Source organism: Mercurialis annua, linkage group LG7 (assembly GCF_937616625.2).
Source record: "Mercurialis annua linkage group LG7, ddMerAnnu1.2, whole genome shotgun sequence".
In the NCBI taxonomy this organism is placed as follows: Eukaryota; Viridiplantae; Streptophyta; class Magnoliopsida; order Malpighiales; family Euphorbiaceae; genus Mercurialis; species Mercurialis annua.
In genome coordinates, this window is record NC_065576.1 from 49,315,933 (window position 1) to 49,387,641 (window position 71,709).

The 71,709-nt window shown below is 31.3% G+C and overlaps 8 protein-coding genes across 9 annotated transcripts in view; 2 read left to right on the plus strand and 6 right to left on the minus strand.

The window, feature by feature from the left end:
• LOC126656316 (uncharacterized) overlaps positions 1-4,068 on the minus strand; it is a 5,914-nt gene extending 1,846 nt beyond the window's left edge. The window contains exons 1-6 of the mRNA XM_050350854.2: positions 3,289-4,068; positions 3,075-3,161; positions 2,779-2,991; positions 1,406-1,570; positions 528-581; positions 1-80 (exon numbers count right to left, since the gene is read on the minus strand). The exon at positions 1-80 is cut by the window's left edge and continues 67 nt beyond it. Coding sequence (XP_050206811.1) covers positions 1-80; positions 528-581; positions 1,406-1,570; positions 2,779-2,991; positions 3,075-3,161; positions 3,289-3,540 — 851 coding nt within the window. The 5' untranslated portion in view covers positions 3,541-4,068. The remainder of the gene's footprint in view (positions 81-527; positions 582-1,405; positions 1,571-2,778; positions 2,992-3,074; positions 3,162-3,288) is intronic.
• Positions 4,069-18,077: 14,009 nt separating this feature from the next.
• Positions 18,078-19,322, plus strand: LOC126657030 (uncharacterized). The gene is made up of 2 exons (XM_050351648.2): positions 18,078-18,529; positions 18,774-19,322. The coding sequence occupies exons 1-2, from the start codon at positions 18,315-18,317 to the stop codon at positions 19,204-19,206; spliced, it is 648 nt and encodes a 215-aa protein (XP_050207605.1). The 5' UTR covers positions 18,078-18,314; the 3' UTR covers positions 19,207-19,322.
• Positions 19,323-19,437: 115 nt separating this feature from the next.
• LOC126657028 (alpha-glucan water dikinase, chloroplastic) lies at positions 19,438-31,241 on the minus strand. The gene is made up of 34 exons (XM_050351647.2): positions 31,124-31,241; positions 30,763-31,037; positions 29,993-30,034; positions 29,768-29,871; positions 29,571-29,649; positions 29,348-29,439; positions 29,102-29,258; positions 28,662-28,886; positions 28,144-28,482; positions 27,928-28,035; positions 27,728-27,826; positions 27,400-27,540; positions 27,228-27,316; positions 26,405-26,539; positions 26,016-26,178; positions 25,834-25,923; positions 25,565-25,750; positions 25,051-25,113; positions 24,899-24,961; positions 24,736-24,795; positions 24,482-24,634; positions 24,293-24,376; positions 24,024-24,200; positions 23,829-23,935; positions 23,450-23,663; positions 23,271-23,374; positions 23,012-23,147; positions 22,390-22,515; positions 21,655-21,765; positions 21,093-21,191; positions 20,438-20,611; positions 20,251-20,343; positions 20,003-20,118; positions 19,438-19,872 (listed from the first exon to the last, which is right to left on the minus strand). The coding sequence occupies exons 2-34, from the start codon at positions 31,009-31,011 to the stop codon at positions 19,668-19,670; spliced, it is 4,383 nt and encodes a 1,460-aa protein (XP_050207604.1). The 5' UTR covers positions 31,012-31,037; positions 31,124-31,241; the 3' UTR covers positions 19,438-19,667.
• A 3,319-nt stretch (positions 31,242-34,560) lies between these two features.
• Positions 34,561-35,226, minus strand: LOC126655013 (putative pectinesterase/pectinesterase inhibitor 45). Its single transcript, XM_050349019.2, has one exon. It carries the CDS (start codon positions 35,099-35,101, stop codon positions 34,610-34,612), a length of 492 nt encoding a protein of 163 aa, XP_050204976.1. The 5' UTR covers positions 35,102-35,226; the 3' UTR covers positions 34,561-34,609.
• Positions 35,227-38,483: 3,257 nt separating this feature from the next.
• Positions 38,484-38,972, minus strand: LOC126657308 (uncharacterized). The gene has a single exon (XM_050351977.1). It carries the CDS (start codon positions 38,970-38,972, stop codon positions 38,484-38,486), a length of 489 nt encoding a protein of 162 aa, XP_050207934.1.
• Positions 38,973-40,508: 1,536 nt separating this feature from the next.
• LOC126654425 (high affinity nitrate transporter 2.5-like) lies at positions 40,509-43,879 on the plus strand. Its single transcript, XM_050348262.2, has 2 exons — positions 40,509-41,960; positions 43,327-43,879. The coding sequence occupies exons 1-2, from the start codon at positions 40,825-40,827 to the stop codon at positions 43,673-43,675; spliced, it is 1,485 nt and encodes a 494-aa protein (XP_050204219.1). The 5' UTR covers positions 40,509-40,824; the 3' UTR covers positions 43,676-43,879.
• Positions 43,880-59,867: 15,988 nt separating this feature from the next.
• Positions 59,868-64,530, minus strand: LOC126654783 (polygalacturonase ADPG2). Its single transcript, XM_050348761.1, has 8 exons — positions 64,150-64,530; positions 63,906-64,031; positions 63,061-63,228; positions 62,613-62,648; positions 62,326-62,533; positions 61,153-61,234; positions 60,934-61,042; positions 59,868-60,334 (listed from the first exon to the last, which is right to left on the minus strand). Exons 1-8 carry the CDS (start codon positions 64,459-64,461, stop codon positions 59,924-59,926), a joined length of 1,452 nt encoding a protein of 483 aa, XP_050204718.1. The 5' UTR covers positions 64,462-64,530; the 3' UTR covers positions 59,868-59,923.
• LOC126654785 (protein POOR HOMOLOGOUS SYNAPSIS 1-like) lies at positions 64,287-68,024 on the minus strand. 2 transcript variants are annotated; one of them, XM_050348763.2, is made up of 9 exons: positions 67,713-68,024; positions 67,198-67,314; positions 67,031-67,096; positions 66,818-66,921; positions 66,371-66,702; positions 66,251-66,303; positions 66,111-66,138; positions 65,796-65,880; positions 64,287-64,376 (listed from the first exon to the last, which is right to left on the minus strand). In XM_050348763.2, exons 1-8 carry the CDS (start codon positions 67,995-67,997, stop codon positions 65,822-65,824), a joined length of 1,044 nt encoding a protein of 347 aa, XP_050204720.1. In that variant the 5' UTR covers positions 67,998-68,024; the 3' UTR covers positions 64,287-64,376; positions 65,796-65,821. The 2 variants fall into 2 exon arrangements, with proteins under 2 accessions (XP_050204720.1, XP_050204719.1); XM_050348762.2 differs by having other exon boundaries at positions 64,290-64,379.
• Between the last annotated feature and the right edge of the window lie 3,685 nt (positions 68,025-71,709).

A 71,709-nucleotide genomic window follows, 5' to 3' on the forward strand; every position in this document is an offset into this window, starting at 1 on the left:
CCAATTGCAATTTTACTGTTAGTTTGGACAAATCCTGAGCATAGTAAATTGTAGCATCCCGTTGCTTGATATGCATCAGTCTGTAATAATAATAATAATAATAACAATAACATTATTACTATTACAAATATATTTATAATTTTATCTTATAGTTGAAGGCAAGACAAAGAATACGTAAGTATATGAAGAACATAGGGTTGATTGCAAATCAGCAATTTTAGCATGTTGTGTAATTTTACAAACTTTCAATTCTGACAGTTTTAAACACTAACTAGTATTATTTATTTTTTGCAATTCAGAACATCAATTTTTTTTAATAAAAAATACAGATGCGGACATCAGAATATACATTGTTCCGACATCAATAAAAAAATTGCCCATTGTTTCGAATTGTTAAAAATTGACAGTTTGTGTTTTAAATTGCAAAAATTGAAAGTTCATATTAAAATTACAAAATATGCTAAATTTCATTATTATTTTTGCAATTACTCCAAGAAAATAAAAGCTAGTTTATATGTTTTACTTACAGTCCAATATGTAAAGAATCTGGGATAGTTGTCCCCATATAGTTCTGGGCTAACCTGCAAAATTATTTAAGCAGAAGAAAACTTAACATTTATAGCTACTACAACAACTAATATATATCATATTAATAAAAATGAGAGGTGGTTGAGCTTTCAAACTGCTTTAAATGTGAAAAAATGTAGGAATATCTTGTTTTCATTATAGAATATAGCTCTAAGTTTACATATCTTACATTGATGATGAAGATTTTTATGATATAGACTTGTCATATTCAATCTTCCACCTTCCGATCTTTTTTTTTTCAATTTTATTCTCTAGTATTCGAGAGGTGGACTGCAGTCCGGACTGCCGTCGAAAATTTAAAAATATAAAATAGAGTTTATAGTGAAGTTAGGTTTAGTTGGAGGATCAACCCGGACTGCAGAAAGGTCAAAATAAACCAAAATGGTTGACATATTATTTAGCCCGAGTTGAAAAAAAAATATCACAATTCCACTAACAAGTCGATAAAAGTAAAATATAAATGGATAATTTTAGGTGAGAGATGTCTTTTAATGTTTACTATATAATGTGTGAACAGTATGATGAGAGAGAGTTAGAATCGGCAAATAAAAAAGGTGAAAGAGAAGAAAATCGAGATGGTAAAATTAGACGATTAAAAAATAATACTAAAAGGTTAAGAAAAGGCGGATACGATAGATGAGAGGAGTGATTACTCATCTTGTCCTCTTAATTCGACTCCTAAATATAAGCACTCTCCCCATTCGAATTATTAAAAAAAACGACCCATTGATCATAATTTTTTTGATTTGATTTTATGAGTTCCTCATTCTAAATTAGCATGTTAAGGTTTGATTAATATAAATTTAAAGTGACAAACCTGCCAACCAGCTTCAATGGTATTAAGATCATCACCAAATGAACCAGAAATGACCCACAATTGAGATAAGCTGAATTCATATTGATTGGAAACTCTGGGTGCCCACACATTTATACTTGCTTTGGCACCATAATATTGATCTCCACTCACATATCCAACTGCATGCTGTACAACCCAACAATTTGATAATGAAATAAGGCTCTAAATATTCAAAATACATTGCATATTTGTTGAATATGTTACTATCATTACCTACATATAAGGAATTTCCCTACCTTATATTATATTCTTGATGCTACAATTCATCAACTATATACTTAGTTCTGTTCTCTTTTTTATTTGTCTTTAAAATTAATTGGACCGTCACCTTTCTTTTACTTGGCATATCTTTGGCCATGACTTCATTTAAAATAAAGAATAAAAAGCTAAATTATCAAGAAAATATTTAAGTGAAATAAATATTTCTAAAATAATTTTAACAATTTGGTCCGTAAATTTATCCTGACAATTATATCCAATTAGCAAATAAAAAAGACGAATGGTTTGATTGATAAAAGTATTTTTTAATCTTTTGATTTATTTTTATGAAAAATTAATATATAATTGAAGAAATAACTATCTTATCTAAAAAAAAATTATAATTTTTTTTTCTAAATTTGGATTAATTTATTATTAAATTACCTTACAATATTGAATTGTATTCTATATAATTTAGATTATTTTTATTATGACTTATAAAATTGACGGAACGGACTATTAAATTATTTTTTAAAAATAGTTCTATTAACTAGTACTACTTGATAAGGAAACCATGAAATTCTGCAACTTGATGACTGAAATAAAAGAACATTCAGATGGCAGAATTCCTTAATTTTCTTTAAATAGCAATTAACATAAGCATTCTTTCGTCATGTGTTTCATTGATTACTTTTCAGAGAAAATATTCACCAAATTAAATGATCAAACTCAAGGATTAAACTCATAAATTTATAGTTTATCTTGATCAAACTCAAGAAAGAAGAAAATGATCATTTATAAATTGAACTCTTGGATTAAATAAATCTAAAACCTTATCACTATTCAAAAAGCAGTATTTTGTATTATTACTCTTTTAATCTTTCTTTTTAATAATTTAATTACCAAAAACACTAGTTTGTCTTCAAGAAAAAGTGTCATGGAAAAAAAGAAAAAAAAGAGACAATTAGCAGAAAATCTCATTTGTTTGTTTGACCATTTTCTTTTCAGTTCTTGAGTTGATTAAGGCTGTTTTTGGCTCTTTTTAAAGAAAACAAAAGAATTAAATAATTTCTTTTTGCATTTTAATTTTTTATATGTAATATTTTTGGTGATTGTTATTAATTTGAAGAACATACCTCATGGCCATTACTATTAGTATCTCTTCGAACATGTCTTCTTAATTTCCGTCCAAATCTCCGAACAGAACTAGCTCTTAACATGTCTTCTTCTTTTGTTCTTCTGATCGGAACGGTCCCTTCAGGACATGTCTCCCCTGAAAAACTCCATAACTGAAAATTTTCCGACACCATTCCTGTCGGATTATGCCCTTTTGGTCTTTCCGGCGCCTCCTGAATTTTTCAGACGTATCATGATGAACAAAAAATTCCAAGAAAATAAAAATTGTACGTGCATTAAAAGTCAAATAAATTACCAATGGTTTTTGGCCTTTTAATTTTATATGATCAAAAGCTGGCTGCTGATGAGATAAAACACAGTCTATAACATCTCCATCAGAACTCTGCACAAAAAAAAAAATCAAGAACATAATTAACGGAGAAAATGAGAATAACGAGCTATAGCTCAAATAATATAACGCTGGACAGTATTCTGCCAAGGTCGTGAGTTCTATTCTTTAAAAGAAATACCTGAATTGTCTTGACAGGAGGTTTGTTGAGTTTCTTGAGATGTTCTTTAATGATCTTTAGCTTGTGTAACTCTTGATCAGGTCGGAAAGTTTGATTTTTCAGACGACCCGTAATATTTTCCGACGCCGAATAAACCGGAGAAATTAAAGAAAAAAGAAGAAGAAGAAAACAAACAAAACAAGAAATGATTGGTGAGAATGAGAATGAGATTGAGATCTCACTACACCACCAAGAACAAGAAGAAGAAGCCATATTATTTGTTTCTTCTTCTATCAAATCTCTATTACATTGCTTTAATTCTTCTTCTTGTCTTCTTCTATTATGATGATCAAAACAAGAAAATTAATTTATTCTTAATTTTTGTATCCATCCAACAAAAATATCACTATTCTAAAGAAAAATATAATAAAAATTCACCATTTCCCAACTTTTTTTTTTCTATTCTCTTCTTATTGCAGCTTCCTAATACTTGGATTTATAAATTCTGACAAGCTTCAATTTCTATGCATGAATATGAGGAGAATAAATAAATGAAAAAAAAACTATAGAGTATATTTGGGCATGTGGGTATGGAGTTATAAATACAGGGTAGTGATGAAATCATGCTTATATATATATTTTTATAAATGATTTTTTGGAAAAATAAAAATAGGGTAATGTTTCCAGTCTCCAATACAAGGACTGAAAACTTTAGCTTTATGGTTGAATGTTGAAATAGAATAATAGAGGGGGCAAAATGGGGGTGTGATGATAAATTATTATTTTCTGTTATTCTTTACTTTGGTTATGATAGGATTCTGAATCAAAGGGTTTTATTTCCTTTGCTTTAGGGAGTCTTTCTCACTTCCCTAGATGTTCCTTCTTTGTGTCAGCTTCTCTATTTTTTTCTTATTTATTTATGAGCAAATTACTCTGAGACTCGTCATATTTGTCATAATTTACAATTTGATATTCCTTATTTAAAAATTAAAAGATTTGATACTTCAGTTTTTATTTTATAAACAATAAGATCCTTCTATTATATATAGAAATTAAATAGTTAACGGAATGAAACGTAAGATACAAAATCGTTTGAAATTAAGGTATCAAATCGTTTACATGATTGCAACTGAGGTATTAAATCGTTTGTATAATTAAAATTGAGGTATTAAATCGTTTAAAAGTAAATTTCAAATTATTAACGGAACTAAGAAATTAAAGAGTCTTATAGTTTACAAAATCAAAATTTAAATATCAAATCGTTAGATTTTCAAACAAGGGATAACCAACTATAAATTATGACAAACGTGATGAGCATTAGAGTAATGCTCTTTATTTATCATATGGTATTAGTTTTATTATTTTTGCAAATTAAAGTTAATTCACTTTAAATTACTTATATCAATTCCTTAAGCTCTTACTAATCTCTCTAGGTATGGTATCGACAACATGGTATGGATAAAATTCTTATCTATGGTCGGTATGACGAACGACTCTCGCATAAATGTGATCACGAATCGAATTCAATTAGATATGGTTCTTTTATATACAAGTGCAAATTTGATTCATATTTGGTTTAAGACTAAAATGTATTTTTAAATTCGACATATTAAATGAATTTGTATATTATCTGAATTTTTTTTGAATCAATAAATATATTTAATACCGAACCAAATATATACCGAATTTGATGGAAGATTAATTATTCAAATTTGATCCAAGCCAGTCGAGGCGGGACTGCCGGACAGTCTAGACGAATATATAACCCATCAATTAAGTATATGAAATAACTCCATAATTAAAAAGATTATGATCTATAGGAAATATTTGGATATAGAAAATAATTTTTCATGCTCAAAAAATTACGGAATGTCGAATAATTTTTTATAATTCAATTGATTTGTGTATTTTAAATTCCAACTCCATAAACTAAAGTTATTGTACAAAATTATTTCTCGTGTTATTGTCCCATAAACTATTGTATCATCCTCATAATTTACAGTAATTAATGTTCTCCTAATCCTTAAATTATCAATCCTTACAATTTGGTCCTTAAAAACTGAAAGTGGTGTTGAAGTGTCTTGATTTGACCAATAAATAGAGTTTGGTTGTCACAAAATAAAAATACATTTTGAAGATGTCGTTTTCGAGCATGAGATTGAAGCTAAGCTAATTAGCAATAGTGTTGAGGCATGCCTACTTTAATTGTTTTTATGTGTGCATGCTTTCTCTCTCAATCCTGCATGCTTTGTTGGATTTCTGTGCTTTGCTTATCATTTTTTTTGTTGAAATCATCTTAAGAAAAAAAATCAACATTGAATCAGAAATTTTATTTGATACTACATAGTTTCAAATTTAAGTATTTTTAAATATTAATATACCAACTATGAATTACTTATTTCAACTTTTTTATAATAATAAAAAAATTAAAAACTAAATATAGTTAAAAGTGAGAATTAGAAAATGAGACAAACTTGACGATTTTAAAAGATTATGACATAAGTTAAAAAAATACGAAAAGGTAAAGTATATTTGGATGACTAAACCATTATTAATATAATTTTTTAATTGAATAAAATTAATAATATTTCATCACATCGGTATTTTATAATAATAATATATTTTATATTAATTAAAAATTTAACTTAAATGATGAAGTGAAATATTATTAAATTATTTACGGATGATGCGATGGACATTATTATTTTTATTAAATATATATGTAAATATTTTTCTATACCTATAAAAGTAATTCAGGAATAAAAGAAATAAAAAATCATCTATATATATAAAAATGATACCATTAATAACACGTGTCCATTCCTCAGCAACTTATGCAGCATCTCATCCAGTTTAATTAATTTTAGTTAATCTGTTAATAAGTTGAAGGTCTATGGAAATGAGTAATGCTATATAACCCAATATTTTTAACCCACCTTTTTGTACCGCCTGACGTGGCAATCAAAGAGTGGATTGATTAAATTCTGTTTTTTGTGATTTATATTTTTAGGTGGAAATTAGACGAATGAAACCTTACCATGTAAGGTGAGTTAAAAGAGTTGGGTTAAAGTGTTGAGTTATAAAGCATTTTCCTATGGGAATTTAGCTGCCCGTACTTATGGATTTAGAAAAATGAGTAAAGGTTACTAATTAACAGAATAATTTGGTAATTGAAAGGGAATGTGAGAGCACCGAGGCCTTTTTAGTTTCCTTGTAATCTCAACTCTACTTAGGCCTCTGCCAATGATGCCTGCCACTTTCCAGCATCTTTTTTTTTTGCCCTTTTATGTTTAATTAATTATTTTTTGTTGAATCTCATATGGTTTGCAAACACAATGAAAATGGTGGATAGCTAGGCTGAGCAAGCAGTCTGTTGAATTAAATTAACTGAATAATCAAATCTATTTCGATTAATTTGGTTAAAAGTTTCTTTTTTTTAATTAATTCGAACGGTTCAATTATTTTAATATTTTAATTCATATACAATTAAAAAAATTTAAAATTTAATCAACCAAATCATTTTTTATTGATAATAATAACTACTAATTACAATTTTATTTTTTTATTCTTTACTTTTCGTTACTATTATTTTTTAATCATAATGCATTACCTTTTTAGTACAAATTTTAACTTTTAAAAAATAGATAAAGACATCTTAAGAATAAAAATAATATAATTGTATTTTTTATACTAATTTTTTTCATTAGAAATATATTTTTGTTGTCTTTCATTCTTTTTAATATTATATTTTATTACTACTATTCTATTTGTTTTGGTTATTGAACGTTTTTTCTTCTTTTGATGCTACTTTTTGTGATTATTTTCATTTTAGTTTGGATATTGCGACGAATATCAAAATTGATATTGATGAGTCATATTTGTGTCGTGTTTGTGTTTATCAATTCAATATGCTGACACAATCAAGATTAATGTGAATATAATTTATTTATTGATCGTGTCAATATGAATACAATACAACACAAAAATTAAATGAATTATACGTATCAATTCGTATTACGTATTAATTCATACAACTAATCTAATTGCTAGATTATCTGTCTCGGCTTAATCTAAGATGATATATATATACTGAAAGAAACAAGCACATAAAGATCGGTATCGGTTGGTTGATCTCCAAATCCATGTTAATGGAGTCGGTAATCTAATAGGACTAGAAATGGTCCCCTTAAATAAATTGTAATGATCTTATTTTAAGTTGTTTATTTAATGTCAGATATCTCTATAAAATTCCAATATTACAACAACCTGTCACTTGCATTGCATGTGTATATTGAAGGTTAAAAAAACAAAAACTTTTTCAATGGTTTACCCCAACATTAAAGCAGAAATTCTCAGATTTGGTCTCCAAAATAAACAAACATATGACGTTTTGTTGAGTACTTCTTTCTCTATACCAAAATTAGATTACCGGGTCAATATCAATACAAAATAATTTTTCATTAAATTGCATATTTAACCCTCTTATCTTTATAGTTTTTTTTTTGTTTTTTTAATAAGTACATTTGTTGATACAAACTAAAATCTTAATCTTTTTTTTGGTAAACAGAAAAATAGAATATTGTATGACCAAAATATATACGCATTATAATATTTTTGTACCACTATAATATCAAATAAATTTATTTTTGACAAAACTGTCCTTAGAATGAATTTAAAAAAATATGTATTATCATATAATCGAGTTATTTTGATGAATATCAAAATTATCACGCATTCCTTAATCACAACATTAATGTCAACGTAAGTTATGGAATTATTTTTCATATTGTTAAGAAATGAGTAAACTATTAAGAATTGGGGTTAAAAGAAAATCAGCAATTGTTCAATTTTCCCCCTAAACTTGGCATAAAATATCAATTGAAGTCAAGTTTATTATTTGTTTAAAAAAACACCTTGAACTTAGCATTCCATTTCATTTTACCTTCTTAGATTTGTCGAAAAATAATTGTGCATTATATACAAAATAGAGCTGATGTGATACAATTTTAATGGACAATCTAATTATGAAAAGGCCAAGTACATACTCCCTCCGTCCCAATAGAGTTGTCCACTTTGAGAAATTTTTTTGTCCCAAAACTCTTGTCCACTTTCAAAAAATAACTAATTTTTACACTTAATTTTTCTATATTACCCCTATTTAAAATAAACTAATGAGTAAATTACAAGTGGGTTCTATATTAAATAGGGGTATGATAAGGAAAGTAAGGAAAATTTTACAAAACCCATAAACAATAATTGCTTTTCTTAAACTGTGTGATAAAAGCAAAGTGGACAACTCTATTGGGACGGAGGGAGTATATTTTTTGAAAGCCATAAAATCGGCCTAATTGATGTTTTGTGTCAAATTTGGAGAGTAAATGAATCTTTGTTGAAAAGAAAATGAATTTTACAACAACAAAATACGGTGAAAGCTGAAGATAGAAAGGCTGCAATAGCAAATACTGAAGTTAGATTTGTTTCCTTTCAAAGAATTAAACAAAAGCAGATTTTTTTTTTTGAAAATAATGGATTAGAAAAAAAGAGTTGTGTTGGGCTCATGATTAGATATAGATAAACCCTACATCACTAATGTGTGCGACCATATATTTTAGAAAAAAGATCATTCATGTCTTTAAAATTTATTTCGAAGATCAAATAAGCTTTTACGTCTAAAAAAGTTCAAATATACTTTTAACTTCTTAAAAAGTGAACCATGCCCCTCAAATTAAGCACATAAATAAGACATCGGGGCCTAGTTGTCAAAATCAGGAGTCTGATTGTTCATTTTTTAAAATGGTGGAAATATATTTGAATATTTTCGGACGTTGAGAATTTACTTGAAACTGAAGTCAAGCGTTAAAGATATAAATGACTCTTTTTTCTATATTTTAATGGTGATGACACCCAGAAAGCTACAGTATCATCAAGTGATTAGGCCATGCGTGTGTACACTGGAGGATGCTTGTACTTAAGTATTTAATTTATTTATTATGTATATAGTTGAGTTTTGATTATTAAGCGAAAACTGAGAAATCTTAATTTGTAGTAAAAATGATTAATGAGTTAAATTAACATTATTTGCATGATGTGGATTAATTTCATTTGCATGGACACACCTTAAATTTTATAAATAATTTGTGATCTTTTGAAAGTCTTTAATTGCTTAATGTTTTCTATCTCATAGTTTTTGGTATATCCCTTCAAAAAGGCCAAAAAAAATATCAATTTATTTCAATCTTTTTAAATCTTTTAATTTAATTTTGGTTAATATTTTTCAATTGCAGTTAATTACTCAATTTAAATGAAGGACGTGCGAATTTATCCAAATGTTCTAAATCAAATTAAATATATATTTTTATTTAATTAGATTTTTACTGTTGACCAAAAAAGTTGATGACATACTTTTTAAATTTCTAAATTTCACAAATAACTTTATGATATTTGAGGATTACTGTCAATTATAAAAAAGGAAGGAAGTGGTTACAAAAATCAAAATCTTCTACAAAATCTTAAAGCATAAATATATAGCAATTAATATTCAAGAACCTTTAATAATCCTTAATTATAGCAACTGATAATTTGAATTATATGCCATAAACGGCAAAAGGGAAACCAAAAAAAATAAAATGATTAAAAAAATGAAAACAACAAGCATTTGAGAAACAAAAAAAATCCAGCAAAACAAGAAATTCAAATGTAATTCCCATATATAATTGCAAATACATGATTATTCAAATACATGATTCTTAAAAAACGAATAACAATTTTTTTAAACCAGCTGTAATTATTTTTTCAACAAAAAAACGATTTAATTTTTTTTAAATAATAAAATTTTACTAATAGTTACCCAATGGTTAACTAATATGAAAATTAACAAATTTTTTATTTTATAAATGCAAGAATGACAACATTGAAAAATTCTGATATGACGGAGTATGGAAGGAAGATCTTTATGTAGACATTGGTTTTACTTTTCAGTTAACTAATAGTATACTACGAATCATTAAAAAATATCAATTTGTTCTTAATAACTTAACATTAAGTTGAAAAATAAAGTTAATATGAAATTAACATGCAGTTAACTAATAGTATGCTATTACTCATTAAATAGGCACTGTTAGTTAACTATTAGTCACATATTAGTTAATTATAATTAAAAAAAGTATTTAGCAATATATATTCATGTTTTATATAAAAAAATTATACAAAATTAGTTAACTATTAATTACCATTAAAAAACATATAGTTAACCTTAATTATTTTTACATCATTGCTAATATCCCAATTACAATAAAAAAGACAACAGTTGCCAGCCACCGCGCCTTCGTTCATCGTTCGCTTATCTTCGTCCCACTCCAACGGCTGCTTTCTTCGTTCAACTCAAACCGCCTTCGTTCATCGTTTTTTTCATCAGTTTGACAAAAAAAAACTGCAATATAAAAAATAACAAAGACGATTCAAAAACTTTAGAAATGCTTGCATAATTAAAGTTTCTGTTATAAATTAACTAATAGTATACTAATAGTCACCTAATGGTTAATTAACATAGATACTGACAGTAATTATTTTTAAAAAATGCAGGAATGACAACGTTGAAGGTTGTTGCTTATTACAAGATCAAAGGAATTTTAATTAAATACGATGCAAAATTCTGAACTCTAAAAGCAATTAATATAAGGAATTTTTAGAACAATTACCTTGACATCAACGGGCGGAGGAGCAATCGGTTTGTTCTTTTTCACAACATTGAGAGTGAAGTTCTCTTTTTCTTCTGCATAAACTTCAATGTAAAAAAATAAAGACGATTCCAAAACTTTAAAAATAAATTGTAGAAGAAAAAAAATAATCCACCACCGCCACGACCTCCCGCCGACCTCCACGTCTGCCATCGAATCTTCCACCTCTTCCACGATCGCCATCGTCACCACAGCTTAATGGTTCAATTTATTGGTGCGAGATAAAAGACAAAGAGAGTGAGAGCAGGTTTTATCAAAATTGAATTTTAGGGTTTATTGGTTCATAAGTATTAGGTTTTTCTTTTGGATTAGAGAAAATGGAGAAATCAATGCCGAGAATCTCGGTGGAATCTTTAAAATTCTATCTAAATGGAAGATATGAAAATCCTTTCCAATTCCTTATTATCATATTTTTCAAATTAAAAAGGTATAAAGTTGAGATAATAAAGATTATTTTTGCAAGGAAAAAGATGGCCACCGTAATATTCAAAAATAAAACTTGGACCCGTATGTTTGAGATTAATATGGGCTAAGAAGTTATTTTGTGTGATTTTCTCTTTGGTTAATACAATCATAGTTAAACTCAATATTATGGATATCCCACTAAGGATGACAATGGGGAGAAGATTATCGATTTCTATGGGGATCTGTTTTTAATATGGCGGGAATTCCCATCAATTGTCCTCATAGATATGAGGATGGGGAATAATGAAATGGGAAGGGGAAGGGGGGTGTAGTCCCCACCCCATGGGATCCCATCCCCTTTCTCATAGGGATCCGGTCTATTTTTATATATTTTTTAATATATTGTTCATAATTTTTAATAAATTTATTTAATTATCAGGACATTGAGTAATGAATTTTAATGAATTTTTATTTTATTTTGATTATTTTATTATAATATAAAATATTTAAAATTGCTGAATATTTTAGATGATTAATTAATTTTTAGGATAATTTTATTTTTATTTTTTTATATCATTAATATTGAATAGGTCATATTTTTTCTCAAATGTTTCATAAAAATAATAAAAATATTTAAATATTTATATTAAAATTATACAAGGATGTGAGGATCTCCATGTGGATGGAAAATCCACGGAGATGAGGATGGGGATGGACTAATTTCCATCAAATAAATGAGAACGGGAGGGATTCCCATTAAAGTGGGGATGGGAATGGAGATAGCTTCTCCACCCCACCCCGCCCCATTGTCATCCCTATATTCCACATTGAAGCCATCAATATCCCTAAAATTGAAATTTAAAATTATCAATTTTGCAAGAAACATCAAAAACTTATCTTCAACATTTAAATCTTCAAGAGCAACGCAAAATGTGAGTGAAGAATTATTTAATCGACCTACTACGTACGTTCATAGTTAGATTTGATTAAATAAATCAGTGGTTAGATTTGATTTGATTAAATTCAACACATGTCAACAATCAGTTAACTAGTAATTTCGATTTGGCTTTCAACTCTTTAAGAGAATCTCACATTATTACAATAATATGACTATGTCATGTGTTTCAATTTATTTATTTATTTTAATTCCGGTTGTATCTATAAAATATAAAATTTCAAAAATTATAGAATTTCCAAATATAAAACACTTTGTAATTGTGAGGGTTCAAAAATCTACTAACTAGTGCTAGTTATTGTGATCATCATTGAATTTAAGCATATTCATATGTATGTAACTTCTTAATTACATTCTTACTCATATATAATCAATTCTTTTTATCTGATAATCTATTATATTTATAATAAACTATGTTTGAATCATATACTTTTCAACTAAGTTGGATAATTGGCTATAAATAAAGGAACTTATTTAGAAAAATGTAAAAATGTTTAGCTTCCTTAAATGAATATATTTGTCTATTTTTTTTCGAATAAATGTAAGTCGGCAATGAAGAATATACACATGTATATAATGTTGCTTCTTCTGGAGTGAAAAAGGTGATTGCTATAACTTGTTCATTTTTAATTATAATATAAAGAATCAAATCTGAGACTTTTAAGTCGATTGATCACAATATTTTTATCATTAGACTATATCTTTTTATGATAAATTGAGAGCAAATTACTGTACGATCCTCCATATATATTATAACTAACAGTTTCATACTATTTATTTATAAATCCTATTTAATAGTTTTTCACTTTTAATTCAGTTAAGTTAACGATTAGATTCTTTTTATTAATTTGGGATAGCAAATCGTTAACGGAATTAAAAGGGAAATATCAAATCGTTTGAGAATGTGGTAATTAACAAACTGTTAATAAAATTAAAAGTGAAGGGTCAAATCGTTAACGAAATTGAAAGTGGGTACCAAATCATTTAAAAGTAAGTGTCGAAATTAACGAAGAAGTCTAATAGTTAACGGAATTAAAAGTGACACCATTAAATAGAATTTTATAATAAAAAGCATCAAAGTGTTAATAAATAAAAACTGAGAAAATTTTAGAATAATTTGCTCTAAATTCAGTGCTATCTTTTCATTACCTATAAGAAAGGGAGAAAAGGATGAAAACAGTAGAATTTCCAGAAGATGACTATAAACAAATCTAAGCATAGATGCAATTTAGGAACTATAACCACTTTTGATTTTATGCATACACTACATATAAACAAATCCAAAATTATCTCATTTTCTTTTCCTTTTCTTTAATCACTAGTATATAAAAGAAAATTAAAGTGACCTTCCATTACCTTTTTAAAACAGGCCTATAGCTAAGGTTAAATAATTTTGCATGAGTTATGATCAAGAATTCAAATAAATTGAATGATTGGGGTATATAGGTAGATGTAATCATGGTGTCTCCAACTTGAAGATTATTATTATTTTGATGGGGCTTGAGGCAGCTTAATTGCCACAATGTTTCAATTACTACACAAAATATACAAAATAGGGCCGCAATGGCATTATATATCATGCACATTTAAGGGTGCATGGGAGCCAAAGTGGTTCTCCTCTCATTATTTTATAAAACAAATAAAAATATTAAAAATAAAAAATGATGGTGGGATTGCATTGACTCTAGAAGATCATGACCTGAATGCCATGTAACCATGTTAATGTAAGGTCACTTCAATGAATTTTGCATATGTGGTTCATTATTTATATAATCTTACAATTTTTCTTCTTCTTCTTCCTATTCTCTAAAAAATATGAATTAGTTAATTTCCAATAAAATGTTTAACTCATTCAATATTGAAATAGATAATAATTCTAGTAAACATAGATTATTTCATCTTTTAAAAAGTGATGAAGATTACATTTATAATAGATAATCAAATTACACTCCATTTTATAATAAACAATTTGGATCGATTACTATCACACTCTCTATATTGAAATAAAAATTTGTTATTTTTTAATTTTTATTTACCAAATACACCTTTTGTAAGACGGCCAAAACACATTTTAATTATCTAATATCTAGAAACAATTTTTTTAAAATTAGAAAAATAATAATTTTAATTTAATATAAACAATTAGTTATTGTACAATTATAGTTATGATGAGTCCATGTAGCTTGATGGGTCCTTCACCATTTTGGTTGGATGATAGTTGACCATGATGTTTGATTGTATATGGCATTAGAGAGACAGTGAGTAAGATCTGTTGGATTGATATAACCCCGCAAAGAACCAAAGTTAAGCTTTTTAGGACTCCATTTTATTCTTAGAAACATCGAAAAAGATGAGCATATGAGAGTGATGTGAACACAATATCATGTTTATTGTTGTGTTTGTTCAATCACAATTTGAGTGGATTAATGAAAATTTATTTCTGTACATAAATATCATTTTTCCTAATTAGCCCTCACCAAATTAATAATTAATTTTATTATCAAATTAATTAAAGTTCACCAATTATTATCACGTTACCTTATAAATTTTAGACGTGAATTTCTAACTTTGCGCGTGAATAAGACATTTTAAATCACAAGATAGACTAATTCTTGTCTATTTGATAAGAGAATTAATTTATGTGCTAAATGATAAAGGCGTACAAATTCAAAAACCAAATTGATTTTTAAGTCTTTATATTTGAATAGAGAAGAAAAAAAAGTGAAATAAAAAAATATGTAAATCACTAGTAAGTTACTTAAAAGATTTATATACAACATAATGCTCCATCATATTTGTTACAATAAAATATGACTATTTTTTTTAATAAATATGCCAATTCATCAATAGTTGGGGAGTGGAGCATTAAAACATATTATATCAAAAAGGGAAAATAAAAAAAAACTAATTTGTAATGATATCATAGTTGTAATTCTTGACCATGGTATTACATTAAAGATGATTTACATGTCCATTTATTTTGGTCAGCCTATCTATGTTTGGTTTCATTTAATATACCTTTTAAATAAATAGTTGAACCTTGGTTGAAATTTAAGGTAAGGAATATGAACTTCTTTAAAAGTACTTAACTCTCAATTACATATGCTTTGCTTGATCACTAAGAAGATTTAATGTCAATGTCAAAAGAAGAATGCATAACAATTACAACCAAAGGTTTTTAGATTAGAGATAAGGAATTATTTTTATGCTTCTAATTAAAACTTATCCTCTTTCCTTTTCACCAACCAAAGGAATCAAAATATAAAATAAAATGAAGGATGAAGCTTTATATATATAATGTCAAAAAATATTATTGCAATTAATTTATTCTTATTAGAAAAATAGAATCAAAGCAAGCATCTAGCTTTTGAATAGTTTTTAAAAGTTGGAATAATAATAAAGTGAATTCCACTTGGACCTACATTAATTAAAAGAAGAGAATAGAATCATTATAAAGAATGGTAGCATTCTACAATTTTTTTTTAAAAAATGATGAAATTATAACCATTAGACATCATCTCCCTAGTACAATGTCAATTTTCATCATCTATTTCTCTTCTTAAATATAAATACTCAAAAGTTTTAGTTCTTTGATATACTATAATCTTCTCTACTTTTTAATTACTAATATTACTTTACATACTTCGCACGCTGCTCGTGATACAATATGTCAATGAAATATATTTATTAATTAATAATTAAATGAAAATAATATTAAATAGAAATAGTTTATTAATAAACAAATTAAATCTTCATAAATTGCTATATTGAAATAATAGCAGTAGTTTATATTAAATTTTAATTTTAATTAAATTAAAAATATTATATATGTTGAAGTAGTAGTAATGATTTATTTTATTTAGTGCTCTAATTTTATAATTCAAATATAATTAGAATGTAAATTGTAATTAGCTCAAATTATAATTTTATTTAATAGTAGTAGGCTACCTGAAATATAGTCATAATACACATACGAATAAATTAAACTTATCAATTGGCGCAAACTCAAAATTTAAACCTATATAATAACTAATAAATTAATTCATGTACATAAAAATAATAAGAATATAAATTCTACAATCATGATCATAGTACCAAAAATTTGATATATGTTTTTGAAGAGATTTTAAATTTTTTATGGTGAAGCATAAATATAATTGTTGTTGTTAGTTAAGCGTAGTTTGAAAATACAACATATTCATTTTATATAATTTCACGACTAGAATTACATTCCGCTAATAAACTATTTACGCTGATACTATATAATCTTCTTTTTATTTGACTGTAAAATTGAAAGGTGAAAAAAAAGAAAGATAGCAAAAGCTTCCAAGCATCAAAGTTAGGCAATGATTTTGTCCAGCTTTCCTACCCAAATAAAAAAACAAAGAAAAGTGAAAAAAAGGGTTTGCAAAGAGACACCCTGTATATGAGCCAATTTAATCAACATGTAATTTTTTTGTCGAAAGCTATGAATTTAATTGATATATTGTGCCAAATTGAGGGGGCAAAATGAACCTTTAAGTTTATAGGGTAGGTGACACCAAAGTCCCTTAATCTGGATGTTGTAGCATGCTTAAGACATCATTTATATGGACCATCCATTCCTTAATGTACATAATGATGATGTTGCTCAAACCAACTACAATCTCCCTTGTTGCATTGCTGGCTATAGGGGACTACAAATTATTATCAATTATGTTTTTGTTTTTGTAAATTTGATTAATTCATTACATTGCACATGTAATTTGATCATACCAGTCATTTGTTACACAAAGTAGTATGCATATATACAGATTTTGAGCTACAAGTTATTGTTTTTCCCTTTAAATCTTTTGTATTAAGCGGCGAAACTACAAAGAAAAGAAAAGGACGAGAAAAAAATAAAATATATTGTAGCCGGAAAAGAGAGACGGAATGAGATGATTTAAAAATAATAATCCCGTAAGAAGTAGGAAACCACCAAAGACAACCGGTGACCGACGGCTAGAGAATGGCCACCATCTTGCCCCGCTTATTTCTTCCCTGAATGTATTTCCAAAAAAAGATTGCCTGCAGAATATTCTGATATATATTTTATAAAGTAGCATATACACAAATCTATCCATTTTTTGACATATTAAACATTTATAAAAATAACAGTAATCCCTTATTTTATGTGACACATATGAGTCTATTTCACATAGAAACTCTCTTGATTCTAACCATAATTCTAAACAAACACTTTTTTTAATTCAGTGGAAATTTAATGGACTGTATGAACTATATAAAATAGTACTTTATTTTCTTATACTCACCATAAAAGTGAAAACTCTCATCTATGCAAATGAATATGTTGGTCGATAGATTTAAACTCGAGACCTCCCGTGAAATTACTAATCGGATCATTTTTGAAAAAATTACTTTTTTTTTCAAGCTGCAAGAGAAACACTTGGATATCAACACAATGCATCATCTTACATCATGAATCCACAAACCTAGTACTTGCCAATTTTAATTTTTTCTGAACGTTCCTGTGATTTTCTTGTCTGTTGAATCTTAGCCCCACTAAGCCTTGTTCTGCTACTTGCCATATGAAATTTAGTGGCTCATTTTGGACTTAATATCTATTTCTTCTCTCAATCTTACATCTGTACCCTGCTTTTGATTTTTATGAGGAGATTTATAGACAACTCATCCATCCAACATAGAATAATGCTAACTTCATAAGAAAGTGGGCATAAACAAAATTGAAGTTGATTGGAGTAAAGCCACTAAATTTGTAATTTATAGCATTCAAATCTCAACTACTTGCGATCACTAGCCAGTATTGAACCAAACTTTCCTTCAAGACACTAAAAATCTTATTTTGGTTTGGTCAGTTTCAGTCCATTCCAGACCGAACCGACCGATTCACATAGGGTATTTATACTAGTGCCAAGTGATTCATCCATCAACAAGACATCTGAGGAATAATGGATATTCTTTTCTCAGTCTTAGTGACAGCTGCAATATACTTAATTGCAACTAATCTGATTTTCTATGGCCTTGCAGTAGAATCACCTAAGTACACATTACTGCACTCTGATTCAGACTATGAGATCAGACTCTACAGAGAAGTTTCCTGGATTTCAGCTCTTGTTCAAGGAACAACTTCTTTTCACAAATCTACCACAGATGGCTTTCACAGGTTCTTTCCATCCATTATCTATTCTATATTCAACAATTCATAGTTATGTTGCACGGAAACGGAAGCACAAATACCGAAAATCTCAAAACAGAAAATGACAAACCATACAATATAGAGTTTTGGAGTTTTAGATGCGTTTCCTGAAACGGAAACGAAATGCTGAAACATAAAAGTCGACAAATTTCCGTACAACATAATACCTTCCATTGTCATCTCATAGTATGTTTACTTTGTCATCTATCAGGATTCACCAATACATTCATGGAGCAAATCTGAACTCTGTTCAGCTTCCAATGACTGCTCCTGTCTTAACTAACATCAGACCATCATCAACAATGACTGTATATTATATAAAGTTGTTCTTAACTAAAGGTAACCCTCCGCAGCCCAGCGCCGAACTTAATTTACAGTTAGAGAGAGGGCGAGCTCAGTGTTTAGCGGTCAGAAAGTTTTCAGGGTTCGCGGAGGATGATAACATTAAGAAAGAAATGGAGGGTCTAGTTGCCAGTCTAACTAAACACTCACCTGGAAACACAACACTTAAAGATGGCATCACTTCCTATACAATTGCTCAGTATAATTCTTCACATCACATATCGGGGCGATATAATGAAGTATGGATTGATGTTTCGGGTTTTAATATAGAAGGATGTTTACCTAAAGGATATGATAACTAGTCAGTTTAGGACTGGCAGATGCTGCCCTAAAATGATCAATAATCACAATGGTCTGTTCTAAAACTTTCACAAATGTATGCTTGCACAAAATAATAAAACTTCTTTGATATTTGATATCCTTTGACATAGAATCTAAATAAAAAATTGATCATAAACAAAATCTCATTAAAGACTACACAATCAAATATACTTGTAAAATGGTTGTGTGTGGCATTAAGCTAAACAACGTAGTGATGGCTAATGTGCAACTTTAAAATAAACTGTTAATGGGATAACATTTGATATGAAATTTGATGTTGTTGTAGGTCAAATTTCTAATTTGTTATTTTTTATTCACTTGTTTCTAATTCATATTTTCCCTTTTTTTTGGATTTATTGTGTGTAATTATCTCATTTATACAATCTATCATAAGCAAAAAAATTGATGGAGAGAATATTAATTGTGAGAATGAAGTTGAAGATTACATTTGGGGTCTTGTCTGAACCACGTAGAGTTTTCCGTCTCTTATCACGCCTTCAATGTCTTGTGGAGTTCCATAAAGCTCCTCAATTGCGTTTCCTGCTTGAGCAATGCTGGAGAGAATTGATTTGCGGAAGTTACCATCAATAATCAACGGATCAGATGAGTAATCAACCACAACTTTCTCTTCTTCATCCATAGGAACACTGCACGTAAAAAGGTTCCAGATTAGCACAAAATGAATCAAATTGACATTATTATATTCTTCCTCCACTTCATCTCCCCAATCAATATTAAAATATTAATCCGGGAATGGGTAGATTCGTAGGACTTTACCTATCGTAAAGGCCTGCACCAGCATAACCTTCCAGATCCTCGCCATTAGAATCAGAACGGAAGATAATAGAACGTCTAATAAAGAGGCCAATGGGTTTGCTTGGATAACCCAACACCTGAAACATGTGAATTGGTTAGCACCAATGGTAGTAATTTCATCAAAATGGTGTCATATTTTTTCTAGTTCTTACAATATTGAAAGCTGAAAAGGTATATGTCACACAGACGACTAAATTGAGATTTTTTACCTGAGGAGAGTTCAGATCTTGTTTCTTGCAGACAAAACTCAAAGCACGACCAGGATAGGCTCCCACTAGAGTTTCTCCAAGTCCCCTCACTACCTATATGAACAGAGGTTGCTAATTCAATTTCACATCTTCCCAGTAAAATCATAAATTTCCAGTAGAGAATAAGAAATTACAGCAGATACAATACCTCGGCATAGATCTCTGATGAGTCCCCTGAGGAAGGATTGGTAGTGTGGATAACAAATGCGTAATCAGCATTTATAATCTCCTGAACTAGGACAGCCATGCAGAGGTAATCATGGTCTAGCTTCACTTTTCTTGTGCTAAAGTATGCTCTCTCGTTCCACTTTGATGCCCAGACCTGATATGGGAGTATGCAACACATCAATGCTTTTGACAAAGACAATAAAAATATTCCACAGAAAATTCAAGACAATAGTAACATGAAAAGTACGAAAGTTACGGATAAAAGCTATCTAGCATTATGATGAGAAATTCATTATATTGATGTTATATATGTACAGAAAGATGTTCGAGTTCAATTACAATATGGAAGTGAGATAATACTAGCTTTCCAACCATACAAGAATATTTCCACTCAACATCTACAAAAAGGAAAGTGATACTAACTTTGCAACTGAATATTTTGAGCACATATTTTTAGATATGTAGTAATCGTTGTTATCATATTGAGGTAAGGTCTAGCAAGTTAAGGATTATGATTACATCTCTCACTCGTTATAGGGGTAGTGACTAGCAGATTAAAGCAGCGGATTGATGCAGTGACATACATGCTATATAACTGAAACGTTGGAAATATTCAATCTAAGGAAACTGTTTACCTTCTTTATAGCCAGCCATGCCTGCTGCCATCTTTGTTCACCTTCATCACCAGGCCAAGGCATTCCAGAAGCTTGCATTGTGACCTTCAGCTCTTGCACCTGAAATATGCTAGCATTAGATATCTCTTCCGAACTGAATTTCCCTTACTTGATGCACCCAAAATTCCGGTTTATATCTACCCAGAAAAGTTAAGGTTAGTGGAGCATTTTTGTTATTTCCTAAGAGTTCTTGTAAATGAAGCCTCTCCAGCAGGCTTCTGTCATTAAGGTGAAGAATTTATACTTAAATAGACAACAAAAGTAACTTCAAAATGAACAATTTTTATTGTTTGGTCAACCTACAATCCACTAGTTTATGACAAAAGGGAAGGTGAGGGTTCTGGAGAGCAAGATTATATCAGTAGCAAACTCTTTATAAAAATTGCTGGTACCTACCTCTTCAAATAATGATGTCATTAGTTCCTAAAGTTCTATACTACACTAGCCAGAAATAAGTTCTAAATCATCAATAGGATGTAAAAGTTAGAATATATTTCCAAGGTTATCATTAGAAGGAACATACCAACTGCTGTGGTGCTGCCAATTCTAAAACTGTCTGGCGAAGCTTCCCAAGGACACTGAAGTCTCCTTCTCCTAGCTTTTTTTTCAAAAGTTCCAACTTCTTAGCCACTTCCTGACAATCAAAAAATGGGGACATATCGGACAAGAATGCTATGAGAAATAATTGGTTGAAGCTAGGACTCCAAAAAGTGCAAATACACAACTACAACATCCAGCATTCATCATGTATTTCTGTTCATATCTTTTCCACCTTTTCAAGTAAATGTCCATTGTCCAGACTGCAAATATCTGTCTTTTATTATGAATATAAAAATATCTTATTATGGATGTGCACGTTGCAAATATCTTTTCTCTCCTTTTAAATTAAACTCATGCATGATGCATCTGTTTTCTAAATTCTGCAGCATCATACAGTAATCTATTTCCTAAATAGTAATCAATTTTAAGCCCTTTCTAATTGTTGCTCCTAAAAACCACACTGATCGATTAGGAAGGTCTAGAAATACAGGACTCGGAATTCAATACCTGTGCTTTTTTCTTTGAAAAATAAATTACTAAAACAATAAAAGAAGAAAACAAATAGGAATCCGTAATAGAAGATAAATTGCTAGATATAGAAAATATTAACATCTTGGAAAATTATAAATTATTCTGAATGAGCAGATGATAGATTATTGTTGTTGTACAGGAAACTGAAGGTATGTAAAAGCCGACAAAAATGTCAAGATAGTGGTACCTGATTTGAACCGTCTGAAAGAACCTTCTCAAATACTCCAAATGGTAAGGCAATTGAAGTAGGAATCCCGACCCAAGACGGCAGTTTTCCTTTTAGATGAGAGATATTCCGTGATTTGGCACCGACCTAAGAGAATGATCATCAGGAAAATTGGGCAATCTAAGAAATCAATATTCAGATTCCAGAATATTCTGGTTTATACTGTTGAAGTGGGAAATCCCACATTGGTTGTGTCTGTGAATGGACTTCTGTTTATATATTAGTTGGGCACCTCCACTTAATACCAATTGGTTTTAAGATGAAATCTAACATGGTATCAGAGCCTTGTCCATTCACACAATTTGAGTTTGGCCCGGCCCACGTGAGATGTGCGTGAGGGGGGACTTTGTTGCTCGGCCCGTACACGCTACGCGTGAGGGGGAGTGTTGAAGTGGGAAATCCCACATTGGTTGTGTGTGTGAATGGACTTGTGTTTATATAGTAGTTGGGCACCTCCACTTAATACCAATTGGTTTTAAGATGGAATCTAACATATACAATTTCAAGCCTTACCAACTAAAAAAAAAATCAGAAGGGGAACAATTTCTAAGAGAAAAATATACAAGTTGGTTTGAAGCCTAACCATATCACTTGTGAATTCCTCGGATGATATAGCATATCTACCGCTGAACTGCTTTTTGACCAATTTTATAGGTGAAGAACCAACTTCTTTCATGTTAGTTGAACTTGAATCTGCTAGTTCACTGTCAGATATCTCACTGCAATTTATCATGAAAATATTAAAATTAATTTCATGTAATTTAATTTTGAGGGACAGAGAAGCATTTCGTAACGCATATCATGAGATGCGGTGTATGGACATTTTAAAAGCTTAGGATTACCAATAGACTATATCTGCTGAAGTTGGTTTCAGACGCAGCAATTTCCCTTCATATGCTTGTAGTTTTTCCAGAATGTTTTGATCAAAACATGTTGCAAAGCAAACCTGCCATTATTACGAAGGTCTAAGCAGTCGCTCATCTATAATTTAGATAGATAACCAAAATGTGAACTTAATTACCTTGCCATTCCTTGCTCGCACAGAAACATGGGATAGGACATCTGGCATGTCAGGTGTCAGCACAGCAACTGTGCCATCTGGAATCTCTTCTTCTCCTTTTACTCTTCTTGCCACCAAAATTGTAGGGCGGTCGTAAGATTTATTCTGTACTGTGAGTAGCTCGTCCACTACAGCAACATATCCAGCAACTTCAACTGGGCTAATGACTTGCCAACTATTAAAAGGACAAACAAGTTTATGGTTGAAAGTCAGCTTCTGAGTGACAGACATTGTAAAATCATTATGATTTACTGTTACAAATAAAGCTTCGGTTGTTGTGGATACTGGATTGTAATTTAATTTAATAATTACTTCATAGGCCAATGAATACTACACCAACCTTCCAAGATTAGCAGTCTTTCGAAGAATTGGATCGAGCCGATTAAGAAGTGAGGACAAAGCTGCAGCTGAACCAGCACGGACAATTTCTTCAGTGAATATGTTCACCTGCATAAATTGATTATGAGAACAAGAAGGCGGCTACATTTAATCTAGCATAAAAGAATAAGTTGTGGAATGAGATTGAAGAACTTACAGCCCACTGTTCCACTCCAAGAAGTGATCCAAGGTACTCTGCGGATGGTTGCAACACTTGCTGATACCATTCAGCCTTGCTAGCTAGGGCAAGGCGGGTTCTGTCAAGGACTGATTTTGCATATAATGCCCAGTGATCACTTTTGCTTTTGGACATACTTAATGCATGATTCCATCCCTGCACACAACGGATGAAATATATAACTACAATGGAAATGGTCTATCATAAGGATCACATAATAAGATAGGTTCAATGAGGCATAAGATCACCTTCATGCAATAGATAAGATCTTCATTGTCATCTGATGACAGTGCAAGATTTTCTAGAACCAGAGTGATGAAATACATAATTTTCTGAAAAGTGACCAAGTAACAAGTCATAAAAATCCAACAAGGTAAATGTTAATAAAATATTTTAAGGAATAGCCAAGAATAGCCAAAAAGCTTCGAGAAAATTACTTCTTGTTCAGCATCATTTAATTCCTCATATCCCCTCTCAATAGCTGTCCTAACAGCTGAATCAAGAGCAATATCTAAAAATAAAAGATCCTTCAGACGATCATTAGACTTGAACAACATTGGCCTAAGCTCCTGACGAGCCTCCAGCAAACCCTGCTTTCACATATAAACAAGAAAACTGGTCAAGGTTAAAGTTAAAGTAAGAATGCAACAGTAATTGCAGTTGTGACACAGTTAATGTTAATTTCAAGTACCTCGAGGAGTGCTTCAACATTTTTATCTTCAATATGTCCGAGAACAAATTGAAGCAATGCCTGTCAGAAAAGACACAGAGTATACAGCACTGAGTGACAGTTACATGATTTTCACAAACAAATGCCATCTAAAAGCACATTTAAATAGGCTTGAATACAATACCGGAAATCCAGATGGCAATCCTGAAATGGGATTTATCTTCACCCCAACCATGAAGCCTTGACCCTGAAGAGAATTAGCACATTTACAAGAAATTACAGAATAAAAAGGGTATCACAGTCCTAGAAGAAAAATAACTTTATTATTGGTGATACCTCATCTCTGTAACCCATACAGTTTGTAACGGCAGACTCGAGATCTGCACCTGAATGAACTGCCTATAATAAAATCAGACAGAAATCAACATTTTGAAGCTACTAATGAGTATCAAATGAAAAATTCACCATCATCAGAAGAGAAAACTGATTCATTTAATACACCAAATAACAAAAAAAATGGTGCACGTTCATTAGTATTGCCTCCAAGCAACCATGACGACTATTTTATGCGTGGGTGCCACATGACATCTGTATATATGTGTATATGTGTGATTTATGTATAGCTGAACCAGTTAATTCTCTCACACATATTTCAGAATGCTTTAAGAGATTGAGGCCATAAACCAGATTATATTAGCACATAAATGAAATCATTTTTTCAACAAGAAACGGATATGAATCATGTAATACTTTTGAACTTAAAATATCCAACATAGCTGAAAAGGCATCCCCCACAACTAAGTTTTATGACAAACTGAAAAAAAATTACCTAAAGGTTTAGATAATCTACCTTCAAGGTTCTCATATAGTTTCCAAGATCACGCAAAAGACCATCCTTTTGATCTCTTCTGAAGTTTGGTTCAGAATGGATGGCACGATCATAACTTAAAAGTCGTTCTTTTGTTATGCCATTTTCATTCAAAGTTTTCCAGTAGATGCTGATGTCAAAGTCATTTTTAATGTAGTCAATCAGCGCCTGCATGAAACGATATTCCCAGAGAATAATTAAATTGAGAAAATCAATTACGTTTTCAATGTTTAAATTTATAGTTCCTGTACCTGGCAGATTACAACATCATCAGGACTTGTGTTATTATGCAGCTTCTGATGCCATTCCTCCATCATTCCACCTTTGCATTCGTTGTTTCTCTAGAATAAAAAATATTTGCACATGTTATTCGATAAATTAACTAAATGAAGTGGAAGGAAACATACAAGAAAGATAGAGATTCACTATTGACCTGGATAACCAGGATTTCATCTCGAATACGCTGCCCCACATCACCCTCACCTCCTCGGCCAACAGTAGACATAATCATCCGCAAAAGCTCCCGATATTGCGGTTGACTTGTGTAAATGTTCTGAAGTGAATCTGTCAGCCTATCCTGTGCTTGACTGATCTCACTGCAGTAAAATGAAAGGAAATATAATACCCAGAGAATTCATATTGCTATAATCAAAAGCAGAGAATGATGACTTTTGTTAAGTATTCCAGAACTGTACTTGTACACACGTGTCATAATAAATGACTGGTATTAGACAATACAAGTTTGTATAGGGTCCAATTAATATACCTCGCAAGAAAGGAATGATCATAATAATGTCAAACCAATAATTATCTGAAGCTTACCGTGGTTTGACATTGTAGTTTTTGTTCCAAATAAGTTGCCTTGTAGCCATAAATCTCATCCACACCAAGATCCCTGCAAGGCCTAGTTCCCCGGAATTCTTTGCTTGGTCCATCAAATCTGCTGCAATATTAAAGCTAGGAAGAGAGACAAATAAGATTCAGATCTGGGCTCATAATATGACCACAACAAGGCATCTCAGAAGTAGGTTTTTTTAATTACAACAATCAGAATATAATTTTTAAGCAAGAAGCAGTTAAAGATTAGAAAGAGAAACCCAAATCTCACTAAACTAATATATTTTCTTAAACCAAAAAGGACAGTTGTCGCGCTTTACTTACTAGAGAAAAAAGGCTCCCGACATTTAACCATAAGGACAGAAGCAAACCAAAAAGAGAAGATATACTGACTAAACAGGTAATGCAGAAAAAAGCAATTACTCTATGCATCAAACAGGCGCCTGTTAGCGTCATGCCACTACACACCAATACTTCTTTGTTCACTTCACAGTGCAAAAATCTAAGCATAGTTGGCATTGCCGAATGCCATGAAACCTTAACTAACAAGACTAGGGACTACAAGTCCAAGATACTGCATGCAACATAAATACTTTACTGAGTCATACATACAGCATGTATACTAGACTTGAGTAAATGAACTAAAATAGTATCCTCTCAAGATTGGATGCCTGGAAGAAAACCCCACTTCTTCAGATTTTGGAAACTGAAAATTCCAAAGGCCATTATGAAAAGGAAGCCAAAGTTTAACTAAACTCTGAAGCACACTATACTCAATGACGATAAAAATTATGGATGGAATTTTTACCGGTGCATAAAGGACTTTTGAGCCTCACTCTCCATCTCTGCAATTTTATCCAACAATGCTTTGGCTGTACCTCCACCATCACCGGCGTCCTTTATAAAGAGTAATCCAGTTAAATTAATGCATAAAATACAGAACACGACTATCTCTTATGGAAATATTAAACTAAAGCAACCTTTAGGACTTGCTTAGATCGTCCACTAAATTCCATATAAAAGTCCGAGCCATTATTTTTTATCCAGTTTCCATTAGACAAAAGCACAAAAGGCATCCCTACAAACTTGTCATCTTCAATCTCCAGTTCGAAACATTGGACCTGAAATTAAAAATGCAGATATTCTAATCATATATCAGTTCTTAAATGAATTTAATTTTAATGCATCTACTGCCTCTTAACCTAGCAGTAATTCTGCAATAGCAGGATGATTGAAAAAGTGATGCAATGTGGAGTTTAGAAACCCATGTACCAAAGGATGAAGTCAAATTCATTTCACATTGCACACCTGGTTAGAGAATTCAGCAGAAGAAACAGTGGTAAGCTGTGTTTCAGCAGCCTCACTCAACAAAACTGAACCAGGAGGTAACACACTTGATGGTGGCGCCTGCAAAAAATTCATTGACCGATTGCTATAAATGTCGACTCCCAAAGGCCAATAAGGTCTCAAGGACCATGTCCAAAATTAATAGTTCCAAAGAAACTTACCAACCACTCTCTGCTGTTTCGAGACAAAGCCCAGTGAAGAGTCAGTTGCTCTTTGGAATCAGTGGCAACATAAACCTTTGTCTTACCGGCAGGCTTGGTCACAAGTACCTTTATAATGTACCAGGATATTTCATGTTAGAATAGTTATTGCAAGTAAAAAATTCCATCACAGAGCAGCAGAAAATTGATCAATATTAAATATTATCTCATTCTCACCAGAAGTTCTGCATCAGTGACCTTGAAGATCTTCTTGTTCAGGACAGCATCACCATCCTGTTCCTCCTTTGACTTAGCAAAAAGTTCGACCGTTCTCAAGGCTTTTGGTTCTGCTGAAATTTTCTCCTCCACATGTTTGGCTATATGTTTAGTAATAAGCTGTGCAAAATCCCGCTTTTCGCGTTGAATTCTTTCAGTACTATAATATCTTTTTTTCTGCAGCTGCTTGGAAACCTTGCTCTGGACCTCTCCTTTAGTAATCTTCTTCCGTATCTCATCAAGAGAGACACCTCTTTCCAGTTCTCTTTGCAAGTCCCCTCTTGCTTCCTCAAATTCTCTCTATATACAATAAAAAAAAAATATGTCAGGAAATGTCAAGTAAAAGGGATAAGTAACAATCTCATAATTATGCAAACCATAAAGGGAAAATAAATAGCACCTGATGTATAAGAGATACAGGCACTTTAAAAGAAAACATTACAGAAACTAGACAGAGAAAAGAAGATAGTAAAGTCTACCAGTTGTTCCTCTGTAGAATAGGAGGGCTTCCCTGCTTTTTCCCATCTTATATAAGCTTGAATCTGAATAAGATCATCAGGTATCTTGGTTTCTAATTCCACTATATGGCTATCCTTAATTTCATGCTTATCTTTTTTGTTTGTCAGCCTTGCTCGAAGGTCCTCAATGGAAGCACCCCTGGCCACTTCCTCCAATAGCTCAGTACGAGCAGCTTCATATTCTACCTACAAAAAGGAAAGAATTTATGATTACCAGAAAAGCATACCAAAAGGCAGAACTAAAAATTTAGAGTAGAGCATAAAGTTAATGAGGTGAAGTTTTTCACTTTGCATTCTCAGATAAAACAATAATATTATCATATTTATATTCCTACTGAAACTGATTTTAGCGAGAAGAAGTGCGTAGCAATCAACGCTATTTTAAAGCTTTTGACAGTTACCTTCTCTTGTTCAGGGGTATACATTTGCTTGCCCTTTCTTTCCCACCTCAGATATGCTTGAATTTGTACAAGATCTTCACTAACTGAGACATTAGAAACCCTCACCTTCTCTCTTGTAGGTACCTTAACATGAAAGTTCTGACCTTTATATTTAAACCTGCAATCATATATTTAAAATGAAAAATAGATTTAGCATATCTATTTAATTAGCTCATTTACAATATAACAACCTTGAGATAAACTTACCACTTATTCTGAGCTTCATCAAGCACTAGAAACTCTAAGGCTTGTATTGCAGGATCATCAATCTCTAATTTGAGGTAAGAACTGGAACCAGACTAGAGGGGAAGCATGAAGTAACATCCTTAGAAAAGCAAGCATCTAATTGTGTAATGTCTAGCAAAGATAATTTTTAAAATCTAGATGACGCGGACTAACAGGACCAACAAGTTTACATTTTGGCACTTACTTTAATAAAAGGACTTCTAAGGGCTCTGTTCTTATGATTTTTGGTCCCTTCTGGACATCGAGAAGGAAGTATCCATTTTCTGCAACAAGCAAAGGCAGCATAAGAAAGACAAATGACCCAAATTATAAAAGCATCAATCTAAACTTATAAAAATCATAATTTAAATAAACAATGCTTGGTAACAGAATTAAACATACTCCTTTCTATCATGTATCCCACCCCAGTGTAGCACCAAAGAATCACTACCATATGTTATCTCAAAATTTACTTGTGTGATAGAACCAGAATTGCTAATAGAAACCTGCTCAGTTAGAAAGGAGAAACTTCAACGAGTCAGCTTGCAGCCATGGTACTACCAAAACATGGCTCTATTAAGTGGAGCCTCATTAGTAATTACATATCCAGGAATCACTATATTATACCTGCAACTCATTATTTCCATCAAGGTTGAATTTTCCTACAACCTGTTGCAAAGAAATATTTATTAGAATCCTTTAAGCATCAGAAGCAACAGTCTGCATATGTGCAATCTCTCTATCTCTCTCCAATAGAACTATATGGAAAATTTACGTCCTCCACAAGCAGTACTGGCTCCTATTCTTTCAAAGTACAATTACAGAAAACATATCACATCAATCAAATTCCAGGCATAGAATATATCCTTAATTGACTAAAAAGCTAGAAGTTATTTAATTCTAAAGCACCATTTCTTATGTTCGGAAAGTTTATAATTCTTTCAACTGAAAAAGAAAAAGCATTTTGAAAGAAATGAAATTATATAAATTTTGCAAGAATTAGAACTTCAATTGAACACTTACACCTAGGTAGCACCGACACAGACATCAGAAACGGCGAAGCGGTGTTAGGTTTTCTATGTAAAAAAAGAAGTTTTGTAACTGAATCGTCAAGTGTCCAAAACGGAAGATGTTGATTGAAAATGAAGTGTCCCTGCTGCCTAGCTTACACATAATGCTAAGGCAAACAAGGCTACTGAGTGGAAATTATGATCACACATTACATCATGAAATAAAACCTAAGGCAAAGCAATGCATTAAATAACTTGTACAAGCAGATTCTTATCGATAATGCAGATCATTTCACACTGTAACAGACAATGCTAATCTAATACAAAAAATCATCTAAATGAAATCATTTCAACTTCTAAAAAACACTAGCAGTGAAATTAAATTACCTCAGATGCAGGATCCATAGCTAAAATAGCCTGCGGACTGACAGAAGCAAGACGAGGAGTTCCGATAGCAAATTTCGATTTTCTCAATTTCAAACTGTTCGCATTAAAATCGGAAGATAGTCGGGACCGGCGAGTTTGCGGTGCAGAAACTCCTTGACTACTGAATGAAGAACCGAGTTTAGGTCGATGCTTTAATGGAGGAACCAAACTCTGCTGAAATAAATTATGATTTATGCTTGCATTACTCATTATGCACTTCTTTCACCTCAAGCAATCTACAAAAGAAATTCAAGAATCTATTAAAATACAAAAAGTAATTATTATTCCAAACTTGAGTCACCATTGTAATCTGATTCTTTACCTGCTGATTTGAATTGAATCTTCAATTTCAATTATTAAATAATAAGAACAATTAATAATAATTTGATTAATTATGAAGAACTGAGAATCTAACTGATTTTAGTGGAAGCTAATGAATCTGGAGCGAAACTTGAAGAAATTATATGATATGGCACTTTATGGTGATTAATGGACGCGTGTACGTGTGATAAGCTGCCACGTGGAATGGAAAGTTTCGGGATTGGAAGATTGTCACGTGCTGCTAGTGAGCGATCGAGGGAAGCGTGGGGTCCGTGCACCTGGTTTGAAAAGGTTATGGTCCTTTCTGCCCTTGATTTTTTATGGGATTTTCAATTTTAGCCTCTTGTTTGTCGTGATATTTTTGATTTAAAGTAATTTTTGTGAAGATATTTATGTATTTATGTGGATGATAATTTTGTAAATAAAATAAGGGAAAAGTTGAAAAATTATATGTGAATGAAAATATTCATCGTTAGGTCGGCAGTATTTAAGTTAATTTTAAAAATAATATTAAACAATAAATTTGAAACAATTTATAAAATAATTCTGTTTAAATAGTCTATTCAATTTTTTTATCAGTGATCTTTTATTTCATAAATAAATGATTGCTTATATTACTATAAATTAGTTACTAATAGATTTTAACTTTTTTTTTCTAACATAATTATATATTTTAGATTGAGATTTTAATTGTTGCCAAAAAAAATGAAATTCTTGATTTTTCAGTATCCCTATCAAAAATATGATAGATTCAGAGTATTAAAATCTCTAAGCCATTAGGTTATTCTAAAATTATAGAAAGAATATTAAAATTTAAATAGTTAAAAAACAGTCTCTAATTTATCAAATTATTTCACGGGACGTCACTCGAGGAAAAAGGCACTAAACATTTTGTGTTTTGTCCTATGTGGCATGCCGGAAAATAATAAACACTGGAGATACCCAAACTACCGCTATGGTTACTAAACTTTAAAATTATTTCAACTAAGATATTTAGCCCAAAAAGATGACGTGGCAATTGAATTTTGTAACCAAAATGGAAAAAAATTAAAATTTGATAGTCAAATTGAAAAGAAATCAAAGTTTGATAACTAAATTAAATTAAAAAGAAATTAAAGTTTAGTAACCAAAATAGAAAAGAAATTAAAATTTAGTAACTAAAATTAAAAAAATCAAAGTTTGATAACCAAAATAAAATATAGCAAACATTTAGGTATCTTTAGTGTCCATTACTCGCATGTTATTACGAAAAGATATATAATTAAGTATTTTTTTTAACTAAAAAGTATAAGTCAGTATTTATTTTATTTTGCGATAAAATTAGCGACTTTTTTAAAAATGGTGATCTCCTTAAAAAATAATTCGATAAATTAATAATTATTTTTTAATAATTTAAATTTTAATATTTTTTATGTAACTTTAGAATTACTCGATGATCCAGAAAATTTAATATATATGATAGATCTATGTCATAGCGAAAATGACAAATGAATGGTGGCTATAATTTTGATTTCTTTTTCTCTTTCTATGGCTAAACAAACATATAGTACAATTATAATTGGCAAAAAAACAAAAGAAAAAGAAAAGTTGAAAGGAGGGTATCTCAGTAAATCTGTTCAATTTGTAGTCATTGATAGATCCAAGAACAAGAAGTACTAGATTCATACATATTCCTTTCATTCCGATATTATTAAAAATAAGAGATGATTACCTCTGATATTTGATTAAATTAACTATTAATCCCATTCTGTTAATTAACTCAATTATTTGACTTAATAAAAGATTTTAATTGTCAAAAATATAGTTTGTTTAAACCGTCAAACTTATTTTTTTTAAATCCATAAAATACCATGAATTACTAAATTTAAATAATTTGTAAATAAATGAAACAAAACATATCATCAAATTCATTATAAATCATAGATTTGTTTTACAATTCTATGAATTTGTAAATTTTTTTAAAAGAAAAATAAGTTCATGAAACAAGTTAATATTTTAATTTTAACAAAAAAACTTTGTAACTGACAAAAAGGAGTACTAGTTAGTTTAATCAAACATCAGAAGATAAACAATTGACTTCTTAAAAAATTACGGGGTAACTAATAATTATAACTTAATGTCAGGGGATAAATAGTAATTATCCCTAAAAATATTTTGAGATCTAAAAATAGCTTATAATAAATAGTTGTTCATCTTGTCATTAATTTTTTTTTAAAATATAGATATAAAATTCATAGTTTAACTTTTTTATTTTAATATTTATATCATTGTTCATTTCAAAATTTATACTTTATAAATTTACTCACCTTTAAAACTTTCATTACAATTTTGCTCACTTTATAACAATTGAATTAATTGTATAAAGAAATCATGACATTTCTTTTTTCTTTTTAAATCCGTCACCGAATTAAAATTTGGTGTATTTGTGTTAACTAAATCCTTCACTCAATCGAAATGAGTTGAAGATGGTCTCACCAGCAGTCGTATAATCTCCTTTCAGCATATCAATTCTTTTATTTTGAAAAATATATAAGAAAGAATATAAATAAAAAAATTACCAAATTACACACATATAATTAGGCATAATCACTCAAAAACCCCTCACCTTTAAACTTTTTTTCAATTTCACCCCGACGTTGAAAATTTGTCAATTTTACCCACTATTAAATTTTCCGTTTTCAATTGTACCCCAATATTTTAATTTTTGTTAATTTTTTTACTTAAATGATGAAATCATTCAATTAATTAAGTCTAAACATGAAATTAAATTCTTTTTTATTCAAAAAAGTACAAATAAGTCCTTTATTTTTAAAAACTAACTAAAAACCATAATCAAATTAACACTAATTTAAATTCTTAATTAATTTAACTAAATTTAAATAAATTTTAAAAATATACAATTAATATATGCGAGACATGTAGAATGTTTTAAACAAATTTCCAAACGCAAAAGACGTTAATTTAATTTTTCAGGGTACAATTGAAACACAAAAATGCAAAATAGGATAAAATTGACAAATTTTCAACGTCAGGGTATGATTGAAAAGGGGCTAAAAGGTCGGGGTTTTTTAAGACATTAGGCCCATATAATTATAATAACTCTTTTACGTATAATTATAGAGAGAGTGATCCCAATAGCTAATATGCCAATGTACATATCATAAGCATCATGAAACAATTAAAAGAAAATACTGTTAATGTGAATCAATGATAATCAGATTTAATTATCATACAATGCCTCTTAGGCTCTCACCTATGTATTACACAAATCATCATAATATATACTTATATATACCAACGTAAACATAAATTAATGTAATATCCTATTAAATATTTGTCTTTTTTTTCAAAATAAAAAAAAAATAACAAACATATACATATAAATAAATATTATATGCGTATATATTTGTATATATATCTAATGATGACACAGGCCAGTAAATTATAAAATTAGCCTCCAAAATTAATTGAATAATAATAAATTAAATCAACGCATAAGAGGAACAATCGACAAGGCGTTATCAACCATGTGTTCAAGGATCATATTAGCCCTAGTAAGAGGACTTTTCTCATCCATTTCTTCAAATGCATCATCACAAGTTGAGTAATAGCTAATAACAGCTGAGAGATTCGTCGTAAGCGTAGCTTTATCGCCTTTTCTCAAATTTCTGATCGAATCCTGAAGATCTGAAATCGCATCATCGTAATTTTCTCTGCAAATGTCATAATTTTCGTTACGACGCATTTTTCTTGACATTACTATGGCAGATTTGGTTTTAAAAATAGCACGTTTTATTGAAGCTTCAATCGCTTTTCTTGGATCGGAAATTCCCCTTAGAGTTGCTCTGCAGAGCGGCTTGTAACTTGCAGATCGACATAAATCGCGTCTTGTGGATTTCGCCTGACTTTCGGTTACTAGGAGGACGAGAAAAATTAATGCTGCGAGAAAGACCGTTGAGAAGGAGATATGATATTTCATAGTTATTATATATTTATCGATGAGATTAGTGATTTTTAATTATTTTTGACAATATTTCCTACTCATGGCCTCCTCCCTGCATGCACAGGAGGCTTTTTTTTATGATTATTTGACTGAACATTTTTTCAGAGAATTGGGGTTAGTATTTATGCATGTTGAAGAGGTGGTTAATTAGCTATTTTTGTAGAAATTTAAAATTTGTGGATAAGTTTGATCGAGCTAGGTAGTTAGAAAATTTCTAATTTTAGGATTAATTCATTGACTTTTTATTTTTGTTTTGAATTTCTGATGGAAAATTAACATTTACTGTTTTAATAACTGGTCTTTTGTGAGTTGATCTGTGTCAACTCATTTTCCTTTATTTTGTGATGTTCTCCTTGATTGTAGTTAGCGTTTTAATTTTGAAAGCAATTTGTCTCAATTTTCAGTTTATAATCAACTAAGTCCAAAATTATATTTATTATACATCAGCCCCTTAAATTTGTTAATTTTGATCAATAACTCAAATTTATCAATTTTTATCAGCTTAACCAAACAGATTATAAAATGAAATTTTTAACAACTATCAACTTAACGTAACAGAGTATAAAATGAATTTTTAAATGCAGAAATATACGTGAATTGCTTCGTCTTGAGGCAAAGCAAATTCTGACAATATCTGATTTATTTCCATATGCGCTGACTGTCACAAACTCTATTGAACTTACATGATTCATTGAACTTACATGCCATTCCTTACGATGGCAGTAATTCCAAGATTGTCACTTCTGGAAAACAATTTAAGTCCTGCAAATCTATTGTTTTCTTAGAAGACTTATGTATTTTTATTTATCTAATCTCTCTAAAAGTTTATTATTCAATATTTTTTTATTATTTTCTTTTATTTAATATATCCTTTTATAGCCGGAAGTTTGTAACTCGATCACTATTAAGTGATTTATAATTTTTATAATGATAAAAAACACCTATACTTTAGAATTCTATATTTATAAATTTTATTTATTTGGTCGTTTTTTAAATTCGGTCTCATGCGCGTTTTATAGCAGGTGTAATGCATGTTTCTTTTCTGTTTAAAGGAGTATGTAAAATTTAAAATAAATTAAATACAAAACTGAAATATAGATTATTTTTTATAATAAGACCATATGAATAAAATTTTAAAAATACATAGGCCTAAAAATGGGTTTAGCCTTTTCTGTTTTTAAAAGACACTAAAAAATTAGTTAAAACAAAAATGTTACCCATCTGATATTTCATCAGAATCAATTTTAATTGATATTAATTTTCTTTTTATTTTAAGTGATAATTCTTATTTATATTTTTTATTCTGTTCAATTAATTAATATTTTTTCAAAAAAGAGATGCATTTAAAATATTTTTAAAGATATAAAATTAAATTAAACAATTTTTTAATATTATAAAAAATATATATTTTTAATTTAATTGGAGAAAATTTTACTTAACTTCATCTAAGATATGAAATCATTAAAGAATAATATGATAGACTAACTGATTATTTATATCAATCAATGAACGGGCCCAATGCAAAAAAAATGCATGTTGGGTCTTCAAAAAAGTTCGAATTATTTTGATAATAATTAGTTTGATCCATTTTACTGAGAAGGTGTACGGTTCGAGTCCATATAGTCCTAAACAAAAAGAAACTTAACAAAAATAACCCAAACTCGCTTATATAATAGAATAATTATCTCAATAGTTTGAAATAATACAGTGATCGTTATATTTTATATTTTTATTATCCGTAAATGATGGAACGCCACCACAAAATTAATGTCAAAGTTTATATCGACGATATCAACTTAAAAAATATTGACATCTTCATTATTATTAATAAAAATGTATGTTTTTTATAATTCTATAAAATTTTAAAAAAATATTTTTTATATTTTTAATATTCTTTTCCTTTTAAATTATTTGAAGTACTTTTGTTCTAAATTATAAACATTCAATTATTACTTAAATGAATAGATGCTATCTATAGTCTTTATAATTATAATATATTTTTTAAAATCACTTTATAATATAAATTCACTATTTTCTAAATAAGCTATTTTTTAAAAATATTTATATTTGTCTTAGATTATCGATGAATTGAAACGGAAATATATTATATTTTACGAGTTTCTATAAAAAAATCATGTATGAAATTAGTAGATTAATATAATCTAAATCATAAGAAACTATAATTTTAAAAAGTTGATGGACTCTCACCTTATTTATTTTAATTATTTTCACCCTTCAATCTCTGTTATCCTCTTCAAATATAAAAAAAATCATCATCACTAATTTTTCACCATCGATTCCAATTGTAACTGTTTAGAAAATTTATTTAACCTATAGTATTTTAAAATTTTGAAGGAGTCAAATGACCTTTTATAATAGATAAATTGTTATGTCGTTTGCTCAAAAATATTAAAAATAATGTTGTTTGGTCTAAAAATAGCTACATTCAACGACAGATCGTCCAACTCCCTAAATTTTTGTCTTCCTAAGTAAAATTCCTAACTCTGCTACTACTACTAGAAAGCCTTTTCTTGTGGAATTAGCTTATATGGCAACCGAAACCCTAAAAATTGCATATCAAATTTACTAACACATTAAAAAATTTAGTTAGTTTCATAAAAAAAAAAGTTAATTAATTTAGTAAAAATCTAACTACCTATAATATCTTATTAAATAATTAATGCATTCATTTTTCCAATTTATTTTTATTAAATAATAATTGAAAAAAAAACTCATAGAATATAAGGTTATTTTTAATATTAAAATTTTCAAAAATCATTAACTATGTTGTTTTCAAAGCCATAATAAATTTAAACTAGTTAACTAAAATTAATTTATTTGGAGTAATTTTAAAAATGAAAACAAACTTATAATTTGGAATACCCAAAAAAAAATTATTTTTTGTGGACGGAAGAGAGTAATAATTTAATTCAAAGTTTAACCAAGATATTAATTAATGTGGATCATAATTTTGAGCAAACAACATATATATATAATTATTATAAAAAAATACAATTATGGGGTAATCTGACCCAAAAAATGAAGAGTTTTGGGATTAGTTGCTCAAAAAAGTAAAAATTGAGTTAAGTGACATATTCTCATAAGTTCGGAGGGGCGTCGACTCTTTCTTCGTAATGAATTTAACATTTAATTCAGCGTTTAACAAAGAGATTAATTAATGTGGATCATAAATTCGAGCAAACAACATATATATAATAAATTTCTGTTGCGAATAATAAAAACTTCTGATTGCAAAGTACAATTAAAAGAGAATAACTCATCCAAATCTCCGATCAAGAAAATAAAAAGAGATTAAACTCAAATCCATTTTTTAATCCACATTTGACATTCCAATTAATTATGCTTTTTCATAAATAGATAAGCAAGTATCTGCAGTAAATTTAAAAAGATTATTCTTCTTAGTGAACGGAGAAACTGAATCTTCCTCAGAATAAGCATCCTGACATGCCTCCATTGAAGATATTACACCGGAAAGCTTTGTCTGAGCGCTCGCCTTATCACCATCCTTAATATGTTTAAGAGCTTCTTTAAGATCAGAAATTGAATCATCATAATCCTTCAAACATAGCTCCACATTTTCATTTGTGCCACCTTTTTTGCCCGCCTTCTTTTTCGCTCCTTCGATTTCTTTAATTAATTTGTTAATAATGGATTCCGTAGCTTCTATTGCGTCGCTCATTCCTTTTACGAGTGACTCGCAGAGCCGAGGATCGCTTGCGCCCGAACATAATTCGATTGCCGTGGTTTGTTTGCTGCAGGCTGAAATAGCTATGGCTATTGTAAGAAGAATTGTAGAGAATGAGAATTTTAAATTTATTCTGGCCATAATGTTTTTGCTACGAGAAATTTAGATTTTATTTTGGTGATTTTATATAAAGGGTTGTTTCTAGTTTTTATTCTTTTTTAGTAAATTATGTTATTTTTGTTGGGGTTTTGAAACTTCCAAAAATGAATGGATGGTAGTATAGTAGTAATAACCAATTAGTTAGAATGGTTTATTTTGGATAAGTTTACGTTAACAATAGCTAGGGAAACTTTTCTTTATTTTCAGTTTACGTTGTTCATTGAATAAACTAATGGACGATTAATAGGCATCAGGCATGAGAATATTATATAAGGAGGTTCTAATAAAAAGCATTAGGGTCGGATTGAAGAGATAGGGGTAGATGGTCCTTGTACAAAATTAATAAATTTGAGGCTTTTGAAAAAGTATAAATAAATAGGCCAATTTTAGAAAATGAGTACATTATTCAGATTATTTAATATTTTAAAAATGTATTCAAAAAATATTTATTGCAAAATTAAAAAAAAAAACATGATTTAATTTGTTGCTTTAATTTATTGTTAATTATATGTAAAATATAACATGATTTGAGTTTTAATCGAATTTTTCAAATTTTATAGTCAAATTACTATAATTTCTAATCCAATAAATTCCTAAACCCGCAGAATAAATAATTTCTGAAATATAACATGATTTGAGTGTGATCGAATTTTTCAAATTTTGTAGTCAAATTACTACTATAATTTTTAATCCAGTAAATTTCTAAACCCGCAGAATTGCATGTCAGTGTTTTAAAGAATCAACTGCAAACTAACAAAGTGGACCAGAAGAACCAAATTTTTCTGGTAAATTTAGTTGGTCTAGCTAGAACTCTGATAAAGACAATTAATCATTTTATTAAAATAAGTATAATTAATTTTATTGTAATGAATTATGAAATAAATTATTAATGTAGATGAAATTTAATTTATAGAAACCTATTCTACAAGTTAAAAGGATTGAAATGATCCTTTGCTTATTTCATATTTTTGGATTGATAGTCTGATAGAGATAGAAATAGATATTAATTCAAACAAAAAATAGCCTTTGAATATTCCAAAACCTCAACTTTGTCAAAAGATTCCCTTTGGAATCATACTGAATATTCCAACCCAAATCATTTAAATTCAATAACACTGTTGGCTACTAAATGACTAAACAGCCCTTGATTGACCTTCAACCGACTCTTATGTTTGTGTTTTTGTGTTCGCCCGGAAATTTCCAAACTCTCAATAGCCAATGAATTTTGTTTCCGAGAACAATTTGTTAGCTAGTATTTCCATCATCAAGCCGATAGTGAGCAGTAGGCCAGCAGTGATGAAATTGAATGGCTAAAGTATCTATTACCAGCTCAATGAATGAGATTCTTGGAATTTTTCAGTTAGTCCAAAGCCAATGACGCTACAATTTTGGTTTATTTCCCCATCTCATTTTCAATTTTTTAATCTTAACCATGGTCTAATAGCCACCGTCATTAGAAATACTGCCAATAAATCGACAGTTCATAATTCTGCATGGCGAACTGGTTTGCGCGAGTAATTTTTAGTTTATAATTATGCGTGGCAAACCGGGTCCTTATGAGTATTTTTCCACCATCAGACATCAAATTCAAAATTTATGTTGAAATTTCTTCCATCCTATCTCTTAACGTCTCTTTCTTGTGTTCAGAATTCTTTTAAAATTTCAAAATTTTAAATTTATTTTAATGTTTTCGGTGCAATATAGCTCAACATTCTTGTATTTCTAACTTTCAAAGATTTTTATTGGCACTTCCATTCTCTTTTTTATTCTCTTACAGAGAGATAGAACATAAAACTCACAAATTTCTTGTTCTTGATTTTCTAAAATTTGAAATATGGGAGAAGAATCTGCTAAAACGGAACAAAAATTTGCTATTCCGGTGGATTCCGAGAATAAAGCGACGGAATTCAGATTATTCTCTGTAGCAGCGCCGCACATGAGAGCTTTTCACTTATCTTGGGTTTCTTTTTTTTCTTGTTTCGTTTCAACTTTTGCTGCTCCGCCGTTAATTCCGATCATACGCGACAATCTGAACCTTACAGCTTCAGACATAGGCAATGCCGGTATCGCATCAGTTTCCGGTGCAGTCTTGGCAAGACTCGCCATGGGAACAGCTTGTGATCTTTTTGGACCCCGTCTCGCTTCTGCTTCACTGATACTCCTCACAGCACCGGCAGTTTACTTCACTTCACTCGTCTCCTCGCCGGTTTCGTTTCTCCTGGTAAGATTCTTCACCGGATTTTCTTTAGCCACTTTTGTCTCCACACAATTCTGGATGAGCTCCATGTTTTCCACGCCGGTGGTCGCCACTGCTAATGGCGTTGCCGGCGGATGGGGAAATCTCGGAGGCGGTGCAACGCAGTTGATTATGCCGATTGTTTTCAGCCTGATCCGAGACATCGGAGTTGTGAAATTCTCAGCTTGGAGACTTGCTTTTTTCGTTCCGGCTTTGTTTCAAACTCTGTCAGCTTTTGCTGTATTAATATTCGGTCAGGATTTTCCTGACGGAAACTTTAAAGAATTACAAAAATCAGGAGAGAAACCGAAGGATAAATTCTCGAATGTTTTTTACAACGGAGTGACAAATTACAGGGGGTGGATTCTAGCATTTACTTACGGATACTGTTTCGGAGTCGAATTAACGGTAGATAATATAATAGCGGAATATTTTTACGACAGGTTTAATCTGAAACTTCATACAGCAGGAATTATTGCTGCAAGTTTCGGGTTAGCAAATTTAATTTCGAGACCAGCCGGCGGGTTTATCTCTGATGCGGTAGCGAAGAGATTCGGAATGAGAGGGAGATTATGGGCTTTGTGGATAGTTCAGACATTAGGAGGAGTGTTCTGTATATTTCTGGGAAGAGTTGGATCTTTGAGTGCTTCCATTGTTGTTATGATTGCTTTTTCTTTCTTCTGTCAAGCTGCTTGTGGGATGACTTTTGGTGTTGTTCCTTTTGTCTCAAGGAGGTAATTTTTCTTCTACTTTCATCATTTTTCACATAATTTATTTTTAATAAAAAAATTCTTCGGCTGTTTACACAAATATCTATTTTCAGTTAAATATTTATAAAAATACGCTTTAATATTTTCTATTGTAAAAATACGCTCTTGGTATATTATTGATAGATCGGAAAAAGAGCGTATTTTTACAAAATAAAAAATTAAAAAAAGTTATATTTGTAATAGCAAAAAGTCAAATCGTATTTTTACAAAAAAATCCAAAAAATTCATTTTTCTTGGATGATTAAAATTTGTTTGCTAGATACTTTAGGTTGTACCAAAATTTGCCGACAGTTATATTTTGGTGTTTCTTTTTTATTTTTGGATAACTTTTTTAAAAAAATTATCTTTATAATTTATTCCGATAAAAAGTGCATTTTCATTGTTTTCTTATTTCAATATTTCTTCTGTTAGCGTTTTTATTTCCTTGCACATAGGGGAACTTTAAACTAGAGGTTATGCATTTAGTTCGAATGGAACAAAACCGAACTCAAATTTCATTAATTTAAAAATAAACAAAATCATTTTCAAAGTTCTAAAATAAGTTCAGTAAAATTGAACCAAACTAGACAGTTTGGTTAGGATGAGCTCATCCTGAAGTCATTGTTCTATTGTTTTTTGTTTAATTTAATCCTTGACAAATTTTTAAATTTAAATGATTCTTTAACGATTTATTTTGTATACATGTGATCCTTTTAAACATAAAACGTTTAAGGACCAAATGAAATAAAAGCTAATAGTATAAGAAATTTATGATGAGTTTAGCCTTTTTGTTAATTTTTTTGTTAAATTCAATTTAGGTTGGTTTTTGCATACTCTAGTCATACATAGGTCAAATGTTAATCAAGTAACTTTAAGATAGGACCTCCAGATTTGAAATATCTCAATTTGAAACCCTAGTTAGAGGATTAATTATTTTATGCAACAAATATCAATAATAGTAACTGTTAGTGTTATGTAGTATACTAAAGTAGCACATTTCGTTGTATTGGATAATTTCTCTGGATAGAATTAATTTCCAAAACAATTATATTTTGCAAGAATACATGTTAGTTGAACTTGATTGTTTCTGCGGCAAATTGCATGTGCATGGTCGTTTGATGAGGTCTTAAATTCGAGTCTCGCTTTATTGAGCACCAGCTTTCCTGCTAACACTTAATAAAGATATTTATAGTTGAGTGTCAGCTTTCGTGCTGTCGATTTATAGTTGAGCATCAGCTTTTCCGTGAATTAGTATGCGAAAAACCTGAAATATCATAATTGATAATGCTTATAATTTATTTTTTTTATCGTTATAACTAGATAAACAAAATCTGATATCTTACATTTTCAGGTCATTAGGGGTGATATCAGGAATGACAGGAGGAGGAGGAAATGTGGGAGCAGTTCTGACACAATTAATATTCTTCAAAGGATCAAAATACTCAAAAGAAACAGGAATTACTCTGATGGGTATCATGATCATTTGTTGCACTCTTCCAATTTGTTTAATATATTTCCCACAATGGGGCGGTATGTTTTTCGGTCCATCTTCTTCAGAATTTACTACAGAAGAACATTATTACATGTCAGAATGGAATACTGATGAGAAAGATCAAGGATTGCATTTAGCCAGCATTAAATTTGCTGATAATAGCAGAAGTGAAAGATGTAAGAAAATTACATTCTTAAACCATGTCTGATAATGATTACACTTTGATTTTGGAATGTGGGTGTCTAGAAATCCTGAAAATTTCAGGTTTTAGATATTCGATTGCTAGAATTTGGAAAGTTGTGAAAATGTTAGTAATTGGATCAGATAGTTTCATGTCTGCCTACTATGTATTTTAATGATATGTCTGTATAATTATAGTCCGACTTGAATCTAAAATAGTATATGTTCGATATTTAGGGGTTTACATTGGGTTTGATTTTGAATCTAATTGAACTAAATCAAAAAAAAATTAGCTAAATCAAACTAAATTTTTGAGGAATTATAATTTTTTTAATCAAACTAATCAGTTTGGTTAATATATTTGGTTTTATTTTATTTTGTTATGTTACTTTAATTCGGTTTGTATATAAACCTAATTGAAATCGTTTTTGTCCAAAATAGAACCGAATCAAAAAAAATTATTTTTTAAAAATATAAATTAAACTAAATTTATCAATTTGGTCATTCGATTTAATATGATTGTTAATTTACATATCCGATTGATGCGGAGTTGAACTTAGGGCGGTTTGTTGATAAAAAAAAACAAGGGGGAATGACAGTAGACTGTGCCTGTTGTTTGTAATTATTTTGTCAAAATTCACTTAGGTATGAAAATGTGATCAACCTTTTTCAACGGTCCTTTTACTCATGAGAATGAACTTTTCATTTCTATGAAAATCAAATCAAAATTTGACTAAATATTTAATTAATAAATAAAAAAATTTATTTATCAAAAACAAAGTTAAAGATTAAATTATATAAAAAAATATTTATATTTTATTTAATATCAAATATTAATAAAAAAAAGAAAATACTAAATTTGATTTTAATTATAGAAATGTACATGCAGATCAAACCGAAGCGAATTAAAAAAAAATGAAAATCTAACCAAAATTTTAAGGATTATTTTTTTTCCAAAATAAATGGAACTGGTCATTTTGGTCCGTTTCTTTTGGTTTAGTTTGATGATCTTAATTCGTTTTATATTGGAACTTAACTTTAAATATTAATGTCCAAAACCTAACGGAATCAAACAATGAATTCGTTAAAATATCAAATCGAATCGAACCAAAACCAAAACCAAAACATTTTTTTTCAATCAAGCCGAACCAACATATTAAGAATGTTAATTTTTCAAATCGAACCAAAACTGCCAGTTTCGTCGGACTTTCAATTCAGTTGATTGTTTTGGCTCGATTTATTTTACAACTCAAAAAAGAAATTATATCCAACACTAAACGGAACTGAAATTCAATTTTTGATAATATCAAATCAAATAGTTAGATTTGGATTGATTATTTTGGCTTGGTTTATATAAGAATTTTTGAAAACAATTATGTCTAAAACTGAACCAAATTAAAAAAAATTCAAAACTAAATCGAATTGAACCGAATTAAAATTTTAGGTACAAATAATTTCCAAAATCTGGTCTGGTAGAAAACAATTTTTAAAAAGTAATTTTTGTTCTACAATAAACCGAACCAAAATTTCATATTTTTTCCAAAAACAAACCGAACCAATCAATAAAAATTTATATTTTTTTCATAATCGAACCGAACTAAAATTATCTATTTTGTTCGATGGAGAATCGAGCTAAAATTTTCTATTTTGTTCAATAACGAACCGAACCAAAATTTTATATTTTGTTCAATAATGAACAAACCAAAAATTTAATTTTTTTCGTACTGAACTAGACTTATCAGTTTAGTCAGGTTTTTGGTTCGATTATTTTAGTTTTTTTTATCAAATTGAACTAACAAATATGTCCAAATCCAAAACGAATTGAAACAACTAACTATTTTATAATATCAAACGAACCAAATTTAGTTTATTTTTTTGCACACTCTTAACTCTTATCTATTCTTATTCTTACACTAATATTTTAAATCAAACAATATATTTTTTTGAATTCTAAATCAAACAATATGAAAAATGATTATTTTTATTGTTGTTTTTTCTTCATTCATATTTTCACTCTGATTTTCATTCTTAATTTTGAACCAAACGCCTCCTCAAAAGATTTTATTTAAAAAAAAAATTATTGTCAAAATTAAGATTAATGTGATATGGGTGCCGATTTCAAACAATTTCAATTAAAGAATCAAGTAATGTTGACCTATATATTACCAAATCTTCCTTTGATTAGGCGCTTTCGAATATAAATATTAACCATAATATTACTAATTATACACATGAAGAACATGTGTAATTGTCTCAAAAGCAGAAAATAGGTCTTTATCATATTTGAAACAGAATATTTTCTTTAAAAAAAAAAGAATATTTGAAACAGAATAAAAACAACAGTGATATTAAGATAATAGAACCATTAATTGAAAAAAAATATTATACAACTGGTGTTTTATACTAGCTTCAATAACCAACTCATTTAGCTTACTGATTACTGATTAGTAATTAACTAATCATTACAAACGGATTACATTAGCTTACAGAGAAAGTTAGAACAAATTGCTCTCAAATTTCTTCTGTTTAAAAAACTAAATGATACGGTCCTTTTTATTTTTCTCAATGTTTTCTTCCATTTCAATTGGCAGTGAACTGAGTTGAAAAATTTAACTAAAAAACATTTAATATTAACATAATCTTTGAATTTATTTTTTGATAATTTTTTTTGATATAAATATAAATTATAAATTTATAAAAGCCAATGGTTTAATTATTTGTTCGTTTACTGGGGGAGCATTTATGTGAGGAACTGAACCCACGACCTTGGCAGTTTGCTGCCCAGCACTTATACCATTTGAGTTACAGCTCGTTGATTATTTTGCTTCATTTAGTTTTTAAAACTAAAAGAAATAATATTTTTTAAAAAAATAAAACTAATAAATAATTAAAAATTAAATTTTAGTCGTTAATTCATTAAATCTCATAATAACACGAATTTTGTTTGGACATATTAAAAATAGAAGTTTATAGATTAAATCGAAAAAATTTATATAGTTCTTTGAGTCAGTTGATCCTAACACCAAAAGATTTATATAGTTCTTTGAGTCAGTTGATGCTAACACTAAAATTAGTTGAAAAGACTAAACTGTTGACGGAAATACAAATGGAGAACTGTATCGTTTAATTTTTAAAAAGAGAGACAAAAATATGAATCATAACATATGAAATGACCTTAACTCCCTCCAACTTTTTAATATTGCTGAAATTAGCATAGAAAACTAATTATAGTGTTACAATAGCCCCTTCAACATTTAAAAATGCCTTCCCATATATATAATACATTGCAATTTGTCCCCCATGATGTGCAATTTCTGGTTCCATCACTGCATTGCATCGGTGATCCCTCAAACATGATCAAACAATAATCTTCATCTTACAAGTTGAAAAACAACACTGATTTCTTGATAGAATCAAAGGTTTACACATGCAAATTAACAAAATTTAACAAATATACCATATACACATAACTGAAAAAATTTATTGATGAAAAAAGTAATATAATTTTTTATATAAATATAAATAGTGGAAGAAGTGGTGGTTTTCCGTCAAAAAGGCAAACGCCACTCCCTCTAAATAATAATACAAAATTAATAGAAAAAAGGGAGAGGAAATTTGCACATAGAGAAGGATGTTATTCTTCTCCTTGCGAATCTTAAAGTTCACTTATTATATGACAATGAGCAATAAAAATCAATAATTCATCTAAAATTAAAATGGATCATTGAATTAGAAACTAAAATGTTATTTCCAAATAGAAAATTTATGATTTGTCATTTAACTGTTGATTAATAACTTTATTAATAAATTAAATTCATTTTTTAATTAAATTAGAAGAATTTTACAATAATTGATTTAATTTAAGCATGTGATCATTTAATGTTTTTGGACGAAACAATAAACAAGTTGCAATATACCACATCTTTGCTCACATAATATCAACTACATATATTCTTGAAAATATTAGATATAACGATTGTCCACCTCATCTCACACGTTTATAATTTTCTTTTAGTTCATAGTCACCATTATGTATACAACCCTATAAATTCATGCAACATTAATTCATTTTTCATTACTCTCCATATATTTTATATATTCTCATATTTCTATTGTAGCCATGGCAACAAGTTTTTCAGGGATGAATCTAGCAGAAGCTTACGTGATGGGGAAGTTACACAAGGAAAATATGAAGAAAGAAGCTGCAAAAGCAGGATTTGTTGCTGATTTTAATGAAAACAAAATCAAGAAATCTGGTGGTTCTTTCTTTAGGGTTTTCAAGAATGGCAGTTCTGCTAAAATCTATAATGCAGATCAAGATTATGGAAGAAACTAGCCCTAATTAATGTAATGGTGGTTGTTTTTATTTATTTATGTCAAGAAAATGCTGTTTTTTTAACAAAGAAAATGCTGTTTATTTCTATATTATATGCTAAAGAAATGTAGTTTAATTTGGTCTATGCTTTGTAATCTTTGTTTGATGAAGACAAAGAAATTGTATATCTTTTGTCACAATGAAATAATATGTTCTGAAGTTTATTGGTCAGGAGGTTAGGGATCTTTTTCTTGTACTAGTCCAATTTACGTGCTACGTACGCTTGATTTATTAAAGAGTCACGTTAGAGCTACATGCTACATAAAGTGACACTTATACAAAAAAAAAAGATTAGGATAGTTAAGCTTATGATAAGTAGTGACATGATTATAAAGGATATTACCAACCAACGGAGGTTAATTCAAGTGGTAAGCGGTTTGATATTGTTTACACCGGCCCAAATAATTATTGGATAGGAGCTTCATGTGGGCTTACAAGGGATTCGGGCCCAACGAAAAGTCTTTTAATTATTGCTTTTTCTTCTTATTAGGAATTTGTAACTCATTAGGAGTGTTTTATCTTTTAGAATTTTAGTCCTAATTGAATTAGGAGTCTTAGTTATGAGGAGCTATAAATAGCTCAGAGCTTCATTATTTTTGTATCAACAAATCAATCAATCAAAAACCAAGCCCAGTGCTTTTTATCCCGCAATCTCCGGATTGTTTTAATTTAGGAGTAGTTTTCGGTATTAATCTTGCCTGAGTCCGTGACTCCCAGATTATTATCTTTTAGATCACGTGGTTAAGTGTCTTTAACCAAACAAGCCCTGTGAATATCTGCATAGGTTCGTTAAAGTATCAAACCTCAAACCGATCCCGATTATAAATTCAAAGATTCGAGTCCGGAATATTTCCAGGCGAACATCTTTTGGCGACTCCACTGGGGACCAGTTTATGGTTAGCACAAAAACGGACTTTAAAGACGATTCCAGGCACGCTCGGTCTATACGCCGACAACAACGGAAGGAAGGTGACATAGTAGACGAATCAGATTCGGATAGAGCAGAAACCATGGCCAAGGACAAACAGGTGAACCAATCAAGCAAGGCGCCGAATACAACGGACGCCGAGGGGAGCCTACCTAAGGACAAGGTCGACGACGCGACCGATGACATGATGGACTACTCACGCCAGCTTCCTCCTTCTCGCCCTTCTTTATCACAGGCCGACTTCTCGGCCATGAGGGGCGAAATAGCGCAAGAGAACAAGCAAATGTTCGACGGTGCTATGCATCAGATGTCCGAAGTGATGAGGAACATCATGGCCGACCAAACGTCGGTCCAGAGGCAGATCCAAGGGAACTTAGATGGCCTCAACAAGGCAATGGAGAACCTAGGGCGATTATTCTCTGGGCAATCCGCGGCCGATCAAGGGCACAGAAGGGCCGAACAGAACCAAACACCGAGCCGTTTTGGTCAACCAGGTGGTTCGGCCGAACAACAACCCAACAAGATGGGGTATACATATGGTTCCGTTAAGCTCTTAACAAGGAACGAGGCCGAGTTCTCAGGAAGGGCCGATCATCCGGGAGCAAGCTCGTCCAACCCACAAGGCGAGGCTAGACCACAAGGGGAAGCTACTGGAGCCAACACCCAGGAGCCCAACACGGGCGAGCGATCGTACTCCGAGGGAGGCGATCCAAATATATACAATCAAGGGCAACTCGTGGACATGCTAGAAAGGCTCGGGGTGGACCTTCGACCTATGCCTCGCCCATCGTACATGAAACCGTATCCAGACTGGATCGACAAGTTATATCCTTTCCCAAGGGGGTATAAAGTGCCAGAGTTCAGCTTGTTTTCGGGCGAGGAGAAGGGCCAATCGACGGTTGAACATGTCGCCAGGTTTTCAGCCCAATGCGGCGAAGCAGCCGCTCACGATTTCTGGAAGCTCCGGCTTTTCGCCAGTTCTTTGACGAAAATGGCGTTCACATGGTACTCTAGATTGTCGCCCAATTCGGTGGACACATGGAAGGATCTCGAAATCCTCTTCCATGAAGAGTTTTACAGAGCACCACCTGATGTCACCCTAGCTGACCTCGCCCGAATCTCACAGCTACCGAGTGAGTCGGCAGAGAAGTATATCGGCCGATTTAGAAATCTCAGGACTAGGTGCTCCACCAAAATGTCAGAGGCCGATTGCGTACCTATGGTGGTAAGAGGGATGAGTTTCGCCATGAGGGAACACTTCGAGGGCCACAGGTTTCGTGACTTGTTCGAGCTAACGAACAGGGTGACGAGCTACGAAAGACTCCTCCAGGAAAAAGAACAGAGGAGAGGCGCATCTAAAGGGACCTATTACAAAGACCAGCTTGACGTGGCCTTGGTGTCCGATAGCGAGGATAGTGGTTCCGAGGATGAAGTCAACATGGCCGAATTTTTGGGAACAAAACCCCTGGAATGTTCGGCCTTGCGGAAGCCTGGCTTTGTTAAAAGGAATAAGACCGCGGTGGTACAAAAAGAGTATTCATTCGACTTGACTAAAGCCGACGACATATTCGATGCCCTGTTGAAAGATGGGCAGATTGCCCTAAGCGAAGGTCATACGATTCCACCGTCGGAAGAGCTAGTCGGTAAGGATTATTGCAAGTACCATAATTCCTGGAGGCACAGCACGAACAACTGCGTAAACTTCAGAAACGTGGTTCAGAAAGCAATTAACGAAGGGAAACTTTTGTTCCCAACAAAGAAAGAGGCCGATGCCAAATACGTGTCTATTAACACAGTTCGGCCTCACTTTGATAGCTACCTAGAGCAAGGGCAGATACGGAGTAAGTGGAATCCAAGAAGACCCAAGCCGAGAGTAGAGACCGACGGTTCTAAATGGCGAGGAGAAAAAAGGCAATCTCAGCAACAGAAGAGGAAGCGATATAACTCGCCTACTGCGGATATGACGTGCCCATCATGCAGTACGTGCTTTAAAGTCAAGGGAAGCGATAACACGAGGAAGCATCCCAAGACCTTTAAACCAAAATCGCCCACAGAACAGTGGCAGAGGCATGAGCCGCAACGGAGGCCTACCACTAATGTCTTCAAGAGGATATTTCGGCCAACGGAGGAGACCCCTCGTATGACGAAAACCCAGAAGAGGCGAATGCAAAGGCTGCGACAAGAGTCGCGGGCGAATCACGGGGCAGATTCGGCTCCCAGAGAGCAGCACGGAAGTAGGCCAATAACCGAGAGACTGGGGGCAAGGAACCAACCCGACGCGGACACCAAATCACCTGAAAGGCGAAATGCCAAGGTAAGGAAGGTATGGATGCCGAAGATCGAAAAACAAGCGGCCGATGTGTCTGCTGCGGCGGTAGTTCACAAGGATGATGAAGATTCTTGCGGCCGATCGTCCTACAAGGACGTACTGGTATCGCACCACGGTGGCCAGCTTAAAGCAAGATTGCCCAAAGACCGCGAGGTCGTCGTTTCGCACAAGAAAGGCATATTGAAAGCCTGGGTCCCGGTGGTAAGGGACGAATACGGAGTGAAAGTGGTTACGCTTCCCAACTCATACAGAAGTAAACCAGGGCAGAAGGCAACGTTGGAAGGCGATGTAATCGTACCAGAAGGAGATAGCGCCGATGATACCGCGGTAGTATCCCTCAGTAAACCTCCAACAAGGATGACCAGGCATATTCGGCCATTATACATCAAGGCCGATCTAAACGGGGTGTCGATTAACAGAGTCCTCATCGACAACGGGGCTGGCGTCAACATACTACCGGCGAAAATGCTCAAAAAATTGGGCATAACGCGGGATCAGCTCGACCCGACCGACGTTTACATGACTGACTTCGCAGGAGGCGAGACGCCGGCCGAGGGGTACATTACCCTCAGAATTAAGGTAGGGCGAGTAGAAACCGAAGAAGGGTTTTTCGTGGTCAACGCCCGGAGCAACTACAACATTTTGCTCGGTCGCGATTGGATACACTCCAACATGTGTATACCCTCAACTATGCATCAGATGCTCTTCATATGGCGAGACGACGGCGAGGCCGAAGTTGTGCAGGGTGACCCCAACCCCTTCGGCGAGGACCATAACGTACTCGAAGCACGTTTGTACGACGAAGAAGTGCGGAACATACAATCCCTTAGTTCGAAAGGAGAAACGAGCGTTCCTCGCTTGCTTGTTAACTCGGATCGGCCGGTATCAGTGACCCTCGGGGGCAAAGGCCGATCCACCATCCTCAAAGATTCAAAATGATAGCACGACATAAAGAATTGAGGGAGAAAATCAGACAGTTAACCTCGCTGTACGATATTGATTCGGCCGAATGCATCTATGAAGACCAGGAGCAAGACCCAACAGGATCGCTGCGGATTGGGGACATACGATTGGCAACCGGGAAGTTAGAAGATGATCCCGCCCAAGTACAGGACGATCTCCTCGAAATCAATCTGGGGACAGAAGAATCGCCTAAACCCATATACATCAAAGCAGGACTGGACGAAGGATTCAGAGAGCAACTGATCGCCCTACTCATGGAATTCCGCGACTGTTTTGCTTGGTCATACGAGGAAATGCCGGGCCTTGATCCTGATATCGCCGAACATAAGCTTCCATTAAAAAGTGGGTTTCGGCCATTTCGGCAACCTCCCCGGCGAATGTCCAGGGAAGTGGATACTCTCATACAAGATGAGATTAAGCGGCTGGAAGACGCCAAGTTCATTCGGGAAGCCCAATACACCGAATGGCTCTCTAACATCGTGCCAGTCATGAAGAAAAATGGGAAGCTACGAGTATGCGTAGACTTTCGGAATCTCAACTTAGCCACACCCAAAGATGAATACCCGATGCCTGTAGCCGATATGCTGATCGACAGGGCAGCTGGACACACGATACTCAGTTTCCTTGATGCACATTCTGGGTACAACCAAGTCCCAATCAGCAAGGAGGACATCTCCAAAACGGCTTTTAGATGCCCCGGGCCGATCGGAGCGTACGAATGGGTCGTGATGCCCTTTGGCTTGAAAAACGCGGGGGCAACATATCAGAGGGCGATGAACAAGATGTTCAGAGGCCTTGAATGCCTTGAGGTATACATCGACGACGTCGTAATCAAATCAAACACCGGCGAAGTTCATTTGGCCGATCTCCGGAAAGGTTTCGAGCGTATACGACAGAGACGAAAGAAGCTAGGGCGAAAACTTACCAGAAGAGACTTGGTGAATTACTCGAGGTTGCTGAGGAGAGAGAAAGCTTGATAAATGCAGAGAGAGTAGGTGAGTAATGAAATGAGACGGTATTTTTGTTAAATGACAAAATCAGAGGAAGCCGAAAGGTCGTGGGGCCAAGATGTGACATCGTGGATGACAGCTGGAGACAACGTGGCATGAAGGGGGTACCGAAGGGTCAATAGATGCGCACCCCTTTAGAATTTCTCTGCAATGATTTGGGCCTCAGGGATGGGCCTGGAAGTATCAAAGGGAAGATTAAGTGAAGAACAAGCCCAAAAATAAATGTTTCAAGCTTGTTGGGGGCATTGTTTACACCGGCCCAAATAATTATTGGATAGGAGCTTCATGTGGGCTTACAAGGGATTCGGGCCCAACGAAAAGTCTTTTAATTATTGCTTTTTCTTCTTATTAGGAATTTGTAACTCATTAGGAGTGTTTTATCTTTTAGAATTTTAGTCCTAATTGAATTAGGAGTCTTAGTTATGAGGAGCTATAAATAGCTCAGAGCTTCATTATTTTTGTATCAACAAATCAATCAATCAAAAACCAAGCCCAGTGCTTTTTATCCCGCAATCTCCGGATTGTTTTAATTTAGGAGTAGTTTTCGGTATTAATCTTGCCTGAGTCCGTGACTCCCAGATTATTATCTTTTAGATCACGTGGTTAAGTGTCTTTAACCAAACAAGCCCTGTGAATATCTGCATAGGTTCGTTAAAGTATCAAACCTCAAACCGATCCCGATTATAAATTCAAAGATTCGAGTCCGGAATATTTCCAGGCGAACAGATATCCTTTAAATAAGATTTCGGATTCGAGTTTTGTGAATGTAGAAAATTTCCATTGGCAGATTCATCCACCATGTCAGGTGCGCGACGCATATCGGATCCGGATTAGTCAAGGCGAATCCCTGAAAACCGGATGGATAAAAAAAAGATATTACCATAAATGTTAATATGTGTCTACCTCCTCTCTCTATATTTGTGCATTTATATTACTCCCTCCGTTTTAAAATAAATACAAGTATTGACTCAATCTCTTAGTAAATTTTGTTTCTTTTTCATGTAATGTTCTATAATTAATGAGGATATATATGTCATTTGATCATTTAGTTAATAATTGACTGTTTATAATTTGGAATAAAAAAGTTAGAATAGTGCCTATCAATTCTGAAAGGAGGGAGTACTTGTATTGTATTACATGCTTCGCACGTGACACGTAATATGACATGTCAATAATAATATAATTTTTAATTAATAAAAAATTTAAAAAACATTAAATGATAATTATTATTTATAAATTGATTTAATTGTTATAAATTATTATAATTAATAAGAATATTAAATGTATATTAATTTTATTTTTGTATTGAATAAAGGAATTGAAATTCCAATCCATCTCCAATTTAATTTAAGCAATAAAAGCTATTGCATGTTGCTAATATATAGTGGATGTTGCGAGAAGAATCGGGTTCAAAACAAATTAAAGAAGCCCAATTCATCTAAAAGGGAAAAATATTTTCTTTTAGGGACACTTGCAAAATGGAGGATATGTAAGTACAAGCATCAATTTAATTTAAGAATAAGTCCAATTGATTACCTTTTAGTTTCTAATTTTAATAAAAAGAGGATTGCGAAATTTTTAACATCACAAAAGATCATGTAGAATAAATCTTTAGCAAAAAAAATCCAAATATTATAATAAATTTTACTTGTTCTACTTGTTGTTTACTCAATGTCTTTGCATATATATTTTTCCTTATAATAAGAAAACAAATAGGATAAAATTGAAAGTCAAAAATGCAAAATATGATAAATTGGCGGTTTTTCAATGTCATGGCGCAATTAGAAAAAAATATTAAAAATCGGTGGTTTTGGAAGCCTTTTGTATATTGTTTTTTTAATTTATAGCATGATTTCCAAAAAAATCATTTTGATGAATTAAAATAATATGGCTGCATAAAATTTTGGAGATCATGCTCTAAATAAAAAAAATGCCTAGTGGTATCCGTATCGAATCGTACTGAAACATTAGAACTGAAATTTTGTATTGAACCTTAATAAAAAATAAAATTTCTAATTAGCATCAACCGATTTTTTTTATGAATGATAGTCACGAGGAGTGATAAAAAAAACTCTACTACACTAATCTTACGCACAAAATTTTCAAACAGAATCAAACCGATTTATAGTACGGTTTTAAAATTCTCATTTTAGAAATTTCCAATTTTAAGTACGGTTTTGAAAATTTATTAATTTCCAGATTCTCTCTAAGCATGCACACCCTATAAATAACAATTCTCTCATTAAAAATTTAATTTTGTGCTTCCCACTACTCTACTTCTGCCTTGCCACTCTCTTACTTTAAGAACTTTCTTTTGTTTTTTTAACACACGCTCTCGTATATCAATCATAATAGAATAAATATAAGCTACTACTAATAATTTGTAGAACATCTCATAAATAACACAACTTTTGATGCAAATTGACCAATTATAATTTTTTTTTTCTTATTTGGAGTATAACTCAACTCTTTTAATCCACTTTCTTATACCGCCTGACGTGTCAGTTAAAGAGTGGATGCATTAAATTTTGTTTTTGGAGATATACATTTTTGTGTGGGTATTGGACGAATGAAATTCTGCCACATAAGGTGGGTTATTAAAGGTGGGTTAAATAGATGGGTTATAAACATGGTTGTCAAACCCGAACCGGACCGGCCGGTTCGACCGGAAAACCCTCGAACCGGTCATATCAACGGTTCGGGTTGCACTAAAAACCCTTATAATTACAAACCCGCGGTTTTTTAATCGAACCGGCCGGATAACCGCTGAATTGGACCAATTAACCGGTCAAATAACCGGAAAACCCGGTCCGGTTCGGTCAATCACTTAAAAACCCAAGCCCTTATTAAAAAAAATAAAGAATTTAAATATCATTACTGGGATTTGAGCCTTGGTTGTTTAGTATTTTTAATAGAAGCATTCAATACCACCAAGCTAACTTAGTATTTGTGTCTATGTTTCTTATTATATAATATATATATGATTATTAATAGTTATAATTTTTTATTTTTTTATTTTTATAATACGGGTTTAATTCCGGTTGAACCCCGGTTGAACCTTTAATCCTTGACCCTCTAGTCTCACCGGTTTTATCACCGAGCCAGGTTTTACAACCATGGTTATAAAGCATTTTCCTAAAGCTATTAATCCAGAGATGGATATCTGATGTGGTTTTTAGTTTTACTTCTCCTTTACACCTCTTTTACCATAGACTAACATGTTGGAACTGAAAAAATAACTTTTTGTCCCTTTTTTTTAAGATAAATAAATATTTAGTCCATGCCTTGGAATTCTGTAGTTAAAGTCTTTACTTTTTCTCTTTTTTTTTTCTTGCATTTTTCAATTACCAATCATTCACGTATCGAATAATTAAGAGTGATTAATTTTGACTTAATTTCAATAAATACATTCAATTGTAGTAAATTTTTTATTTATTTTAAAATGCCAATTTTTACTTTTTTTATTTATGATCCAATTTTTTAAAATTTTGACATGTATCTTGATTGAGATTCCCTCAAGTTCAAATGAACTTGAGAGAAACACAATCCATCTTTCTGTTAAAAAAAAAAATTGGGCAATAAATAAAAAAATCTAAAAGTTTGACTTTTTCTAAAATATTAGATAATTAATTATAATTGAATTATACTTATCAAAATTAGGAAAAATTCTTAAGTAGAGTCAGTCCACCACGTCATCCATGAACTAAACCTATCACATTATGACATGTCATTAAAATAATGGCATTATCGTAATATTACTATTCAAAAGTGTAAAAAAGTAATAAATAAAGTTACGATAGTGTCACTATTTTAATGACGTGTCATAATATGATAGGCTAGTTCACGGATGATGCGGGAGACTGAGATTACCTAAGGGGTGTACAAAATTTACATAACCCACCCAAACCAACCATGTGAAACCAACCCAAACCACTATATTCATTTTAATCATAGACCATTGGGTTATTGAAATTTTATAACCCAACTAAAAGAGTTTCTTGGTTTATTTGGTTTTGTTTGGGTTATATATTATTTAAAGTGCATATATATTTGTTGATTGATTCACCAAGTTTTTTTAAAAAATATATTTTTTTAATACTTTTTTCTGGAAATAAATATTTTTGGAACAATATTTTTAAAAAGAAAATTCTGGAATTTTTTTTGAAATTTTTTTATCAAAATATATTTTTAATTTTTTTCCTGAAATATATTTTTTTCTGGAAATAAATATTTTTTTTAAAAAAAAATTCTGGAAATTTTTTTCAAAAAAAAAATTTTTTTTTAATTTTTTTTTTATCAAAATATATTTTTTCTGGAAAAAAAAAATTTAAATTTTTTTTCTGAAATATTTTTTTTCCTGAAAATATTTTTTTATTATCATTTAAAAAAAATCAGATTGAAATTTGGGTTTTAAATTTTTCTCTAAAGTGATAAAAAGCAAAAACAAGTAAGTTAAATAACCCATATAACCCATGTTGGTTTTGAATAACTAAACTAACATAACCCAAATTATTAGGGTTATAACCCAAGATAATATTAGAAATTCAGTTTGGGTGGTTATAAACTCATAACCCAACCAAACTGAATTTGAACACCCCTACATAAGAATCTCTCCAAAATTAGACCAAAATAAACATTTTTAAAAGGACATAATTATATAAATGAAAGAAGTCGAAAAGATTATGTATTTTTGTAGGATTAATCACATATAAAATCACCATTTTTACACTAAATTGCAATGCTATCGCAATCTTTAAAAATTATCAATTTTATCCATCATGTTTTAATTTATTTCAATTACATTGCGGTTTAAAAATCACCCCTTTTATTTTGTTAGGTAATTATAACTTTTTGCAATATATCAAAAATCACCACATCATCCTCTAGCCATCATGCTAGCTACAAATTGTTGGATTTTAAAAAGGTTATATAATTATATAAAAAAATAAAGATGGTGAATGGAATTGACAACTTTAAAGCTCATATATAGATAATGATATTATATGTAATTAACTTTTTAAAATGATTAGGTCTTTTTTTTTATAAATTAACTTATTTTATTTAGAAAAATTATATTCATTAATACATGTGCCAGTCTTAAATTGAATAATTATTTTTAATTTTTTTTTAATTTAAAGATTGAATGAACCGAATTACAGTTGAGTGTATAAAATTTGTTAGAGAAAAAGCTTAAAAGCTTATATTATTTTGTTCATAGTGGAGACATGCCACATCGGAGCCACATTAGAAGAGGCACATGCCTTTTCGAACCATGATATAATTGAAAAAATAATGAGATTCAGGTTATAATGAATACATTTTAAATGTTAGAATCACATTTTAAATACTTTAACGAACTAATATTTGAAATCACATTTGCAAGATGTTACACTCTGTGCCAATGTTTTAAAATCCGGACCGGAAAAAGAACCGGTGAAGCTAACGGTTTAAGGTTCAACCGGTTTAACCGGTTTAACTTAAGGTTCAACCGGTTTAATAGAAAACGTTTTTTTTTTTAAAAAATATCCAGAAATAGAATTGACATATTTTTAATTTTTTAAGCTTTCAAAATAAAAATAAAGTGGGCTTTATCTTTATGTTATGATGAATAAGAAAGCCCATACAAACTTCACTTGGTCTTTATTAGTTAACAATTTATTAGGGTTTTTAGTATTTATCTTTCCTTCTTCTTCCATATTGACGGCAGCTCCTCATCTTTGTCATTATTAGACCATTTCTATCACAATCATCTGTAAATAAAGTTTATAATTCGAAGATAAAAAGAAAAAAAGAAACTTAATGATGTTGGTGGTGGAAGCAACTGGCCTAGAGCAAGTAACTGTCGATTTAAAAAGGTAATGAATGGAGGGGATTGGATATCATAACTGCAGTGGGTTAAAGAAAGATTAAGAATCTTTGAAGTTATAAAAATATATTAAAACCAGAGCACTGAAACGAAGCCAAAAAGAAGAATATACAGAGAAATCGGTTTAACCGGGTCTTACGGTTATCCGGTTTCTGGCGGGTTTTTTCGGTTCAAACAGGTTGAACCGTAAACCCGGGTTTTAGAATATAATCGGACCGGACTAGCTTCCGGTTCGCGGTTGAACCGGTCGAACCGGACGGTCCGGTCCGGGTTTTAAAACACTGCTCTGTGCATTCAATAGCCTATAACTCATATGTCCGGAGTAAGCACTTTTGGTAGGAGAGGAAAGGCTGGATGGAAATTAATGGTTTCCTAATACGTCTATCCATATAGATAGGTATCTCTGTGGATAGAAATAAAAATATGAATCTATCTAATCACCATTTCTATTTTTACTCTCCACTCGACTTCTTGTATTTAAAGCAATCGATGTATCTACTCTAATGATACTCTTGTTCCGATAATAAATACTTTTTGTTAAACATTTGATTTTTTTGGTTATGTGCCACTGATTTTCAGTAGTGTTGATTAATTTCTTTCAAGTTTGTTCTATTCCTATATCCCTCTCCAATCCTCTAGAAAATGATAGCTTTGTTAATGACAACAAATAAATCATATTCATAAAAAACATACATTACAATTCATCACCTTCCCACATTAAAAAAGAACTGCAGAAGGGAAGCATCACAAGCACAAACATAAACACATTCAAATAAAAAGATAAAACATATAAATACACACAATTTTAGCATAGATGTTCGTGTGACCTTGCTATTCTCCTAATAAACCCGCTATCTCTCATCAAGCAATAATCTATAGTTGAAGGATAAATAGGTGCTTGTGATTTCCCATAAGAATTCCAACACAAAGCCTGTTGGACATTATTATTACTTCCTAATCTTGAGGAAGCTTTCAACTGAATATTAGTTAGGTCAACATCTATGCACGGTACGTCTTTGCTACAAGCGAGATGGATGGGCTGTGTGGTGTAACTTCCGATAATTTGATCGTATTTAACACCGGATATTAACACACCTTCTGTTTGGTTCTTGCAGATGTGCTTGTCGCAATAGAACTGGTCGATTATTATCGGATACTTAACGTCCGACACTTGAATGTTCGAAAATGATATGTTTTTAACCGATCCGAGACCTCCCTGCAAGATTTGTTTTCCATATTAAAATTCAATAAAAGGATAGTACATAATTAATTAACATAATATAACAATTCCAATTAATTAGTCTCCACATAGGTTTAGATTAATGATATAGATCGTGCTATAATCAAATCTAGTCGCGGAATCAAAAAATAAAAGGATAACAATGAGTATAGTTAGTGATTAAGAAAAAAGGCGAAAAGATTAACTATCTCATGCAATAGATGTGTCACATTATTATACGACACATCATTAATCATGTGAGAGATGTGTTGTATATTAATGTGTCTTGTTGCATTAAGCCAAAATGAGATAATTAAAAGATGAGTAATAATTTATTGTATCATATTATTTGTATAACAAACCAATTAGATGTATGAAATGTTTTTTACAATAATCATATAAAAGTGTTACACATTTCAACATTCTGCACATCTTACTGATATGTCGTACAAATAATGTGACACAACAATTACGTGGAATATTTATTCAAGATGAATAGAGGTGGGCATTCAATTTAGTAAACAAATTCTAATATGTATAATTTGGTCTGAAATTAAAAAATAGATTCCACTCAAATAAAATTAAAATTTATTTACCTGCCATGTCTTTATTCTAACTCCAGCTAAGGTATTCTGTAGTGAGATTTTTTCCACAACAATATTAGAGACACATGCAACAGATTTATCTTTCCCGAGTCCTCCTAAACTGCAATAAAATAGAAATCAATCAAATTAAGATAATGTATAATTAGTTTATTGAAAGTACTTACATATTTCTGTAAAGATATTAATTTCATAAGCAAAAAAATTATTAACCTTATACCATGCCCTGGACCACAATTAATATGATGAATATGGATGTTAGAGCAACCAGTTTGTATGGATATACAGTCATCTCCTGTGAGCACAACATTTTAATTAGCAACCAATACTATATATTATATTCATATATTATATAGTCTACTTGCTCATAATTAAAACAAATCATACCAAACTGAAAAGTTAGTTGAGTTGCTACTTTTTGTTCATGCTTGTCTCAAAAGTTAGTTTGGTGACAGTTATTTACCGTTTTAAAATTCTCTCTATCCAACATATTTGCCCACAAACAGGTGAACTTTTTAGTTAATTTTATATTTTTTGCTTCAACTTTCTGCAAAATTCTAACACATGCCATGCATTATCTGCCGCCCAACTCAAACTAGCTATAGGATTGAACATCAACCACTTATAGTGGACATTACCTAATTACTCATTTTAGATTCTCCCTAACAAAAATAAAAAAGGTTATCCTTATATGCATAAATGCTCATTTTCAACTTATGTTGCAAAAAATAATTATATTAAATTGAAAAAAAGATAACAGAAAAAAAAATGGTAATGAAAAAAAATCAGACAAAAATTTACCTATCCATATAACATTTGCCCATATATCATCATTTTATTGTCAAATACACTCACAACCTATTTGGAGCTGAAATGACGCAAACACTATATCTGTATGTACAGAATTAATCATACATATCGCACCACATCAGCTCAAAACGGATTGTGAGTATACTTAACATGAATTGAAAACATAAAGATATATATGACAAGATTTGAAAATCAATGTATATTTGGCAAATGAGTTAAAATTGTGAATAGATAAATTTATTTTATCTATATTTTTTATAAAAATAAATTATAAAGACAAAAATTTAGAAGTGTTTTCAGAAACGGAAAGAAAACAATGTAGGATTCGACAAATATATATGCACTACTAATAGCGGCAACTAGCGCCGGGTTAGCAACATAAATAGTCCGTCAATAATCTGTCGGTCATTAATTACCGATCAAAGAACTATCGATGGAAATTTTTTTGTCAATAGTCTTTCTATGATGCTAATTGCTGAGAGATTTTGGTTACCGAGAGAAATATTCGTCCGTAAATCCTGTTTTCTAGTAGTAGTACTCAGCCATAAAAAAAATGGAAAATGTTATATTTCTTACCAGTTCCAATATTAGAATGGTGAATTTCTACATCTTGTGTGTTCTGCAAGTGAATTCCATCAGTATTTGGGCTATTCTCTGGTGAAGAAATTGTGATGTTGTCAACCTTTATTCCTTTAGAGTTGTCAAATTTTAGATGACATTGAGGACTATTTGTTATTTCAATGTCACGAACTGTAACATTATAACTCGCATAGAATCTCAAAGCCTGTAAATTGAACAATTTTACAGTTTAATTAGTGTCAGACCTTAAATTAATCAAAAGTAATTATAGAAATTAATCTTACTGTTGGTTTCATATCCGGAATGTGCTTGAACCTCTTCTGCACAAATACATCACAAAAGGGGGAATTTTTGTTAAAATGTTATTTTTCTTTCAAATCATCGAAGCAAATTAATTTTATATGTTCATAATTTTGACAGTTTTAGTAGATGTGTCTAAAAGAAAATTAGACAGTTTGGTCCATCAATTTGATGACAAGTTAAGACTATTATATTCAAATTTCAATTTAATTGAAAAATTTCTTTTCTAACTGGACTAATCAAATAATTCATGGAAATACTCAACCGAACCAAACGTTCAAAATATAATTGCCCTAATTTGTAAAATTAACGGAACACACTGTCAATTCTTTTAAAAAAGTATCTATCAAAACGGTCAAAATTGTGAATATATGTAAAATTATTTTGCCAATTATTAATGTTTGAAAAGATGAGATAGATTTATTGTGAGACCTGAATAAAATAGAGATTAGAAGGAGTCCACCAATTAAAGCCTTGACCATTGACAGAGCCAGTGCCTTGAATGCTGAAGTCATGAACCCATTTGAAGTTAAACCATTGAAACAGGCTTGATTTAGGCCAAGAACCTACTTCTTGAGGAGCTAGCACAGTTCCATCTATCTGTTGCCATACAAGGAATTCCACTTAGATTACATTACATCAGCTTGTTGTGTAAAGGATACTGAACTCTGTAAGGATATAATTTTTTAAATGGTTATTTATAAATAAAGTCTTCTTTTTTATAATTATAGTACCTTAAGCATCATATTTGAAAGTTGATATCTTGGGCTAAATATATTTTTATGATTTATTTTGGCAGTTCTGTAAAATTATGTTGGATAATGGCATTGGAAAAAAAATGCCAAAAAAAAAGATAGAGATTTTTCCTACCGACTTTCAAATATGGTGCCTTAAGCGTTAAAAAGGCGAAAGATGAAGTTTTATTTATATATAAATAATTATTTTTTGAGAGGACATTGTCATTATCAAAGCATATATATTATAACTTTTGCCTTTTTCATATTTTCTTGGCTAAAGTAATGTTACATTCATAGTTTGTGGGTGTTATTAATACATATAATGGAAAACTTTTGCCACTATTTTTTATTTTTGAAACTTTAATTTGTATCAACGTAATACCAAAAATTTAATCAATATATTAGGTAATGGTCTTCATTGCCTGTGAAATGTAAATTAAATTTACAGTTATATTTTAATACGAATTAAAGTTTTGGTATTGAATTGGAACTAAAATAATGATACATTGCTAGTATGGAATGGAGTCAGAAAAAGCAAACCTGAAGAAGAAGGTGAGGCATACATGGACCTTGAAGAGTTATGGGTTTGATAAGAAACTTTTCTGCTGGAATTCTTATTGTAGCTCCACTGACCTTACAGGCTGCTTTCCATGCAGCTAGAAGTGCCTGTTTTTCAAAATCTTCAGAATATTAAATAGTGCTATATAAATATTTGCTCCAATATTTAAAAAAATACTTGAAAAGTTATATTGCACGGAAACGGAAAATACTGAAACAGAATTACCTGAGAATCATCAGAAACTCCATCTCCTTCGGCTCCAAATGACAAAATATCAAAAATGTTGGATTGTGTAGGATAAGAACCACCGTAGGGAGGAAGAGGCGGGGATGATGGTGCTGGACCAGGAGCCGCGGCTGAATCTGAACCTGGAGAATCTCTGCCACCGCCACTCTTCTCTTTAAGGTGCTTGTGGGATTTGGTTTTCTTGCTGTGGTGATGTTTTCTTGCTTCTACTGAGATTATGGCAAACATAATGAAAGCAGCCATTAAAACAAAGATGAAGAACAGAAAAGATGCATTTTTGTTTCTTTTCATATTTATTACAATTTGTTTTAGTTTTTCTTGATTACTTCTCTAGAAAATGAACCGAACTTAGCAAGAAATGAGAGCTTGGGGTCCTTGTTGTTATAGCTACACAAAGGTTATATATAATGGTATATTGAAGAAAACATATTTGAAGATTAAATAAAACAAATGATTAAAATGTTATTTATAACCTCATTTACTTTTAGTATAATCAAAAAAGTCGATAAAGATAAGTTTGTCCACTTTGATATTCTAGTTAATTAAGATTCTGATATTTTATTCTCTCTTTTTTATAATCCAAAAAAACGTCCCAACGCTTATTCCATTTGAACTATAACTCATTGGTAATTATCTCTAACTCAATGTGTTCCTACTAACTTTTGTCAATGTTATGTAAGAATAATTAATATGAATGAATTTCACCATTGATCAATTAAATAAAAATTAAGTAATTTATAAGTAAAAATAAGTAATAGTTAATAAAATTTAATTGGTTTTATACAAACTGATCCTTGTTATACATATATTACTTGGATCTGCTATGTTTGAAGGAACAAATAACTAGAAAAGAAGAATAAATATCCGATTACATTTTGGATAGTGAGCATATTAATTAGAAGAAAAATACTTGTATGAAACTATTTTAACAAGTAAGAATGTGAATAATCTATTGATTATTTACAACAATGAAAAGCACATTAATTCTAATAAACAAATTAAATAATTATGAATAAATGTATTTTTCATTAACTGGTTGTTGTAAATAATTAGTAATTTACTTGTATTGTATTTACTTACAAACAAACTTTACCAGCTATTCTACTCTATCAACTCTATATATCATATCAATTTTTTTCTGCCATACGTTGCTAAACTATAGGCAATCAAATAAGAAGAAGTTGACTTCAAATTGCCAATCAAGCTGTACAAAAATAATTCATCTGATTAACAAATTTTATAACATGAGTTTTATTTATATATCTAATGAGTAAAAATAGGTATTAATGTATATCAACCAAATAGGTTAAAAGTACAAATTTATTTATACTGATTACTAACAAAATATTTATTTAGTATGAGAGGAATTTTATAACTGAATTAAGACTGATAGTAAGCACAACTAAGGCATACAAGAAAATGTGATAAAGAAAAAAAGAAAATTATCCATTCCTATAAAAATAAAGAAATTTGCAGAAAGGATCTGCATTGTCTTTCTTTAAGTCTTTCTTTATGGCTAAGCTATTATAAGCTACAGATCATATTACATATAGAATGCAGCATGCTATATGTTCAAATATTGTAAAGACCAAAATGTAATACAGAAAGAAAACAAGATATTGCACCTTTAATGTGCAGATATGGTAGAAAATTACAGCATCATTTCATCTCCAAGTTCAGCAATAACTTTCTCCACTTTCATCAACATCTCTAGCAATGCAAAATGATAAGCATGACAAATTAGCAAATTTACGTCCAAAATTCAGCAGCGCTTTAGCACCATGCTTTTCAAAGTAGTATATACGTGCATGACATCGAAGCTAGGCTAAATGCAACGAACAAGCTCTAATCATGGAGACAAAATAAAACTGAAGAAAAAGAGTAGAATTACAACTACAACTTAGCTTAAACAGACTAATAGAATTAAAATGTTAAGCTACCTTGGAAAGAGGAATCTTCCATGCATCTCTACAAGAAAAGAAAAGCAGCTATTAATTAGTATATCATTATAAAGCACGGAGCAAATTAAGTAGCTCCAGTTGCACCAATTCAAACATAAAGAAAAACTGCAAGAGAATACCACAATTTGAGATTTGAGATCAACATCCTCAGCTGAACTTGGTTGAGTAGCAACTGCACAAATTCAAAGTTAAATCAACATAATAAATGAGTTGAAGTTTCGTGTAATAGCGGGATCTACCTTGTTGGACATCAGAACAGCAGTTGCTCAAGAATGAAGCAAAGCTGGGAGGCAAAGCGGAATAAATGTCTTTAGAGTTGCTATTTGGCAATGTATCCTTATTAGTATGCGAGTCTTGCTCAACTTCACAGTTCAAACTGAACGTGATTTCAGGTTGGTAATAAGAGGTTTGAACAGGAGGCAAGACACTTGATTCCTCCTCATTAGTATGCGAGTCTTGCTCATTAGTATGCGAGTCTTGCTCAACTTCACAGTTCAAATTGAATGAGATTTCGGGTTGGTAATAAGAAGTTTGAACAGGAGTCATGACACTCGATTCCTCCTCATAAGTTCTGCAAGATTAAAAATCAGTATTTGGCTGATTCATAAGTCTACCTGAAAAGAGAATAGTATGCCTAGTTGATGAATCAAGTCAACTATGTAATGGCAGGTTTCACATTGTTTTACCTAGCTGAAATTCGATCAGCAGACCTGAACATAGGTTCCGATGAAATATCAGATCGAATGTCACTAATAGGAGGTTCAATTCCAGTAGGATCCTGCAAGATATCCTGAAAATTCAAAACAAAAACACCATGATTGCCAAGAGGTGCTTCAAAATTTTGCAATAAAATTGATATTTTCAACAACAAATTAATAAATTTCTTGCTAATTATTAACCTTCAAAGCATTTATGAAATTCTCGGCTTCAGTATTTACTGAAAATCGGACGGCAAACTTCTGGATCTGCTAGAAAATAAAAATAGCATGAAAAGAAAATACAAACTACTGATACTTACATTTGAAAATCATATCAAACAAATTAGCATCTTATTAAACGAAAATACCTCATCATTGGAGTCTTTATAGCTAATAAAAACATATCTGCTGCCTCTAGGAGGATATCCAGAGACACAAGACACCTGTGGCCAACTGAATTGCAGCTTTGAAACATAGTGCTCTTCCTGCACCATTTTTATAAAAATTATTCTAAAATCCAACGACGAACGATCTGCACATTTTGTTGTACTTAAAATCGAAACGAACAGAGTGATAAATGTCTCCAATCGTCAATCAATGCAGATCTACAGTTACCGAAAGCATTATCGCATCAAAATTATCTATCTATCAATAGCAAGATACCAGACTGAGCATAAATTACATAATCAGAATTTGAAAAAAACTAAAAACACTCCTACTGTAATGTTAATGTGATAGTAATTTGACCTAATTTACACAAACATTCATATAAACACGAGAGGATCGGTCTCATTTAGTTCATCTTATATCAACATTAAAAAAACGAAGATGAAGCTTCTACAACAAGCTGAAATAAAATTTCACAAGAAATAAAAGAACTGACCATGATCTGGCCGTGGAAACAGACGGTGAGGATTGAATCGGAGGCGGATGATGGACGGTGATGGAGAAGGAGAGAGGCGGACGGAGAACGAGAGGAAATCCAGGTGCCGCGGGAAGGGCGGTAATAGCGAGTGTGAGGAAGAGGAAGGAGGGAAGGACACGTGGAAGGGAGCGAAGGATAGAGCAGGAAGCGAGAGAAGGAGACTTGCCATAGCTTTTCTGTAACTGATTTCTCTACGTTGGAAGGTTCGCTTAGTATGAGTGCCAAACAATCTGTTGCTGCCATTGATGAAATCTTTTAAGTGCCAATTTCTCAATTTGAAATGGAAGAGAGAAAGTAAAGCGGGAGTTTTGTGCTAAGCTATAGTAGAACCCGCGGTTATTGGAGTGGGCCTGTGTTGGATCGGGCCCACTCCAATAATCTCACAATTATGATGCCACGTTTCTTTTTACCAAAATCGGGCATGTTTCTTTTTCAAAAAAATATTTTTTTTTGTTTTTCAATTTTAGGTAATTGGAATCTACTTGCCCTTTTTATTCACCTTGTTCTTTCATTCTTTTACCACAACCACACTCACAAATGCCGACTCACCTGCTGCTGGGACCATCTATCGTCGCCGCTGCTTCCGCTGGAGCACGATCAACTACAAAGAGAACGACGACGCCTCTAAAAAAACAATGTAGCAAATGGATAATACCAACCGAAAAATGATATAACAGATGAAAAACGACGTAACAGAAGAGCATAATCAACTACTTGCCTGGCAGAGGAACTGTGCGGCGTCGCGAAGGGATTGTCGGCAGACAGATCGGCGATTGTTGTTGTTGTTGTTGTTTAGGTCGAATTGTAAAGGGGAGGAAAGCAACGACATAGTATCACGATGTCATCAGAGGTTGCTGGGGCGGGGCTGTCATGAGAGGTTGTGGATATATTGGCAATTTTGATCAAATAATTTCGGAGATATTTTAGGATTTTTAATGTGGGCTATGATTTTGAGATAATAATTAGGGATTCTTATGAAGAAAATTATGTAAATATATTAATTTATTAAATTATGGAGTTTTTCACAAGATCAAGAACGCAAATTTTGAAATTATTTTTGTGTTGGTTTATCAATAGTTAACTAATAGTATACTAATTAATTTATGTTTAGTATATCGTCAATAAACTTATAATTATTTCTAATGTACCATTAGTAAATTTAAATTGTATATTCAAACAAACTGTTTTTTGAAAATTTATAATAAACTCATTTTTTAATATACCGCTAGTAAATAGTTAGCAAACCATTAGTAGACTTTTAATAAAATAATATTTAGAATATCGTTAGTAAACTGTTGTTAAACCTAAACCTTACTTTTGAAAGAAAAAAAGTACTTTCGCAAAAGAAAAATCCAAACTGTATTTTTGCGGGAAAAAAAATATTTTTTAAAAAAGCTTTGACCCCATAATTTTAGAAATATTTTAACTTTCTTATGGATATTGGTCAAAACAATCCTTACAAAAATACGGTACCAACTTTCTAATAGTCAAACTACGGTACACGGGACTATAGTTTACATGTAAACGGTTTATATAGACACTCACATAAAAATCAAACTCTCAAAATTTCATTTGATTTTCTCTCTCCTCTCTCTCCTCATTTTCTAGAATTAGATCTGTTCTTCGCACCGTTCAGTCTCCGCCACTCCACCTTCGTCTTGTCGTCGAAGTCATTTTTTCTATTTTGATATTACCGTCGAAACCGTTATCTCTATTGGTCATTACTGTCATCGTTTTTCTATTTTGATTTCATATTTGAAGTTCGTCATTCTTTTTCTTTTTCATCTTTTTCGTTTTCCGATCTATAATTTTCTTTTTTTTATTTGTTGCTTTTATATAACATTAATTTTTATCATTAAACATGTATACAAATAATAAATTCATTTTTTAAAATACTGCTAGTAAATCGTTAGCAGACAATTAATAAACTTTTAATAAATTAATATCTAGAATACCGTTAGTAAATCATTGGTAAATCTAAACCGTATTTTTGAAAGAAAAAACTAATTTCGCAAAAAAAAAAAAATCAAACTGCAGTTTTACGAAAAAATATATTTTTCAAAAATAAAATAAAATTGACCCCATAATTTTGGAAATAGTTTACCTTTTTTGGATATTTATCAAAAAAATCCTTACAAAAATACGGTACCAACTTTCTGATAGTCACAGGATTAAAGTTTACATGTAAACGGTATATATAAATACTAACATAAAAATCAAACTCTCAAAATTTTATTTGATTTTCTCTCTCCTCATTTTCTGAAATCAGATCTGTTCTTTGCATTGTTCTGTCTCTGTCATTCCACCTTCGTTTTATCGTCGAAGTCAATTTCTCTGTTTTGTTGTTACCGTCAAAGGGGCGGATCTAAGGAGGGTCGGCCGACCCTCCTTGCCAGAAAAATATTGAAAAAAAAAAGATTACAGGGGTATTTTTCTAGTAGGGGCGGTATGTGTTAGGGGCGGTTTTTTTGCTGTAGGTTAACCACCGCTACAACTGAAAATTAACACAATTGCACTGTATTACAGCCTTTTGATTTTTCTAAATAGCCGAACGTAAAATTTTTGACCTTCCTAAATTGGAGTCTTGGTTCTGCCACTAGTCGAAGTCATTATCTTCGTTCGTTGTGACTGTCAACGTTTTTCTATTTTGATTTCAGATTTGAAATTCATCATTTTTTTTCTTCTTATTCTTCGTTTTCAGATCTACAATTTGCTTTTTTTTTTACTATTTTGATAGAACGGTAATTTTTCATCATTAAACATGTATACGAATTATTTTTAAGAAATATAATTCTACTTTCATGTTATATAAAAATATTTTTGTGATTTTATGGAATAAAATTCTATTATTTCTGCATTTTATTGTGTTTGGTTGTATTTATTCGTTTTTTTCTATTATGCAACATGATTTGTTGATTATTAATTTATTATAATATTACAGTGTTGATTTTATGTTGATACTCAGTTGGTATTTGGTTGATTTTAACATTGGCAAATGAGATAATATTGTACGTGAAATAAACTGAAAAAATAAAAAATAAATTGAGATTGGATGATGATTGTTAGCATCGGAGAAGAAGACAAATAATGATGGTAAATTTGTAAACAAAGAGTGCAACTAGAAGGGGGGGGGGGTTGAATAGTTGCTAATTAAAAATATTACGGATTAAAACGATTGGCAACTATGTTTAGAGAAGGGTAGAGAAGTAGACACAAGATTTTATAGTGGTTCGGTGATTAACACATTCACCTACATCCACTTCCCTCAAACTAGAGGTTTCCACTAAACTTGGAGTTTTGGCAAGTTCACTCCCAACTTAGGTTTTCCAAGGCTAAACCCAAACCAATACAAATGCTTAGTTTTTCACAAAGGGCAAAACTAACAAAACCAACAACAACTCTAGATTTTCACTAAGGCAAATCTAGAAACCAAACAAACTACAACAATTGAGTTTCATGGGCTAACTCACAACCAACAAGTTTTGAAAGGTTTTTCACACAAGTAGTTGAAGTTTGTTTTGAGGGCTTGAATGCTTAAGTTGTTAACCTTCATACATACATAGAGGTATGATATTTATAGTCCTCAAAACAATCTTCCCGTTACTCCTTTTGTGTGACTCAAGGAGCAACAAAAGCAGCATTCCCAATAAAGTGAAATGCTGAAGAGTTCGCGGTCGCCAACTATAGTTGGCACCCGCGAACTATGATTTTGGAAATGGCCCCAACGGCTCTTTTTGCTTAGGTGTCATCTCTTTATTGGTACAAGATATGACCGTTATTCTTGTCTTGTTGTCATCCATACTTCGCACTCGCGAACTCCATCCTTCGCGCTCGCGAGTCGGTTCGCTCCTTCCATTACAAAGGTTGGCATCCGCGAGGCATCCCAGTGAGTTTTGCTGTCTGGAAAAGTTGGCACCCGCGAACTAAAGTTAGCGGTCGCCAACTATAGTTCGCA

Excerpts from the sequence above, each read along its gene's own strand:
- LOC126657030 (XM_050351648.2), top strand. The coding sequence starts at position 18,315 with ATGGATATTCTTTTCTCAGTCTTAGTGACAGCTGCAATATACTTAATT. Across the intron at positions 18,530-18,773 it reads ACCACAGATGGCTTTCACAG|GATTCACCAATACATTCATG; the intron begins GTTCTTTCCATC and ends GTCATCTATCAG.
- LOC126657028 (XM_050351647.2), bottom strand. The coding sequence starts at position 31,011 with ATGAGTAATGCAAGCATAAATCATAATTTATTTCAGCAGAGTTTGGTT. Across the intron at positions 28,887-29,101 it reads ATACCCCTGAACAAGAGAAG|GTAGAATATGAAGCTGCTCG; the intron begins GTAACTGTCAAA and ends TCCTTTTTGTAG. Across the intron at positions 24,377-24,481 it reads TAAATGATGCTGAACAAGAA|AAAATTATGTATTTCATCAC; the intron begins GTAATTTTCTCG and ends GTCACTTTTCAG.
- LOC126655013 (XM_050349019.2), bottom strand. The coding sequence starts at position 35,101 with ATGAAATATCATATCTCCTTCTCAACGGTCTTTCTCGCAGCATTAATT.
- LOC126657308 (XM_050351977.1), bottom strand. The coding sequence starts at position 38,972 with ATGGCCAGAATAAATTTAAAATTCTCATTCTCTACAATTCTTCTTACA.
- LOC126654425 (XM_050348262.2), top strand. The coding sequence starts at position 40,825 with ATGGGAGAAGAATCTGCTAAAACGGAACAAAAATTTGCTATTCCGGTG. Across the intron at positions 41,961-43,326 it reads GTTCCTTTTGTCTCAAGGAG|GTCATTAGGGGTGATATCAG; the intron begins GTAATTTTTCTT and ends TTACATTTTCAG.
- LOC126654783 (XM_050348761.1), bottom strand. The coding sequence starts at position 64,461 with ATGAAAAGAAACAAAAATGCATCTTTTCTGTTCTTCATCTTTGTTTTA. Across the intron at positions 64,032-64,149 it reads GAGTTTCTGATGATTCTCAG|GCACTTCTAGCTGCATGGAA; the intron begins GTAATTCTGTTT and ends TTTGAAAAACAG. Across the intron at positions 62,649-63,060 it reads CTAATCTCTATTTTATTCAG|AAGAGGTTCAAGCACATTCC; the intron begins GTCTCACAATAA and ends GTATTTGTGCAG.
- LOC126654785 (XM_050348763.2), bottom strand. The coding sequence starts at position 67,997 with ATGGCAGCAACAGATTGTTTGGCACTCATACTAAGCGAACCTTCCAAC. Across the intron at positions 66,922-67,030 it reads ATTTCATAAATGCTTTGAAG|GATATCTTGCAGGATCCTAC; the intron begins GTTAATAATTAG and ends TTGAATTTTCAG. Across the intron at positions 66,304-66,370 it reads CTGTTCTGATGTCCAACAAG|TTGCTACTCAACCAAGTTCA; the intron begins GTAGATCCCGCT and ends GAATTTGTGCAG.